The 60,948-nt window shown below is 38.6% G+C and overlaps 3 protein-coding genes across 6 annotated transcripts; 2 read left to right on the top strand and 1 right to left on the bottom strand.

The window, feature by feature from the left end:
* Positions 1-4,917: 4,917 nt before the first annotated feature.
* Positions 4,918-25,541, top strand: LOC117409271 (uncharacterized protein C4orf54-like). 2 transcript variants are annotated; one of them, XM_034015052.3, is made up of 2 exons: positions 4,918-9,975; positions 21,609-25,541. In XM_034015052.3, exon 1 carries the CDS (start codon positions 5,203-5,205, stop codon positions 9,955-9,957), a length of 4,755 nt encoding a protein of 1,584 aa, XP_033870943.2. In that variant the 5' UTR covers positions 4,918-5,202; the 3' UTR covers positions 9,958-9,975; positions 21,609-25,541. The 2 variants fall into 2 exon arrangements, with proteins under 2 accessions (XP_033870943.2, XP_033870942.2); XM_034015051.3 differs by having other exon boundaries at positions 4,918-9,953.
* Positions 25,542-29,424: 3,883 nt separating this feature from the next.
* Positions 29,425-51,321, bottom strand: LOC117409678 (microsomal triglyceride transfer protein-like). Of its 2 annotated transcripts, none has more exons than XM_059000835.1 (18): positions 51,302-51,321; positions 46,781-46,974; positions 45,865-46,008; positions 43,771-43,878; positions 43,214-43,330; positions 42,789-42,928; positions 42,347-42,497; positions 41,455-41,612; positions 41,201-41,369; positions 40,536-40,643; positions 37,734-37,946; positions 37,101-37,312; positions 36,557-36,654; positions 36,324-36,445; positions 33,164-33,391; positions 32,255-32,379; positions 31,640-31,810; positions 29,425-31,192 (listed from the first exon to the last, which is right to left on the bottom strand). In XM_059000835.1, the coding sequence occupies exons 3-18, from the start codon at positions 46,006-46,008 to the stop codon at positions 31,039-31,041; spliced, it is 2,418 nt and encodes an 805-aa protein (XP_058856818.1). In that variant the 5' UTR covers positions 46,781-46,974; positions 51,302-51,321; the 3' UTR covers positions 29,425-31,038. The 2 variants fall into 2 exon arrangements, with proteins under 2 accessions (XP_058856818.1, XP_033871890.2); XM_034015999.3 differs by lacking the exon at positions 51,302-51,321 and adding an exon at positions 50,586-50,719.
* On the top strand, positions 50,793-60,660 carry LOC117409122 (tRNA methyltransferase 10 homolog A-like). 2 transcript variants are annotated; one of them, XM_059000848.1, is made up of 4 exons: positions 50,793-50,849; positions 56,896-56,966; positions 57,781-57,963; positions 60,146-60,660. In XM_059000848.1, the coding sequence occupies exons 1-4, from the start codon at positions 50,840-50,842 to the stop codon at positions 60,440-60,442; spliced, it is 561 nt and encodes a 186-aa protein (XP_058856831.1). In that variant the 5' UTR covers positions 50,793-50,839; the 3' UTR covers positions 60,443-60,660. The 2 variants fall into 2 exon arrangements, with proteins under 2 accessions (XP_058856831.1, XP_058856827.1); XM_059000844.1 differs by lacking the exon at positions 50,793-50,849 and adding an exon at positions 51,359-51,623.
* The last annotated feature ends 288 nt before the right edge of the window (positions 60,661-60,948 follow it).

A 60,948-nucleotide genomic window follows, 5' to 3' on the forward strand; every position in this document is an offset into this window, starting at 1 on the left:
GTTTTGCACATCGAGAGACTGAAATTTTTGCCCATTCCTCCTTGCAAAACAGCTCGAGCTCAGTGAGGTTGGATGGAGAGCATTTGTGAACAGCAGTTTTCAGTTCTTTCCACAGATTCTCGATTGGATTCAGGTCTGGACTTTGACTTGGCCATTCTAACACCTGGATATGTTTATTTGTGAACCATTCCATTGTAGATTTTGCTTTATGTTTTGGATCATTGTCTTGTTGGAAGACAAATCTCCGTCCCAGTCTCAGGTCTTTTGCAGACTCCATCAGGTTTTCTTCCAGAATGGTCCTGTATTTGGCTCCATCCATCTTCCCCTCAATTTTAACCATCTTCCCTGTCCCTGCTGAAGAAAAGCAGGCCCAAACCATGATGCTGCCACCACCATGTTTGACAGTGGGGATGGTGTGTTCAGGGTGATGAGCTGTGTTGCTTTTACGCCAAACATAACGTTTTGCATTGTTGCCAAAAAGTTCGATTTTGGTTTCATCTGACCAGAGCACCTTCTTCCACATGTTTGGTGTGTCTCCCAGGTGGCTTGTGGCAAACTGTAAACAACACTTTTTATGGATATCTTTAAGAAATGGCTTTCTTCTTGCCACTCTTCCATAAAGGCCAGATTTGTGCAGTATACGACTGATTGTTGTCCTATGGACAGAGTCTCCCACCTCAGCTGTAGATCTCTGCAGTTCATCCAGAGTGATCATGGGCCTCTTGGCTGCATCTCTGATCAGTCTCCTTGTATGAGCTGAAAGTTTAGAGGGACGGCCAGGTCTTGGTAGATTTGCAGTGGTCTGATACTCCTTCCATTTCAATATTATCGCTTGCACAGTGCTCCTTGGGATGTTTAAAGCTTGGGAAATCTTTTTGTATCCAAATCCGGCTTTAAACTTCTCCACAACAGTATCTCGGACCTGCCTGGTGTGTTCCTTGTTCTTCATGATGCTCTCTGCGCTTTAAACGGACCTCTGAGACTATCACAGTGCAGGTGCATTTATACGGAGACTTGATTACACACAGGTGGATTCTATTTATCATCATTAGTCATTTAGGTCAACATTGGATCATTCAGAGATCCTCACTGAACTTCTGGAGAGAGTTTGCTGCACTGAAAGTAAAGGGGCTGAATAATTTTGCACGCCCAATTTTTCAGTTTTTTATTTGTTAAAAAACACTGGCCTAGTACTTTCAACAATGTCATAAGCTTTGTCTCAGAATGCCAGAGCAGGGTAAAATTCAGGTCATTCATATTCTTTTAATCCCCAGTCTTAACCTATCCAATGAGACAGTGCTATATATATATATATATATATATATATATATATATATATATATATATATATATATACAGTGCCTTGCGAAAGTATTCGGCCCCCTTGAACTTTGCACGCCCAATTTTTCAGTTTTTTATTTGTTAAAAAAGTTTGAAATATCCAATAAATTTCGTTCCACTTCATGATTGTGTCCCACTTGTTGTTGATTCTTCACAAAAAATTACAGTTTCATATCTTTATGTTTGAAGCCTGAAATGTGGCAAAAGGTCGCAAAGTTCAAGGGGGCCGAATACTTTCGCAAGGCACTGTATATATATATATATATATATATATATATATATATATATATATATATATATATATATATATATATATATATATATATCCTATGTGTAAGGGTTTTTAATATTATTGAAATGTTGCACATTAATTTTTATTTTATTTTTGGAGCAGCAATTGGCAGGAACAGGGTCAAATCTGAGGGCTAAAATTAGACTAGGGCTCTTACTTATAAGGGGAATTAAAAAGTTAATGATTTAATCACCTGAAAAGGATTGGGGGAATAGTTAGGGGAGTGTGGAATAAGATAGCTTTGTAAGAATTGCTCTTGCGTGGGTTCGGTTTTTATCTGAATGACTTTTGTGCCACTTTTATTTGTATTTTTGTAACATAGACCTGAGCTGTGGTTTCCGGTGGTGGTTTTCTACAGTCATTTCCATTCCAGGAACACCCAGGAGATTGGCTGGAAGGACACGTTGTTTTAAAGCAACCATTGTTTTGAGAGATGAGTTGGATACAAAAGCACCCACTCTCATGCCCCTTATGAGGTCACCTAGATCCTCCTGCTTTCCCATCCTTGTTGCTGAGTAACTGCACATAGCTCTCACCCAGCTTATATATGGCATTCAATGGATCTCCACAGATAGAGATCTCCGCCAAATCCAGCTTAAAAGCATTCCAAAAGCAGAAACTACTAAAGCTGTCAATATCATACACATACACATACAAACACACATACAGACACACATACACATACACATACACACACACGCATACACACGCACACACACATACACATACACACAAACATACACACACACATACACGTCTATGCTACCAAGTGGGGTCTATGATTCTCCATCAGCTAAGTGGGCACCATGACTTCCCAACATTTTCTTTAAACCAAATATATATAGAAAATTATGTTTTAAGCTCAACATTGATAATATTTGTTTAAATTATAAAAAATATATTTAAAAAATAAACCACCAAGTGGTTACTTAAACCACGTTTACTCTACAAAGTGGGGTACTGCACAGTCTGCAGTAGGACGTGCCACTCTGAGTCCTGCTGTTCACAACCATTACACAGACATGTTGCAGATTCATCTTCCTCTTTCTTACAATTCAGCATTTAGTAGTTCTGAAGTTCTAATTCTTAATACACACACACACACACACACACACACACACACACACACACACACACACATACACAGATCAGGCTGTTGTCTCGTCGTATTTTTAATTTTGAGTGCACGTGATGTTAGCCTACTCGTCTTATTTATTACCACGTAATTAAGCACAGTGTGGGTGCATTCAAAGTTATTAAATCAATAAACAACCTCGTGCAAACTGAATATATCATAAACAATTAAATATATCTTCATATTTCAGAGCCCATCGCTACCTAACATAAAATTAACTGTTGTATTTTGTGTTAATAATAGTAATTTACCAAGTACGTGATACATTAACTGATACGCTAAAATAATTAAGTGAACCATAATTTATTATTTGTCATATTATAGCCTACCGCGATCTCTTTTGTAGCTGTTGTTTAATAGTTAGAAAGATAATAGATACATAGCAAAACAAGCTGCTTGTCCTTTTAATTTGGTACAAAAATATTACTGCCACTAATGTAAGGCATAAAACACTGTGGAATGTTTTACAGTGATTTTGCTATTATGATCGGTTTTATGGTTTATTTTGTTATTATTATTTTCTTTATTATCTTTGTGACTACTACTATTAAGTTAAAACATGCAATTGCCCGAACAGTTTCATAAATATTATATCATTAATTGTCATTAATAGTAATATATATGTGTAACGTTGTTTTTTTTACCTTTCTCTCCATTACGCACAGACGATTTGAGCTAGTTTGGCCAGACTTTGATACAAACAACTTAAATCTGTCCTCTACCAATCCCCATAGTTATCCTGTTTTAAGAGCTGATATACATACAGCAAGAGCGCTTGAAATGTAAGGTGTGCAATGTTACAATTGACCCCATGACCAGGGTCACTTGTAATAGAGGGTAGGGTCAGATGTAACATTCTGTGAAGAATAATTAAATAAGATCAATTTTCACATAAAGCAAATATTTTTGAAAAATTGAAATGTTCATATAAGGCCATTTTTTCATGTCCTACTTTTTAAACTATTTACCATTCCTAAAATGTTAGGCCTTTTGAAACTAGAATATGTCACTCTGTCAAAATTGTAACATGTACATTGTGTTTCCTTTTTTTGTTTTTACTTTTTTTCAGTTTGGAATATATATATATATATATATATATATATATATATATATATATATATATATATATATATATATATATGGTGTTGACTGTTCTTGGTTGTTTATGCTTCACTTCTCGTCCTCTGTTAGCAGTCATTCCCATAATAAACAAATGTGATATAGTTTAAAATAGCGTTTATTCAATCGGCATAACTGACGCACAGTCTTTGTATAGTTTATAGTTGTTCTTTTGATCTGGTGATTAATAAAGTAGAAGTCGCTACTCGCTCTAAAAAATGTTCACATTCATGGTCTCATCTCCTGCCTCTGTGAACTTGGAAGATCCCTCATCGTCTCCGGGGCAATTCTTATCTTCTCATTTCATTAAGGACGGACGTTAATTAGATACCACATAACAATATGGAAATAGAAACCAACAGAGGGTGCTAGGAATTTACAGGGTGCCTGCCATTGTTACTCACACATGTCATATCTTTCCAGGCTGAAACTGACGGCAGTACTTTTTTCTTTCAAACAGCGAGGAGGGGTACTATTTTAGGGAATGTATTTCACTTTGTGTGTGTTTTTTTTCTAAAACTTTTAAAATCCATATACATTCTTGAAGGTTTTACATTCTTGAAAGTTTACCAACTGCTATTGCTTAATCTTCATTTTAACATCACATGTACAGCAGGCTACCCAAACACTAGAAAAAATAACCTTCCCACAACATTTTAGTTCACAAATAGCTTTTTATAACATGTCGTCATCTTAATATTTATTATTTATAGATTCCTAGCATTTCATGCCAGTGCTGTAAAACTGGACGTAGACTGCTTTATAAGCATTTTCCACATAATAAATTGGGAAAGTGTAAAACCTAATGGTAAAAGGTAACATGGAAATACTGTACATTTATAAACTGATTTTTTTGTCGTGTAGCTGGCACACTGATTTCATTCACTATGTCACTGACAATGTGTTTTTATTATCATCCCACAGCGACTTGTACCCTATACGTAATCCAGATTAGTAATCGAGGCAGCCTTCTTTAAAAGTGCTTGAAGGATGACGTGATACTCCAGTCCTGTAAAAATAAGAATTTCCATATGCTTGCGTTCACTTCTATGTGGCAGTGGGTCGGAATGCAGTTTCTGCTACTGTTACCAATGGCATTCAAACTGACAGCCTTGAGCACCACACAAACAACTGTCGAGAGGAGCTGCACAGCAAAGCAACAACTCCACCAGGAGACTCTGGTTGGTCCACCAGGCATCAGGGAGTGAAGTAGGGATTCCTGGGGACTCGTGTCTCTCTCTCTCTCTCACTGATTTACCGTCCCGGTCGCGGTACCTCTGAAAACAAAGACCTTCGGACAGTAGACAAGGCAATAATGGAAGCGCTTCAGAAAACTTTGACTTACCGGGGCGACCATGGTCCTTACAGAAAGCTACTTCCAGACAAGGCTATCTATAATTCAGGTAAACAGCAGGACGAATCAAAATACGTGGAGATAGATGATCTTCTTGATATGAAATCGGAAGGCGCAAAAACTGTCAAAGTTACTTTTAGTACTGGCGAAGGCAGCCAGCTGGCAATATTTAAATGTAAAAACGGCACATCCACTGCTGGAAATGAAAGCCCTGACGACCGAGAAATGAATGCAAATGAAGTTAAACCCACAACGAGCGTCAGAGCAGAACAGTTTCTCACTGCCGATCTCTCTGGCTCTTCTGAATCCTCTGAAATCTCCAACAACGATGATGAATTTACAGACTGCCCTGAAACGCCGGTTCAGAAGCGGGGCATCATCTCTGGAACTGAAACAAAAACTGCACCTAAAATGTCTAAGGCAAAACCCTCACTGGATTGGGACAGAGATGAAGTGGAATACACGGATATCTTTTTGAACAGAAAGAATGAGCAAGAAGGAAGCCCTAGCCGCCAGCAATCGGACGATTACGCATCAAACGACAATGAGGATGAGACCCACTATATTTCAACTCACGAAATACAGCTGTGTGAGTTAGATGATGATATTGATTATGACTTTGGGCAGGGGTCCTCTTGGGATTTTGAGGACGACAACTTGGTCTATTCCTTTGTGGATTATGCCTCTTTTGACAGTGATGAAACTGTGGAAGGGACACAGATAGAGGATAGTGATTGTGTAAATGTGAAAAGCAATCAGACTCAATCTAATAATACAGTTCAGCGCGCTAGCGGAGCAGCAGTCAGCACTAAGCATGAAAGCGATCTATGTGACACGGACAAATCCGCTAGCTCAGATGAAAGCCTGTCAAAGAACCAAAACGGCAGTGAGAATTCTGCAGGCCAGATTCACCTGTCAATCAAAACCACTTCCAGGGCTATAAATGAGCCTAACAACGTCCAAGAAAGGGAAAATATTGGTTATGATGCCAAGTATGAGAGAGACATGAGCCGCTATGTCTTAAAAAGCACTGGTGCTAAAACAGAGAAAATCAGTGATCGTGCGAAATGTTTTATTGCAGCTCCAGGACGTTTGCACTTTGGAAGTAAATTAAAAGGTAAAAAAGATATAAATGAATACTCCAGTGGCGCATCCAGTGCTGTGAGTGAGCTGGATGATGCTGACAAGGAAGTGCGTAATTTAACTGCCAGAGCATTCAGAAGTTTAGCTTGCCCTTATTTTGACACAATTAATTTTAGCACTTCCAGCGACTCTTCAGCATCTTTATCAGAACAAGGCCTTGGGATTAACAAGTGGTCAACTTTTGTTGACCTAAAATATGGCAATCTGGCCCAAAGAAGCAAGCAAAACGTGGTTTCCCATAAGAGCTCTACGTCAACTTTTGAAATAAACAAGAATTTGGCTATAGGCAATATACAGCCACCTCAGAGTACAAACAAAGCATTAAATGGAAACATTGCAGATAGCAAAAGGAACATTTCTTCAACAAATGAAATAAAAGTGAAAGGGGAAATTGAACAAGGGGTAATAACTTTGACTGAAACTTTAAATTTTCGTTGCAATGTTAAAGCGGGTGTCCCTGGAAGCGAAAGGCGTGCAAAAATTGCAGAAAAGGTCGCAGGATCGCGTTCTACAGATGAAGTTACAGACACTTTGCCAAGCGAGCTGGGGGGTGAGGCCAGCAAGCAAACTTGCAAGGCAGGGGAAGCCATGGAAGACACACACAAGAAAGCACAATTCGCCACAAGCCTTCTGAAAAATGTCATCTCTAAGAAAATGCAGTTTGAACAGGAGCGCAAAATGGAAAGAGGAGAGATCTCCGAAACCCCCTTTCCGGGATTGTCACCTGGTCTGTCTTGTAAAGAGTTCGAATTCCCGAAAGAAAAGGTAGGTGGCGAATCAAGGGATTTTCAAAGACAAAACTCCAGGTTCTCAGAAGGGAGTTCTGAATTTACAATTGTTTCATTGAATGATATAAAAGATTCTGTGGAAAGCAAACCGTGTGATCTCAAGGACTCGGCTCATAAGGAAGATGTTTTAACTATTACATCAGAAACTAATTTTGAGTCCTCTTTTGAAGCGGGGTTCGATACTAAAAAAGGAGTATCTGATGCAGCCAAGGGTATGTTGCTTCGTAGCCAGAATAGCGCATTTAGATCATGGAGGGACGGTGAGATAGAGTTTCAAAAGGAATATAAAAACGACGATAAAACCCTTGCAGGGAATTCGGCTACCTCCACAGATAAGACGGGACTGCAGCACCAACAGAGCAGCGGGAAATCAACTAAAATGTCCCAACTGTTTGTGCCGAGCATTCAGCTTGTTTCCAATGAGAATAAAATAGCAAAACCACAGCAAAACATCAAGTATTCAACCAGGGCAGTTCCAGATATGGGAGATGGAAGCAACGTTTTGAGCCCCGACACCTTGTGTGCAGCTGATTCAGCCAGAAGCTCGGTAACTTCTAAGTCACCTGAAATCAAAATAAACCTGCGGAGCGTAAAGGAAAACAAACGCAACCCGTTCAACATTGCTAAGCTGCTAACTCCTAATATAGGTTGCAATGCGGCCAACCTGATAAAGACAGCTGATGACTCAAAATGCCAAGCGCTCTCTGTAGCATTAAAGGGTGAGTCGTCAGAAAAAGTGCCCCATTTCACGGTCAGAGACATAAGGGATAACAAATGCAAACTCCAAACACCGATTCATCAAGTCAGGGACGTGCGCAAGCTGGTTAAAAGCTCGTATCACTTCGTTTCTCTGGACAACAACGACTCCAAAGGCTCTGCTTCTGATCAGAACGCAGAGCAGAAATCTATGCAGCAGGGCCACTTCAGAAAACCGGGTTCACTTTCACCTATAGTAATAAAGTGCCAGTCAGTAAATACAAACAGCAACGTGACACCATCAAAACGCAGACCAGCTGAGGGTATTTTGGAGGCAGACAGGGTGTCTACACCTCCTGCAGAGGGTGCCAAAAACGGAACCATACTGGTCCACAGAACAGGCAGAGTTGCCCTGGTTACTGCATCAAAGCAACATAAAAGCGAATCGTCCGAGGCGCCTGCTGGGGTGAAAATTGAAACCAAGTCAACTAACCAGAAACCGGAAAAAATTATCGAACCCACAGAAAAGAAACCAGAATCAAAAATGGCCAATCAGGCAGCCTTGGAAAAACTCAGAGCTGCTGTTAAAACCATGGAACAGTTGTATGTTTTCGACAGAAACGAGTGGAAGCGCAAAACCCAACCACAGCCAATTACTGATAGTCATGTTCTGTCACTCATTGCCAGTGAAGAGGGTCCAGAGGGCAATCAGGAGCAGTGCGCGATAAAAACAACAGCAGAAGAGGAGAATGTGACTGTAAGTCCATCGACAGTAGAAAGATTGGTCAGGAGAAACTCTTATCCAAATGCAGAAAAGTCAAGTCAGCCCGCCGTTGCAGGGTCAATGTTCGATTTTTTGCCGAAGAAAGAAGTCAAAGAGTATCTGAAAACGTTTCACATTCCCCTTAACAGAGAGGACAAAGACGTGTCCAGATCTCTTCCTCAGCAAAGTGGAGCCTTCACCAACAAAAACGTTTCCACTTTTACTAACAACCAGAAAACTTCCTCCAGAGGCAGCAGTATCAATGTCACCAATAAAATGCCTCAGCCATATACTTCTTCACAACCACCTTTCAGCACAAAAAGCATTGTTCCCAAATCTCCTAAAACCCCCATGTCCCTAAAAATATCACAGGCCAAAGCTGCATCTGTCAAAATGGAGAAACATATCAGTGAAGCAGAAAAAACGCAGGCTCATTCAACCTTTACAACAGATTCAGAAAATTACCTTACAATACCAGTTAAACCTCAAACCAGCGAAGCCCAACCTACCACAACCAGTCGAGAGCAAAATGCTGTGTACACCTTTGCAGCCACAGGAGCCAAACCTCAGACCACCAGTCCTTTGAGCTATTTCAACCCAGCTGATTCTAGAAGACAAGAAGACAGCAGCCAGTCCCCCAAAAGATCTTCTGTTGTTATGGAGACACGGTCCCCAGATACCCCTACTGCCACCATCTATCATCACTCCCTGCCAATGGCAATGTCTGGTGCACAGCCTCAGGTGATTTGTTTTTCACCATCTGTGCCGCCACCTATAGACCAGTTCCAGCAGACACAAAGGAAGATGCTGCTGGATCCCACAACTGGACAATATTATCTTGTGGATACCCCCGTCCAACCTGCTACTAAGAGGCTGTTTGACCCTGAAACAGGGCAGTATGTGGATGTCCCTATGCCCCAGCAGCCAATGACCCCAGTGCCATTAGCATTAAGTCCTGGTGCTTATGGTGCCACATATATGCTATACCCAGGTTTTTTGCCCACAACCGCTGGGTTGCCCACCAGGACTTTGCAGACACAGTTGTCATCTCATTCAGAGGCAGATGACATGGATAAAATGAACAGCAAAGAAGTAATACATTTGGGGAAACAAGGAGATGTAGCTTACATGGAAAGCCCCTACTACGTCCCCACTGGGAAATCTGCACAGGCGCCATCTACCAGCCAGCACATAACAAGCGGGGGGTCAAAAGCATTCTCTGACGGAAAACCTGTGATTAGTATTGTGTCACAACAAGGTCCAAGAATAATCGCCCCACCTTCCTTTGATGGAACTACCATGAGTTTTGTTGTGGAGCACAGGTAAATCACTGGAGATCGACTTGTAAGTACACATTTGATTTACCACTTTTATTAAATGTTAGAAACAATAACAGGTCACTGTAATACACCTGACCAATTGGGCACTGAGGGAAAAATATTGCAAACATTTTCTTACAGTAGATTTTTTTAATATGAGATTTCTTTAAGTGATTTAAAAAAAAAAGAAAAAGATAAATCTCTATACAGCTATGGCCAAAAGTTCTGCATCACCTAGAATTTTAGGATAATAATAATAATAAAAAACCTAGGCTATATGAACATAATTAATATCTTTTATTTAATATCATGTAATGAAACTACAAAATCATACGTAAAGTATGATTATCATACACAAAGTCTACAGGGAGCCATAATAGCCAGTATTTCTTTTAAAATGTCACATTTTTCCATTTTTCCATTTAAGTATATGGAAAACTACAAAGCGGTATGTAATTCAATATGTTCAAGTAACATTATTCAGCAGGTTTCATTTGACTTTATGAACAACATTAATTAATTTTATAGGGTGATGCAAAGCTTTTGGCCATAGCTGTAAAATCTAAGAAGCCACCTTTTACACCTGTTTTTTAGATGCAACTGAAAAATAGAAATAATTAATATGAAGAATTTATAACACATTTATGGATGCCTTCATTTCTTTTACAATAATGTAATTATTTATAATTTAATAAATACCAAACAATTAATCTCTCTTTTCAGCTGTTAATATCCACGTTATTATTATATGTTTAATGCAAATGTTTAATTGTCATGGTATTATTATTATTATTATTATTATTATTATTATTGAATGTGTACGTGCACAATTGCATTATTATGAAAGCCTACTGTAATTCACTATAGTTGTATGTTCTTAGCCTGTTTTTATGCGTACTAACTTTATTTATGTATTTATGAAGTTGCAGACTGTAAATCGCCTTGGATAAAGGCGTCTGCTATAAACAAATAATACAATAATAATAATAATAATAATAATAATAATATAGTTATACTTCCGTATGGGTCGATTGCAGCGTACCAGTTAGTCCACTTGATGCGTTTAACTAGCAGATTAAGCAGGTTAAATCCACTTGTTTAGACTAAAATTAGTACACTTGTTAACCCCGATTGCAGCGTACCAGAAGATAATCACCACAGGTGGATCATCCGCTAAATCAGACTAAACAAGATCCTGATAGCAGCGTACGCAATCGGACGTGAGATGATCCTGTTCAGGAGGACTAACTTTGTACTATGAAGTATAAGACTAATTTAGGACGCTTGCTCGTCCTACGTTTGTACAGCACATTTTAACACAAAGACAGCTCCATTATTCTCTGAAATGACGTCTGAAAATTAGTGAAGTGAAAAGTAAACCCTTTGAAACATTTGGTTCAGTAAGGTTCGTTCGTCGAGTCACAGAACTATCCTTTATAAAATTGACCATTGCACTATTTAATTATATAATGTTCTTTAATAAATTGTTGATACACACTATTAATCAATTATTCATTTGCTTAGGTAGACAGCAAATGTATACGGTAGTTTAAATAAACTACTATGGCAATGTGGCACCCTTTTCCTTTTTTCTAATTTATTATTGTTGAGGAAAAGTGTTCTGAAGAAATTGGTTTCGTTTTATTCATTAAAATATTGTACAAACTTTAAAGTGCTGCACAATAAGATACCGTGTATTTAAATAATAATAATAATAAAGCATTCACGTTCGATGTTTTCAATTTAACCTGAAATGTCAGTGTAACGTGTATTATAAACAACACATTCAGAATTTAACGTTCAGTGTGAAGCAGCAATAGGCTACCGGCAAGATAAAATGCAAGTATGATCCGTGTGCGAAATGTGCATAAAAAGACACGTAGTATTATTATAGGTGTACTTTTACATATATGTGTTTGCCCGAATGACGCCTAATGTAATAAAAGGGCTTTTATCATCAATATCATTATTTGCTTTTTTCCATACCTTTTCATATTTCTGACTTTTTTTTTTATTTTTGCCGGTTCAATATCTTCAATGTAGTTTGTAATGGCTTATTATGGTTTGGTCTTCATTATCGCTCTAACTTGTTCCACTTGTTCAGGTCAGCTAAACCAATTTTCAGGATTAGCTGTTTGGTACACTGCAATCAGGACTAATTTAGTACAGATCTGCAGGATTTGCTAGACCGCATTTTAGTCCACTTTATGCGAACTAAGGCCCGGACCAAATCAAAACTTTGACAGCCCGCTAATCGCTCTTAACAAAACTGTATTTAATAGCGTTTTCTTTATTTTTTTTGTAAGTATCTTATTTCTTCTACTCATAAAAAGAAAACGCTATTAAATACAGTTTTGTCAAGTGAGATTAGCGGGTTGTCAAAGTTTTGATTTGGTCCCAGCCCAAGTCACTGGGCGGTACACTGCAATCGAACCTCTCAGACTGCTGAAGCTTACCGCGCTATACATTTTACAAAAAATGCATCCTTATACCATGCTGTCTACAATTTAATTTACATTAATACTAGTAAAAAAATGTTAAAGATATATTCAAATAACAAAGACTAATAATTCAGAATGCCACTATAGTATGATAAAAAAGGGGATAATTATATATTCTAATTTTTTTTTTCAAGTCCAAGTTAAAACAGATACTGTATGTCATCCATAACTAGTAAACACTTAATAGTGCTGAGTTTAGAAATGCAAAAAATAAACTTAAATTCAATGACTCACGTTTCGACTAGAAGTGTTTGAAGATATTGAAAAAGACTTCTAGTCCAAATATTTGTCATTTAATTTAAGTCTCTTTTAATATTTCTAAATTTTAAACAGAAAAAAAGAGCAAAATATTTGGTAAAGTGCATTGATTAACATCCATGCATAGCACTGAATAACTTTTTCATATATTATTTTATCAATTATGTTACCTGTTTTTTTCACAGATTCAGTTTTCTAACTTTTCAGCACAACACTATATAAAGGCGTCTGCTAAATAAACAAATAATAATAATAATAATAATAATAATAATAGAAAGGCTGTCTTCACAGAGAGATACTTCAACTCTATGGCATGTATGGGCTCAAATGGGGCCTTAGTGAGAGTCTCCAGTACCATGTCTAGACTCCATTCGGGGAGGACCTACGCGTTACTTGCACTTCAGCCGCATAAGCCTTCTTAAGGTGGGCTTCCGTGATCCTGCATTGGCCGTTAGGACATACAGGATCCTTGAACAGGCCTCCCACTGAGAGGGCTCACACTAAGCCCTACTGCCTCTGCTTCTTCCATGGAGGCAAGTGCGGCTGCACTCTTGGACATGCTGGGCGTTGAGGCCGGGTCTTGCCAAGAGGATCTGACCTCTCCAGGAAGTCCGGGAACGCCGGAAAAGGCTGGGAGGTTGAAGTCTGCGCTGGTCAAAAAACAGACCTATGCTGCTTGGAAACTGCCTTCCAGGGTACCTGGAGGAAGTTCGAGGCCCGTTCCATCAGCGCCCAAACTGAGCTTGAGGGCGCTGGAACCTCAGGCTCTGAGGCAAGCTCAGAGCTGAGGACCGTTACCTGGGTAAAATCTGGGTCCTATGTCTCTGCCTCTAGGAAAGACTCCTCATCCCAGGAAGCCACTAGGGAGATTGCATCCTATTCCTCTTCGCTCATCACCACGTCCTGCTGCTGAACCTCTGCAACAACCACTGGCAAAGCCAGGGTATGTTCTGGGGCAGGCACTGGTGGAGCTGGGGCAGGCGCAGGGGGGAGTTGCTGCCTGCGTAAGTGCTCGAGTATCTGGGCCATTTTACCCTTTAACTCTGCGATATCCCTCGCCTGGTCCGCGTTTCTCGCTCTCTTTCTTAGCCGAATCACCGAGGCGTCAAGGCTATAGATCACAGAGGTACTGAAAAACCCCAAGGGGATCGAGTGTGCTGGGTGAAACGCAGCAGGCATCAAAGCGCTGAGGCAAGGGGTCCAAGGGTGTTGAAGCACCGAGGTACCGAGGCTATGAAGCGCCAGGGACCTGAGGGTCTCGAGGGTACAGGGGCACAAGGCTTAAAAGCCTCGAAGCGTCAAAGCGCTGAGGCATATGGTCCTTGAGGCACTGAGGTACCGAGGCTCTAGAGCAGCGTGGCACCGAGGGCACAGCTGCACAGGCTCAAAAAACCTTAAGACATTGAAGCGCCGAGGCGTATAGTCCTCAAGATACCAAGGATGCCGAAGCACCGAGGCTGTGGAGCACCGAGGCACAAAGCCACCGATGACGGGAAGCACTTGAACACCGAGGGTGCCAAAGCACCGAGGCACCGAAGCTCTGAGGCACAGAGAACCCGAGAGTACCGTGGGCGTCGAGGCCTAGACACTGGGGCGCCGAAGCACCGAGCACCAAGTATCAAGGGCAGAGCACCAAGGTTCTGGGCTGAGTGTCTTTGTCTGGGCTGCTTGCAGTCACACAACCAGGGGTAGCGCGTAGCTTGCAGCGGTGTGGGGTGTAGCCTGCAGACAGTTACAGTGCAGTCACACAACTAGTGCAGCGCGAAGCTTGCAGTGGAGTGGAGCACCCAAGATGGCATCTGGACCGTGTGCTGTACACAACCGGTGCAGCGCGTAGCTTGCTGCGGGGTGGCACAGCCTGCAGACCTGGAGAAGGGAGTTACCTACCCACCGCTTTATGTGTGAGTGGATCAATGTGCTAACTACTCGACAATAGGGCCAGATAGGGCCTAATGGAGGATGACCGGGTTTTTTTTTTTTTTTGTAAAACTGCAAAGCAGTGGAATACAGACACTCGACAGTAAAACTGGAGTGTGCTTCCTTTTTTTTACTGAAGCAGTAAAAAAGTCTGACAAGCAGGCATATCCTAAAAGTATAATTGGCGGTCATTTTCGAATTGAAAGGGAACTGACTTCAACTCCTCTCTCGCTCCCCACGAGGACGAACTGATAATTTGATTCAATTAGACGTGCATGACGTAGACGGAAACACAATATTCTCACCGTTATCTGTATAAACTGTCCATTTCGCTCCAGTATAACTGTGTATGTAATAAAAAAAAACATCAAAAAGGGTCAGAAGAGGCTTTTTCATTTGGATTCACCCCTTCCAAAAAGACAAGGGAAAGTGGAACAAGAGGAATGTATCCCCTCGACATCATCCGTCTCTGCTGTGCCACAGGCTGCCGGTAAAGGGGATGCAGCGATTTCGAATGAGGAGAAACAGCAACGCAAATTCTAGATTAAGTAGAAAGAGGAGTTTTCATGAGAACGGTAACACAATGTTCTGCAACATGTGTCAAAGATATCCTACATTGGCAGAGACTGGAGGTCCTTTCTTGATCGGAACCGAAAATTTTAGAAAACAAATTGTCCAAAAACATCATGCCTCCAAACATCATCGTGAGTGTGCAGGAGCAAAGGAAATTTCATTGAGTGTCCAGTGCTAAGCCCGAAACGATCCCCGACCATCTTATAAAAATGGACAAGGAGCTATTGACACTCCAACACTCTTTCTTAAGTTGCTGCTCAAGCACAAAAGGAATTTTGCAGCAGTAACTTTAGTACCAAAAGCTTCTTCATTTTAGCATCTAAAAGCTAGCAAAAAGCCTTCTGTATAATGACCTGATCTATACCAGGCGTTGATGCTTCTCTAATAAACAAAGAATGTTTAAGCAAAGTTACTTTCTGTCTGCCTTAGAATGGTTGTACATGTGGCTCCATTTAGTTGTTTAGGCATTACGACTCAAATAACTGAAGTTCTTCATGAATATAAAACACGGTGATATCATATGTAACACTCATTCCTGCCTGAGAGAAAGTAACTGTGCTTAAACATACTTAACCTGGTCTTAATAATATACTGATATGCTTTAATCCCTAATGGCACATTGAACATACCCAATAGATACTAATTGTTTTTTTTCAATTCATTAGTCAAATATTTATAATTGAAACTTTAAACGCTCATGAAACTTTAAACGCTCTTTGTTGCACATAGATGGCACCAGGTATGATTTAATCTACCTTGCTGTGGCAGGAAAAAAGTGACTTAGTCGATTTAAAGTGAAAATAATTGTGTAGAATATGAACTTATAAACAAAAAATGATAATGGTTATCTTAATGAGAAGTCAGATTAAAAAAAAAAAACCTTATTATGATTGTTTTTATATTTATATTTTTAAAATTAAAAATATAACATTTTCTCAATCATCTTTTGTATTCACACAAATTAGCTTTGTTTAATTACATTATGCAAGTATATTGTTTATATATGGTTCCAAGCTCATAGCCAGACCTGAATATAGACACATACCCAAAATAAGCACCAAGCTTGGTTCGGGTCTGATATTACAGTGAAGGTCTGTTTTCACATCAATGTATTATGCAGAAGGTCGAAAAGCTGTTGCATGAATTTTTTCCTTTGCTAATCTTGAAAAATCCTTGGCCCTCTTCAACACTTCTGAAGTTAATTTAGGTAAGGTGGTGTAGGATTAGTACTAACGGGGTCTGTGAAACCAGACCACGCAATAAAGTAAACAGCCACAGAAAACTTTCTCTGAATTCAAAATCATTAGATGGTTTATAATTAGCCCAAAAAAGGAAAATACAAAATCAATATTATTCTCTGCAGACTAACCGACACAAACACATGGGTTCTGACTAATTAACAAGTTGGAAATACATGCAGTTATACTGTACTCTCACCCTGATAATTGCATTGGATTTATCTCAATACCAAATATAAATTGTATACATTGGAAAATGGGTGTTACATCTTTCAGATAGTGGCAATATTAAAAGGTCAGGCAACGCTAAGTATTTGTTGTGCTGATGCAGAAACACCACAGCTGCTGTAAGTAATCAGACAAAAGTTTTTTGTGGAGTGCTGCCACAAGGTCATCTTTTAATAGGGTGTCTTTAAAAGAATAAAAAAAAACAAAGAGAGGGAGAGGCAGTAACTGTAAATCAGCAAGGCCCTAAAATAATGGATCTATTATGGCATACTTATATATGAGTTCTGGCTCTAGTGATTGATTAAGCCACTCCCGTATATTTCAAGAAACTTGGGATTAATGTTTGTTACCATATGGTAGGCAATTTATTATGAATATATGTAACACCCGCTCGCTCAGAGGGGCTACAAAAGACATTTTTAATATGTAGTCCAGCTATGCCAGTTCAGTGCTATAAAGCACAGAACAGTATTAGATAAATGATAAGGTTCTTTTTATTCAGATACAGAATTAAAATGCGGGAAAATGTCACTAAGAAAAAAGCACAAAGTCAAAAGAGAATACATATATATATATATATATATATATATATATATATATATATATATATATATATATATATACACACACACACAGTATATATATATAAGCAATGAGAACGTTTTTATTGGACAGCACGTCAAAAAGGCGCAACAACACATTGTTAAAATATGCAAGTGGTCAATTACAGGCTTTACATCATAATGAAGATTTATCAAAACAATGAGTTTTAAACACCACAGTGCAAACTGCAATATTGCACCTTTAGAAAAAGTGCTTAGTGTGTTAAGGAAGGGTACATTTTGTTTAACCAGACGTAAATTGCAGAATAAAACAAACTTCTAAAACACAAAACATTTGACACGTTGTCTGTGCAGGGGAGGGAACATCAGAGCGAGGGAAAATATCTGTATAACAACACATTCTCGTTATTTTACATACCATTGGCTCCAATCAGCTACCGACAAGTTAAAACGTTAGGTTACGGATGTAACCCTGGTTCCCTGAAAGAGAAGACGACCGCCAAACAATACTTTTGGGATATTGCCTGTCTTTGATAGGTATTTCTGGATGTCATCCAGAGTGACGTCCTGGGTTCCGCCTCCCGAGGGATCAAATAGTCACTGCGCAGAATGCTCAATCTCTTTTTGCCTTGAAGCCGCGTAAGCAACCACGAAGCGACCTCGCTGGTTGGTGGTCGTCTTCTCTTTCAGGGAACCGGGGTTACATCCGTAACCTAACGTTCCCTTTCAAGTCGAAGATGACCACCAAACGATACTTTTGGGAAAGGATACCAAAGCTGTCGCGAGGGAGTGTAAGCGGACAGCTAATGAGGGATATCTCAACCATGCATAACCGATAAGGTCAGCAGTGGGCGTGTGCAACTTCAAGGACCCTTGTGCCCAATGAAGACACTGAGGGATCTACCACGTTAATGCGGTAGAACCTGGTAAAGGTATGAGGCGTAGTCCAGCTAGACACAGTACAAATCTTGGACTGTGAGGCTCCTCTAAAGAGGGCCCAAGATGTGGCCACCCCTCTAGTAGAGTGTGCAGCTACCCTCCCAGGTGGGGGTAAGCTGGCATTATCATACGCAGTCGATACTGTGTCCGCAATCCAGTGCGACACTCGCTGCTTGGAGAGGGCCTGTCCCAGGGTCTGTATACTGTGACAGACAAAGAGCTGGTCAGAATGTCTTTTCAACGTAACCATCTCAATGCCCGCACTGGGCAGAGGGAATTTAAACACCTATCTGCCTCCGTAGCAAAGGGAGGTGGATGGAACGACCAACTCCACAGATTGGTTCATGTGGAAAGCCGATATCACCTTGGGGAGGAACGCAGGGTTTGTCCGCAGAGACATCCTGTTCCCATTATCCCAAATACGCATGCAGGAGCTGTGCACAGACAGTGCCTGCAGCTCACTAACCTGCTTTGCGGAGGTTATGGCTAAGAGGAAGGCTGTCTTCATTGACAGATACTTCAACTCTATGGAGTAAATGGGCTCAAACAGAGCTTTTGTGAGAGCCTCCAGCGCGATGTTAAGTCTCCACTCTGGGAAAGCGTCCCTCCTAGGAGGGTGCAAACGCCTGGCACTCTTTAGAAACCGCATCGCCAAAAAATGTGCACCTGGTGAAACAGAATCCACCGGGGCATGGCATGCAGATATGGCTGCCAGGTACACCTTCAATGTTGAAGGAGCTTTACCCACATCTACCAACTCTTGCAGAAAATGCAAGATGATAGCCATAGGGCAAGATGTCTGAGGGTGACTGAGGGTCAGACACCAGTTTTGGAAGTACCTCCACTTATAGACATATAACGACCAAATGGAGGCTGCCCTGGCAGTCTGCAAAGTGCCCACAACTGCGTCAGAGAGCCCTAGGGCTGTCCAGCGGTCCCGTTCAGGGGCTAGACCCATAACTGGAACCTGCCTGGTTCCGGGTGCCAGAGAGTGCCTTTCGCCTGATTGAGGAGATCCAGGCAAAGGAGGATCTCCCAGGGCTGACCTTGGAGGAGCTGGCACAGGGTTGAAAACCAGATTCTCCTGGGCCACCAAGGGGCAAACAGGAGAACCATTGCCTTCTCGAACCGGACCGGACCTTCTCTAGGAAGGCCGGGAGCAGCGGTAATGGCAGGAATGCGTAAAGCAGCGCTCTGGGCCACCCGTGGGCTAGGGCGTCTACGCCGAGTAGACCACCTGAGCGGAGGAGGGAGTACCATAAGGGGCAATGTATCATTTCTGCCGAGGCGAAAAGATCGACCTGCGCCTGCCCGAACCGTTCCCAAATGCGCTCCACCACCTGAGGGACTAACACATGTCTCCCTTGGAGCACCTGAAGAAAGTGCTGGAGAGCGAGGTGAACCCCCCGCAGTTCCAGCATGTTTATGTGCAGGGATGTCCAGGGGCCCGACCAGGACCCGCACACTCCTCTGCCCTCCCAGACTGCACCCCAGCCCATGTTGGAGGCGTCTGTCATCACCACCTGACGATTCAGCGCTACTTCTAGACGCACACCTTTGCAGAGGTGGGAGGTCTGTCTCCACCAACGCAGGGCTACCAAACACCCACGAGATACTGTCAGCCGACAGTATCTGTTGCGTTTTGGGTGTAGCTGGAAGGTGTTGAGCCACGCTTGGAGCGGGCGCATACAGAGTAGGCCGAGCTCCATAGCCGATGTGGCTGTGGCCATCAGACCCAGTAGTCTCTGGAAACACACCAAAAAAAAGACAGACACACAGACACAAACCCTCAGGATGGCCATCCCGTTTGCAAGAGATGTGTGCTATTTATATTCAGGTGTGTAAAACTATCAATTTTTCAATTAGCCAATACCCAATAAGGCATACAAGTGAACTGGATGGAGAAGCTACTAAAAAGTGATAAATCAATTTACAAGGTGTTAAACAATAATATATAAAATGTGCACTAATCAAATCAAAATGTAAAATTATAAAAACAAGACCTACAAATAAGTAAAACCTACAAATAAATAAAAAGTGACAAATAAATATGTGAAAGATAACAGGGGCATTATTGACCCTGTTACATATGTAACAAACTTTATTTTAGATACCGACACCTGCTTTCATTTTTTTAAACAGGTGATGCCTCTCTTTTTGTTTTAAGTTGAATGGTTTGGTATTTAAGAACAGAATAAGGGGTTCTCTGTCTGTGGTTAATATACAACATACTAAAATATTTTTTTAATCCTGGATATGTACCTTTTTCATGGATTGTGCTCAACCAGGATTTCTTTGAAAGCTTCAATACACATACACAAAAACTTGGTCTTCACGATTGAGTATGTTAAATATCATCTTGTTTCTGTTGTTTTTTTCTGTCAGAATAAAAACCCTCACAACCACTCCATGCATGGATATTAAAAAAAATAGGGACACCTACAGTTTGCAGGTCCCCACCAGTTTATTTTTCATGTATGATGTACATGAAATTGGCAAAGACAAATTGGTTATGCTGAAGCTGGATTTACCCTGTTCCTGTTGGTCAGCCCCCTGCAACTTATTATTAGTGATCACAACTGTAGTTTCAATGGTTTTCTACTTTAATGGTGAGTATATATGACTATTTAATCACCTATTCATGTGTTAAGAGGCCTTCCTCATAGTCAATGGCATGTTTCATTGATGCACCATATGCAAATCAGGCGTGCATCATATTTACTGGTGAACAGGGACCGGCAAACTGTAGTTAAGCCCCTAATTAAAAATCTTGCTCTGTGTCAAAGCTGAACACAATGAGGCTCTGTTTTATGAATATTTTCCAAGACCTGCAGAGTTACAGTAAATCATTCTGGTCTTATTGATTTGGTTTTGAGTGACACCAACTACGAGTGTCTGCATTCAGGGTGATCAAGGCAAGTATGAGACCCCATCTCCCTTTCTCTGCACCAGCTCCAGCACAACTAAAGAAAATATTAAAATGAAAACTGTAATAAAAAGTCAGTGACATCTAGAACAGTGACTTTGTTTTTATACACTTGAATTGCTGTAACTTTTCAAATACAGTCTTTAAAATCTGCATAGTTAACGAGTGAAATTAGTTTGGTGGTCTCAATGGCCATTAGTCTACAATTTGAAACAATGGTAGTTTGTGTTTGATAGAGGCCCAGAATGCAATGGCAGGGATGGGTCAGGGCGGGACTGAGATGCACTCACAGGTCTCTTACATCAACTGCTCCATGGCTGACAGTACCCAGTGTGAATGTCTCACCCCTTTCCTGAACACTACATTTTCAAGCACCAAAACTGAAACAAACAAAAAGGGTTTCCTTTGAGAATGAAACCTGCATTAGTGACAACATAGTGTTCACTGAATTACAGTATACTTAATTCCACAAAGAGTATTCACGTTGGTTTGACTATTGTTTTTATTTTGTATAGGAGCAAGCTATGAAGAACCACTCCCCTTTCGATTATGAAGACGGCTTGGTACTGTCAGAGAGATTTAAAACAAGGCCTTTTACATCACTGCTGCCAACAGAATATTGTGTGTTTTATCAGATTGATTGATTTATCTTAATACCCCTCCATTTATTTTCTTTTTTACTAATCTTTGCAGCATGCAGAAAAATTTGAAACTGTGCATTCTGACCTACTGATTATCTGCCAAGTATATCACCTTGTGCTGTTTTTAAGTATTTAGGTGAACCTTGAAAGTTTTGTGTATGAATAATCAGAAATATAGCAACATATTGTTTGAAAGAATCTCTGCTTTCAACTGACTTGCTAACTTTTTGTACCATCCAGACTCACTAAACCAGCCCTTTTCTTTTATTATTATTATTATTATTTTTTTATCATAAAAGATCATTCGTAACTTAAACATAATTTAACATTTTAATTTTTTAAACAAGGTATTTTTTCAGTCCTATAGTAATGATAAAACATCAGTCTTTATTAGAAAGCATAAATTAACATTAATTTTATTAAGAATCTGTCAAAGGAAAAAAAAAGCCTATATATATATATATATATATATATATATATATATTATTATTATTCAAGAGTCACAGAAACAATTCTGTATAGGAGTATAGCTTCAGTTCCTGTTTAATTTTGAATGAAAGAAAATTTATTAAAAACAAAATATAATGATTTATTGAGTTTAAACCCTTTCCCCACTTTTAAAGTAGTTAGAGAAATTATATATTCTTTAGAAACAATTGCTGCAATTTATAAAGTTAAAAAAAAATGAATAACCAAATTTAAGTGTTAAATTCCACAGAAAATACAGTAAAATGGCAAGATCTCAATTTAATTATATTGTGATCTCGACAAACTCTCTATTTCAATTGTGTAAGCTTTCAATGATCCCCATAGCCTACTGCATATTTCCATGCTCACAAATAGTTACAATAAATCCACTTTAAATGTCCCTGTTAATATGAACTACAGTTATCTGTACTATTTTATAAAGGGTCTTCATAAAAGGAAATATACGTATTTCCATGTACCAGAAGTGGTTCCCAATGTCAATATCTGCCTGTGTCATGCACTGTTTGAAGTAATGTCTACAGTATATATGGGAATATATCCACTGAGATACAATAGCTTGTTTCCAGAGGTGTCCTATTCTATGTTTGGGAGTTGAGGGATTGACAACGTTTTATTGAAGTTTGTCGTGGGCAGGAAGGATTTAGCCCAGCCAGAATTTGTTAACTAGTATTGGAATTTAACTAGGACAGTGTGCGTTAACACCCTGGCTCATCCTTGAAATAGCCCCTTGGGTCCTTTCATTTCCACAGAACAGACAGAACGTTCTAAATCCCTTTAGTTATTTACTTCCTATGGTGTTTGTGCAGTACATATTGTTGTACTGGTGACGCAAAGCAATAAGCAGTTCATATGATTAGAATTCATATGAATTAGCTCCAGGTATGGAATAAAAACACATTTGGTATGCATTGAACATCATGTGTAATGGTGCATATGTGGTTCATGCATATTCCCAGTGTTACAGCCTCATCTCCCTGTGTTCTGATCTCATTGGATCTCAGAAACTAAACAGAGACAGGCTGGGGCAGTACTTGAAAGATGGAAGCCCTCCAAGGGACATTCTGCCTTCTGGGCTAACGTTTTAGATAACGTCCTGTGTAATCTGTGGTCATTAGATGCAATGACGCTGTCTCAGAGAAGAGAACTGGGCTGTTAAACAAGTGCCTTGGCTAAATTGCTAAAACAGGTGATAAAAACTGCCTTGGCTAAACCCTACCAGCACTGGTTAATTTACTATAACAATTTAACAAACCACTTCCCTAATTTCCATCATTGGGGTCAGGTCATAGCTGAACACAAGGCGTTGCATATCTCAGTGCATCTACCAGAAAAACCAATTCATTTTAGCACGGAAAGCAGTGTCAAAAGAGGCTGACAAGGGGGAAAGGGACACTTGAATAAATCAGTATAAAATGATCTTCTATTTAAATTCTTTGTAAACTAAACAAATAGTTTCTGATGTTTATCTTCTCTCCCACTGGTTAAAGCATCATAGCTGTGGCCCCAGTAATTTACTTTAACGTCTGTACAGTTAAACTACTGAACAATCTCTAATCCAAGCATTTGAAACTTATTTAGACTTTTTTTGTTGTTGTTTTAAATGGTTTTCCTGAATACTGCTAGCCATGCATTTTAATTTTGGGATATATCTTTAGTTTTTAATTGTGACAATTCAGTATAATCATATTAATTTAAAATATTGTGAATATTTTGAAGATTCATTTTTTGAGTTGCATATTTTGGGTTTTGTAGGCTGCTAACAGTATAAGGCTTTATTTGTCAGCAATATGAATTAACAGCCTCTAGTGAACTTGATGAGGGTTATCGGACGTACTGAACTGTTCTGAAATAATTCAGAATGAAGATTGTATACATATGCACAGGCAAATCACTTTTAAATGACTTATTGGAATGAGGGATATTTTATTTAGAATGAAGCATATGTAAAATCAATAGTACAATAATGCTTTTTATTACTTCATATAATTTTGCCTTTTTAATCTCTGCATTGTGTGCTTGCTCTGAAAATGAGCAATGCTATTTTTATAAGAACTTCGGACTGATCCATATAACTACAATTTTTTAGTAAGCTTAGTTTGCTGTTTTTTTATTGAATACAAGCTGGTATCTGGAACTGCTGGACAGTACATATACTTAAAACTGTATACAATTAAAAGTGATTATCTGTGTTGTCTGTGATTAAAACTATAACTTTTTACACCATTATATATTTGAAAGGAGGTGCTTTATGAGCAAAACCCCATAGCACAATTTGTGGATTTGCACAGGAACTTCTCAGGGTTTCCTTTGGCTGTTTCACTTGAAAAAAAACATCTACATAACAAGTTTCATTACCTGCTAGAATGCAGGTACAAGTTAATTGCTATCTATGGAATATTTGTTCTCAAGCACTATTGTTATTAAAAGTGAGATTTGTTCAGTAGTTTTTCGTCAGTTTCACACGTTATGTATGTCAGATCTGTTGCACACCCTTTACTTCCCCTGTTTATGTATAAATATAGCAGGTTTTTATTGTGGTCACAAGGGTTACAAAAGCTTAACGCAAAAGTAAAAGAGAAACACTTCATTTTGAAATTGAACTCAAAAATGAATTGTGTCGAGGTTTGCATGCTGCTAATCAAGCAATGTTACATTGGTAAACTTTCTCATTTGTTGAAGGAGTGAGTTTTTAGAACTTTGTGTCATCAACTTTGCTAGTATTTCATTCCTTTTCTAGTATTTCTGACTTTAAAGCCAACCAGTTCTTCAGTTTCAACTTGCTACTGGTATTGTTTTGTATTAGTACTTAATATGTTAATGCTTGCCTTCAGATGTTGAAACTTGATTTACGCTGCCGGGTGTTTACAATTTGCTATCTGGGTATGTAGTTGTTCTGGAGAGAGAGAAAAAGCAATGTGGAGATGGTAAGAGTTATGTGAAGGATGTGAGTTGGGGAAGGGAGGAGTGTACTGCACAGTCCATCTGTGAAAGGAAAGTGTAATGAGTTGCGGTCTGCGATGAAGCCAGAATGCGCAGTGGTAAATAAATAAAGAATGTCAATGTTATAACACTGCTACAACAGTGGATGGACTGCAGAATGAAAAAAATATGAAAAGAATGGAGATATTAAGAGGAGCTGTGGTTGGAAAATTGCACTAGCGAAGTGTTGCACATGAAAAGACTTTCGGGAGACAAAGATGTTGTAAAAATGACATGTATGTACCTGTATACATCCTTTGGTAGCAGAGATTAATGGATTTTGCAAGCATTTGTATGTTTTGAAGGTTGTCCAATAAAAAATGACTTACTTTTCCAATATCAGTGCCCACATTTATTAGGATGCTTGATATGGTCCATCAACATTGTGATTAGAAAATTAGAAAAAAAAGTTACAAGTAAAAGTTCACCTCTTAGGTGAATGTGAAATGGTTAGTACATGGATCTTCTAAAATAAATCACTCAGGAAAAATTTATGGTGTAGAGTAGACTATTAATATATAAAAAAGCTGAGCAGCTGGGCAACCTGAGATCATGAAGTGAAAGGAAGCTCTTCTCATTAGGCAGCCTTTTGATTCTTTCTGGATTGTGTGGCCTGCGCTTTGATACGGTGCCCTTCTTGCAGTAAAGTTCAGTTTGGAAGTTTAATGGGCTTGTTTCTCAGTAACCATGGAAGCACTATCCTTGTGTATGCAGCTTCTAAGTCCCAGCTGCTTAGTCCAAGCTCCTGAGGAATCTCTATTAAAGTCCAGTTGTTGTGCTTAGATGCCTCCAGACAAGTGTACTCTCTAATGTCATGCATGACATATAAACAGGGCCTGAGTTAATTTGTTTCCTCGACAAGAGCAATACATATGATACCACTGGATGTTGAGACAGCTAAAATCATATTTAATCTTAGTAGTTTACTCTGTGCTCAAACAAATACACATTTCTATAAATTCCCCCTAAACTACAGCAGTTACAGTTTATAACTATCTGTATTACAGTACAAAAACTACTAAAGTGTAGACTTTTTTTTAATATAAAAAATCTAATCATATTGGGCCCTATTCACAAAACTGCTTAAGGTATGTTTTATTAACTGTTTTTAAAGCCCATTTTGAATAATTAAACAATTTTTTGAATTATTTTAGAAAAAATATTTATTTATTCTGTTTTCAAATAACTTTTTAACATAAGCAAACGTTTATAAGCTGTCTTGTTGAGTAATCCACTAAGAAATGATTTCTCAAGATTTTATTGCAACCTCCACTGGTTTATGCTGTCAAACTACTGATGTATGTTCTTGTCAGATCTCAAAGTTCTGGGATAGGAGATCTTCATTGAAGCCTGAATAAAAGAGAAGTACATCTTGTGACTCTCCAAACTGGACCAGAACCAATTCAATCAATTCCCAAGCATAATTTTAGTGGGGAGTATGTTTATGAAAGACTTTTAAAATAGATTATGTCTGCATTGTGGACATTTAAAAATCCAATGGCATCCACTCTTTGTTAATCCTTGTGTCCTAACTAAATACCAAACAAATAAGGCTTCTTTTCCTAGCTGGAGGGTCACAACCTGTAGTTCCGGGACCACTTGTGGTAAATGATATACCCATCACCTTTGTTAATACCCATTCCCACACTACTAAACTGGTCATATTTAGCGCTACACAAACGCTGTGTCTCAAAAAAAATGTTAGAGAGTAAAGGAAAGTGTACTGAATGACAATCAGAATTAAAACACACAAACTTAAAATCCTACTACTGTGTTGTTTTCCACAAAAATGAACCAAAATCAATTGTTCCAGCAATAAGAGCAAAGTACAGAAAGTGATGCCTGGCTGAATATTAATATATATATATATATATATATATATATATATATATATATATATATATATATATTAATATATATATATATATATATATATATATATATATTAGCTCAAAGAGCCAGTGCCTTATATATACAGTGTATATATACAGTGCCTTGCAAAAGTATTCAGACCCTTGACCAGTTCTCTCATATTACTGAATTACAAATGGTACATTGAAATTTCGTTGTTTGATATTTTATTTTAAAACACTGAAACTCAAAATCAATTATTGTAAGGTGACATTGGTTTTAAGTTGGGAAATATTTTTAAGAAAAAAAAAAAAAAAGAAATATCTTGCTTGCATAAGTATTCAACCCCCACACATTAATATTTGGTAGAGCCACCTTTCGCTGCAATAACAGCTTTAAGTCTTTTGGGGTAAGTATGTACCAGCTTTGCACACAGTGTCGGAGTGATTTTGGCCCATTCTTCTTGGCAGACTTGCTCCAGGTTGTTCAGGTTGGTTGGACAACGCTTGTGGACTGCAATTTTCAAATAGTGCCACAGATTCTCAATGGGATTGAGATCAGGACTTTGACTGGGCCACTGCAGGACATTCACCTTTTTGTTCTTGAGCCACTCCAATGTTGCTTTGGCCTTGTGCTTGGGATCATTGTCCTGCTGAAAGGTGATTTTCCTCCCAAGCTTCAGTTTTTTAGCAGACTGAAGCAGGTTCTCTTGCAGTATTTCCCTGTATTTTGCTCCATCCATTCATCCTTCAATTTTAACAAGATGCCCAGTCCCTGCTGATGAGAAGCATCAACCACCATACTACACTGTAGGGATGGTGTGTCTTGAGGCATGGGCAGTCTTAGGTTTGCGCCACACATGGCGCTTTGAGTTTTGGCCAAAAAGCTCTATCTTGGTCTCATCTGACCACAAAACCTTTTCCCACATCGCAGCTGGGTCACTCTCATGCTTTCTGGCAAACTCCAGACGTGCTTTCAGAAAGTACTTTTTGAGTAACGGCTTCTTTTCTTGCCACCTTCACATACAGACCAGTGTTATGCAGAGCTCTTGATATGTTTGACTGATGCACCATTACTCCACTCCCAGCCACTGAACTCTGTAGCTCCTTCAAAGTGATTGTTGGCCTCTCTTTGGCTTCTCTCACAAGTCTCCTTCTTGTTTGAGCGCTGAGTTTTGAGGGACGGCCTTTTCTTGGCAGTGCCTGGGTGGTGTGATACAGCTTCCACTTCCTGATTATTGATCCAACTGTGCTCACTGGGATATCCAAACACTTGGATATTATTTTGTACCCTTTCCCTAATCTATGCAGGGGTCTGAATACTTTTGCAAGGCCCTGTATATACATTATATATATATATAAATAATCCAAGTGAATTTTTAAGCTTACGCTGAGGCCACTTGTAAAGGGAGCAGGCAAATGAGACTGTCAAGGACTGTTTGTGCTATTACATCATGCATCTTCAATGCTTGAGGTCATGGGCTGAATGGGAACAGTGCAGTGTGATGTAAATATTTCAGCCTCTATTATCTGGCTTGTTGGGAATATCGTATCTATGTCTTTCATAATGTTTAACATGGGGATCAGTTCCAGCACTGAAAGTCTAGTGTGTTGCTTGTGTTGACATTTTCTTGGATACAACTGAAGCACCTACTTTATCTGGATTATGATGTGCATGTACAAAGATCATAAGTAAATTTAAACTATATTCACACCTTTGACATGACCACCAATAAAGTGCATTTAAAACACACATATTGAAACTTGATTTTGAGAATCACAGAATACAGCTGTGAACCAAGTCTTTCAATCCTCCAAAATGCAAAAAAGTCATTTAACCAATTTTATATATATATAAAATCAATCAACCATTTGGTCTGAAGCCCAGGTAACAAGAACATGTTTCTTGTATGTTTACGCACCGCTGCTAACACGAAACACATTTCGAGATGACTGTCCAGTGGCAGGTTTACAAACATGTTATCTTTGGAGGCTCATATCACTGACAGTGTCCCCCATCACTAAACTCATATCTCAGTTATCCTTTGAGATACAGAATTTTTATTTGCTGCAGGGTTAAACATTAACACCCTGACAAAAATGTTAACATGACCTCAAACATAACAGGGCTGCAGCATGTTATTTGTGTGAAATTTGGGTTTCTGTTGGAGACATGTGACAAGCAAGCATTTGTGATCTCAAAAAACGTTATAATTGGTTCCACTGTCACTCAGATGTTCAGTACAATAGCCCGGTTTTGGCATGTAGTAATTTGGATAGTTTAACCACAATGATGATTTTGTCACAAACTAATATAAATGAAAATAAATATAAGTAAATCAACAGAAAAAAACCAAAAACACACAGAAGACTAAATTATTACAAAGTCTTTTTATTTCCTGAGTACACTTGGAATGTGGGAATGTCTTACTTAAACAAATGGAGAGAAAAACAAATGTACATAAAATACCTGAAAGAAATATGACATGGTATAAACAACTGGAAACTAATGAAATGACTACAACTCTGCAGGTTTCAGGGACTATAATTGTATTTTGAGGTCTTTCCCACCACATCTATCCACAGTAGCTATCTATTCTTTCTCAATGTCAGCTTCACCATAATTCAGTAATGTTCTTTGTGAACAAAAATAATAAATGGAGGTTTGTTCAGCACCAATTAATCCCGATGATGGTAAAATCAATCATGATGCAGGAATCTGACGTTGTAATCTGAAAAATGCCTCCATTCTTCAAGGCTACTTTTACAGAATGACCTGGTTCAGTCATAATAGCACACTGGGAATCTGAATAATGTAATTCCAACATTGTTAGTCTCCTCCGCATATAGTCCACACAAATATTTTACCATGGTGAGGAGTTCAAATGCATAACTGAAGAGTACCACACAAATTAATTGAATAATTCTATCCCAGTCAACACGAAGGCAATTTCTCTACGGTGTTACCGTTTATACCCAATAACTACATCAATAGGGTAATTAAACAATAGCATACCTCTGCCACCATGCTTTGTATCACTTTTCAAGTGTATCAGAAATAAATAACAGTGTGCACCTCTCAAATGTACATAGTGTCAATAGTGTGGATGTAAATAAATTCAAGAAAGTTAAACATTTTTTAAAAAATAAGCATTTCTGTGTCACGCCTATGAATGCATACAGCAATTGTTAAGCGCATTAGCACAATCATTGTCATTATTACCAATCACTGTAAAAAGAAGAAAACATTTTATTTTCCGGTAAAGGATTATGTTTTATTTTTTAAGTTTGATTTAATTGAAGTGTTTTAAGGATCAAATATTTGAATCTGTGTGTAACAGTGGATTAACATACAATATTAACATAAATGGCATAATCCACTGCAGACACATATTTCGATGTCTAATTTAATCGAAACTCAAAATATGGCCTGACTTTCACTTAGAAAACTGTTTACTATGTTTTATTTTAGACAAAGAAGATCCAAGGATGAAGTCATACAGTCAATATATTTTTAAAAATGAAGCAGCATTGATTTGAGATTCTAACTAAAATGGCACCATAATTTTTTAAAAAATAAAACAGTTTACAAGACAACTCTTTTTCCAGACCTACCAACAAATACAAAATGAAACCACATACCAAATGACAAGGCAAAACGGGAATGTCACATTAATTTGGTCATAAAAGCTGAACTACGTAGACCTTTTTTTTTTATACATACAGTGATATAGGGTTGGTTAAGACTTTAGACATCTGTGTCATCTCTTTTTGTGAGGTCTCATAAAAAAAAAAAACTATAGGAAACAAAATACCGTTTCCCATATCAATGCTCTGTATCTTTCTTTTACTTTACAAAAGTTTTAAATAGCTGTAATTATGTAAACACAGCATGTACATCGTTTAATAGTGTACTTCCTAATTCACTAGTTACTAAAGCGGCTTGCCAGCCCCTATGCCACTCTTCCAGCATTTTCTCTGAATCACTACCAGCCTGATCCTTCACTAAACACTTTCTTACACATGTTGGAGTTTTCCTGATGGAGAGGGAATTCCGAACCAGGCACAATTTCACTCCTGCCTTTACGAGAGATGTAGTGTTTTCCAGAAGGCAGGCTTTCATACTTGGTCAGGAATTGTCTGAAAATTGACATTTGAAATAAACATATGAACTATCCATCTTTTTCTGAGAGATAATTTGCAAAAGGTGAACCAGATTTATGTCGTTTACCCCATTTTTTTCCATTTTTGGTTTTTGGTTTAAAAAAAAAAAAAAAAAAACTGCTAATCTTATAAAACAAGTAAAAAAGTACTCAATGATTAATTTTAGGACTCAAGTGTATGCCTATGTTTTTGATTACTAATAATCTAACATTAACAATGTAATTTTTCTTTCATGATTAAATAGTGCAAATTGCATTTTATTGTAAAGGCCTTGATAAATCTGGTGCATTGCGTTTTATAATTCAACTCTATGTGAATTAATGTGAAGCAAAAGTGACTTGCTTTAATCAGAATTCTTCAGTACTTTGAAAACTAAACAGGGAATAATACCAGGAGACACAGGACATTTTATTAATAACTTACCTGTATGGAAACTGAGCTTTTTCCATCTGCATGCACACCAAAAACGGGTACTCTGAAAATTTCACTGTTGTGATGAAGTCCAGCGCAGCTTCAGTTTCAAAGCTCACTTCCACTCCGGCTCTAACAAAGTCCATATCCACTGTAACATTGCCAGTTACAACCATCGCTCCCCTGCGAAACAGGAAAGCCATTTGAACTATTTCACAGGGCCAAGAATGTAAAGCTTCTTCACCCGATACAGACTACAATATCTTTCTGTAGCATGTGCATTTTAAAGGTAATGCTAGTATGAACATATTTTAAAGCAAATTGTATCCTAAAAAAAAAAATTGATAAGCGGATGTTTAGATAAAATGAAAAATACAAGCCTGTGTGCAAGCATCCACTGTAACCCCATCACCAGGAATATACAAAACAGCCTTTCATCTCCAGTATAAATGAGCCACTTATATGAGCACCACAAAAAATAAGGATGCATTTAAAAAGTACCAGTAACTTTCCTATAGTTTTCACAAACTGTCCTATCTTGTCTACTGTATCTTTATATATTTAAGTTAAAAATATAATTGAATAAAAATGTTATGAAGAGGTAAATGGACCACGTGGGCAGCTTACTTGTTATTGACACTGGTCTTGGACTCTCTGTACCAGAGGCTGAACTCCATGCCACCTGAAATGTCAATGGCCAGCCCTCCCTGGAACTCCGCACTGGCCCTCAGCCCGGACTGTAACTGGATCACCTGGTGGGGTGGGAAGGGGAGTTTAAATAAGAGCAATACCAGACAGGGGCGAGACCAGCAGGGATCAAATTAAAATGAAAAGAAACGCCCGCCAAATTAGAGGAAGACAGATTTCTAGCAATTGGTCTATACAGTAACCAACACATGTAGAATGAATGGAAAGCCTGCATTATTTTATTTATTTATTTAGCAGACGCCTTTATCCAAGGTGACTTACAGAGACTAGGGTGTGTGAACTATGCATCAGCTGCAGAGTCACTTACAATTACGTCTCACCCGAAAGACGGAGCATAAGGAGGTGAAGTGACTTCCTCAGGGTCACACAATGAGTCAGTGGCTGAGGTGGGATTTGAACCAGGGATCTCCTGGTTACAAGCCCTTTTCTTTAACCACTGGACCACACAGCCTCCTATATTAATGACTATATATCATTATTATTATTATTATTATTATTATTATTAACTCTCATCTGCAAACCTGAAATCACAGACTGAAGTTTGAACACTATGTCAGAAGCATTCCCACCTGCTGAAAGGCATTATATAGGTGATTGCATACATGATATATACTACTATGTTGCAATTAATGGAAATAAATACCAGATGAAAAGGAATCATGGTGTTGGCCTGGTTATTAGGAAGACAGAAGTCAGGATGAAGTGGGGAATAGCAAAGGATACCCAGGATATGACAGCGAATAGCAATGGAGTCAACCTATACTTTAGTGAACTACAGTAGTACCATTTCAAGCACAGTAAAATAAAGTAATGTTACAGAGTGCCTACCTGTGAGTGGTCCACCAACAGAATGAGACCCTTGACCACATTCATGGGCTCCCCCGTTGCTGTGAACATCTTGGACATGAGGTCGCTGTAACCCTTGAAGAAGGTGACTGGCCTGAGCTGCACATCAAAGAGCACAGCAGACATCCCTGAGAAGGACTCCAGGTCCTCCTCCCCCTCATCAGCAGTGGCTGCGATCAGTGATTCCAGACCCTGAGCTTCAATCACAACCTGCAGTATACGAGTATAAGAGTGTTCAGGGAACAGCACTGCCATAACTTCCAATTACACGTTTACACATAACACACACGTGTAACTGTTTTACAGGCTGCCTTATTGACTCTGTAATTACTGTCTACAACTTCAGTCCAGCCAGTCATTCACCATGCTCGAGCGCCTTGATCGACCAGCCAAAGGCGGGCCTTGGCTAGTTGATGAAGGAGTAACGCTGGGCCTTGGTTAGGGTGGAATGGCATCAATAATGGGTTTAAACCTCTTTGATGGGGGGAAATTTACTTTTTTTTTAACCCACTTAAGGACCATGTTTACCAGCTAATCACGTAGCAATAACGAACATGGAATTATCATGGTCGGCTATCTGTTCAAGATTCAGACAAGTATTCGAATATTTGTTCATTTGCAAAACATATTCAAAGCCACTGTATATAATACTGTATTAAAGCAGAAACATTTGCAAGAGGATAGGTTGTGAAGGCCTTACTTTACCCTTGTGAACCAACTACAATCAAAGAATGTCAAACAGTAAAATAAAACCAAATATTTACTTCAAACAAAAACATTACATAAAGTAGACACCATGTTATTTTAAGTCACACATTGCCAAAGACACATTTTCATATAGTAATAGCATTCTGAAATAAATAATAATTCTGAGGTTCACTAAGTGAAAACTGTCAAATTCGACTTGAATAAACACAAAATAAAACAACATTTAAAAAAATAAGTGGGGAAAAGGGGGCTTTGTACAATGACAAATACATTTTGTTTGTTTACATTCCACATAACAGAAACTAGGATCACAACATAAAACAAAAACAAAAAGTTGATCACGATACATAGCATCCCCTTTGCAAACTGGGCCAGTGTTGTGAAACATGAGGCATTTTGGGGTGACATCCCTGTTCTGTATTGAGAAACAGACCCAAATTGAATAGCTTCCCAAACCTGAAGCAGCACCTGCGATTTTGGTAGAGATCACTATATGGCAGTTAGGGTTGCATGCACATCCTAATATGGACTCTGTTTATGGACGGCTGTCTAAAACTTTTTAAATAGGGGGTCAAGAGCAGCTGTGTTGATTCTTTATTTGTTGATTTTTCTTGTTTTTTGCTTAAAATATAAAATCAATCAGACAGAGCTGTGTATTTCACTTGGCATTTAAACATGTGTCAGTCAGATTCTGTCAAGGTGGTAAATTGATGTAAGGAAAAACATGTTTTGATACGTTTCTAATTTCTATCAATTACGTAATTTCTGGCGTACACCAATGTTTTTTGTGCTCTAAAATCTAGTACTTTTAATCATTTTAGTATTTAAATATATATTTCATAACATTTTAATAGTCTAACACTTTCTTGCTCAGAACTGAACTTTTTTATCCATGTAATGTACTGAGAACTTGTACTCAAGATAGTCTGGCACCTATTCAAGGTAATGTTATGGGAATGGGAATCAGGAAAGATAATTGAAAGGTCAGCACAACCTGCTGCCGCCTGTTGCTTCTTCCCAGCCAAAATAGTGCCTGAGGATGACGCAAGTTAAGAAAGGAGTTAAGAGGATAAAAAGGTGAATTAGCTAGCAAGACAGTGAGGCTCGGGTACCCGACTTCCCAAGGACAACGGGTTATAGCTGTTCTCTTTGACTTTTATGGTTTAATAGTGTTGCCACTGTATTAGAAGTTAACGAATACAACTTTTGATGTTGACTACGATTGTGTTGGTGTCCGTTTATTCTTAATGCCTTCCGAGCATATTTTTAAATACACATTGGAGAGGTTTGAAATATGACAATGCCTTGGAATACATGTTAACCCTTTCAGGACCAAGCATTTTTCAGTGGGATGCTCCCCCAGGACCAGGTGCTTTTTGGCTGTAGTTGACTCTTTTCCTATAAAAATTCAATAACATTTTTTTTTTTACAGTAGCATCTTGCAAATGGTGCCCTTTTTTTCAGAACACTCTGGGGAACATTATAAAGTACTTCAGAAACCATACAGACTTTTCGCTTTTTTTGTTTCAACAAAATATTTTGTTTTTTGGGGAGTTTTTTGTAAGTTGTCATTTTTATTATGTATTCTGCTTAGAGATATATGTTTAAAAACACGTTATTCTATGACCCGAGGGACCTTGCAATACTTTCTGAAAGGTTTGTTAAAAAAAATCGATGTTTGGGCAGATTACATGACATTGTTTCACCTGAGTGATTGCAATGACATAATACAAGTTTATTCTCAGAGTCTTCATAAGCAATAATGGACACTCGATTTATTTTCTCAAAATAAATATTTAAAAATAAAATAGTTACTCATTTCATTATTATCAGTAATAAGGAAAAAAAAACATACCTGATATATTTTGTTCATGAAATAGTATATCCAAAATATATATATATTAAAACACGAGACAGAATAAATATTGTAATATAATTATAAGTAAAATACATCAGATTTACAGTGTTTCCCCTTTTTTATTAGCTCTAAACAAGTTGCTGTTGTGTTTTGTTTCTGTTTTTGTCTCTTCCTGGCTGCTGTAAACAGTCTCCGCCCTTTAGACACCAAATGCCCCTCTCAGTGACGTCACACAAAAAGAAAAACTATCAGGATGTGAACGTCAGTCCCTCCCCTGTACTGCAAAGTATTGTGGCCCTGCAAGTCTAAAACATGAAGTGCTTTTTTGTATCGTGTTTACACGATCACAGTCTTAGAAGTCCACTTCAGTATGATCGTGTTAACATGATCCTGGTCCTTAAAGGGTTAAACAATGTTCGTTCAAATATTCAGATATTTTTCACACCATTACGCAACACAGACAGCCAACTTCATATAGTCTTTAAGACTACCCTCTTGGCTGGATCATTTAACAGAGTTGTATGTTTAAAAATAACTCATGTCCCAAAAAATAACATCACCCTGTTTGTTTATTACCTGGCTTGCATGAAGCTGGGTGTCCTTGCTGAAAACCATGATGTCCATGTTACTCCTCCTCAGGATACCAGAGCCTGAATAAAGGATGTCCAAACTGTAGGTGGAAGTGGTGTCCGGATCACCTGCAACACACAACAAACATAAACAATCCTGCATGGGGACGGGACTGCAGAAAGCGAATGTGGAATGCCTCTTGGTTTACTGACGGTAATAACCAGGGAAAGGTCACGTACGTGTAATGTAGCCAGAGAAGGCAGACGATGATCCCACTTTGGAGAAACGGTCATAGTTGTGGGTAATCATGTCCCTCATCACTTGCCGAACCACTTTACTGAAACAAAGAACAAAAAAAGGTTTCTGCAAGTCAATTTTAGTGCAGATTCACAGGTGTTCTAAAGGTGTATTATTTGTGTCGATATTCACTGAACCAACAAATTCAACTCAGTCTCACTTTTTCCATTTTACAGAAGCTTTACAGAGAAACATCTCTCTGCGCAAAGTACCAAGGGTCACTATTTGCGTCAAAAACTTGTCTTTATATACATATACATATGCTTCTGTTTCACTTGGTTAACAGTGCAGACCAATTGTAAGTGAGACCTTTATGATCAGTTTAACTCACTGCCCTTATTCCCCTAGAGCACACCAGTTGCATACTGTAAAAACAGCTGTTACACCAGTATCTTGCCAGCAATTAAACACGACCCAAACTGCTGAGCAAAGACCAAGCAGTATTTCCTTGCTTCTCTAGAGGTGCTCTACGTGGCGGTACCGTACCTTGCTGGCATTTCAAAATGCAAGATATCCTGGACCTTGGAGAGCATGTACTTGTTCATTTCGTGAGGCAGGGATCCAATGGAGAGCAGCAGGTTTTTCACCTCCATGTACGTGGGGTTACTGCTGAAAATAACATCCGCTGCAGCTGTCCTGACAGTCTTCTCATGGACTCTGTGGTTCTGATGATAGATCCGGTTCAGGGTCTTCTTGACCTGGTAAGCAAAGCAAGCCACATAGTATAGTATAGTTCTCTGTCATATTCTTTTCACACAGAAACACTGTCATATTTTGATTTGTTTGGTTTTGGGTAATAAAAATTAGATGTACAACATGTTCTGAACAAGATATACTGTAGTTAGGTTGGTACACACTAAAAAGCCCACTAACAGTGGGCTGCATTTTTTCTAAGCTGTAAGTTGCCAAGTAGTATACAGTTACCATTGACGACAGGAAGGCAGGGGAGAGTCAAAATATTTGTCCCCAATGACCCTTCCTCTATTTATAGAACAGCGTGCAAACAGATGACATTGCAGAAATGGGGAAACAAAAAAGCTTATGGAAAAAGCTAATACAAAAGGTATTTTTGTGCCATTTGCTCCTCTGTGTTGGATGAAACATCAAAAGGTATTGTACCTCCTCTGTGATCATGGAAACATCATATTTCTGGAGGGCTGTGATGGCAATGCTGCTGATGGGCCCACTTCCTGACTCCGAGTACTTTGTCAACAGAGGGACAGCCTCAGGTAAGAGCGCATTCTTCAGAGCCAGCAGGTACATCTTGATCTCCGACTCCACCTCAGTGCTGCCTGGGCCCTCTAGAATCAACTTCTTTGTCTCCAACACAGCCTAAATAAGAAAAAAAAAAGTATTTTTAATGTATTTTTACTGTAATATATATTTTTTTTTAATGTATATATATTGTAATCGTATTCTCAATTCAACAATGCATTCACATACGATAACTTGATATTTAGAAGACAAAAATGTAGATGTTCCGAGAGACAGCTGAAGCAGGAGATAATTAGCACTCTCTCAGTTGATAAATTACCCTGTGTGGAAGGGTGGTGGGCAATTCACTGACACAAACGGGAGACAGAAGATTTAATTGAAAACACCGCACTGGTGCCCAGTTTTATTATTTTCTATATTTTCTGTTAGTCCACAGACTGCAACCCAAGCCGATTAGCTTGGGTTGCCGTCCTACACTGTTATGCACTATACTTGGGTGGCCAAGGTTCCCCTTCTATTCATACACGTTCCCTCGGATACATAACAATTTATTTTCTATATTATTTTCTTTCTCTAGGCTGGCTGTCTTCCTCAGCCTATTTTGGTCGCTCGCTCCAACCACTGGCGTTCCTGCCTGGTCTATGTTTACACTGGTCTTCTCAACCAGCGTCTCTGTGTATTCCCAATCACGGCCACCCAAATGCATAACCAAGCCCAGTACTTATGGGCAGAGCAATCCCCTAAGGCCCGCCTCTCAGCCACTCAGAGAGAGGGAAAGCCAACACACCCTCTTCCCCACCTCTCCGTGTCACTGCCATGACTGACAGGCGGATCTATGAGGCTGCTGCCCCCTTCCTGCAGTACCACGCATGCGCCAGACAGTCAGCACAGACCTCCGCTGTTACACCCTGGATAAAAAAATATCCAAATATCAACAATTCTCTCAAAAGAAATAGCAAAAATTGCAGCACACAAGCAGCAACAAGTATTGATAACACTATGTAACACAATTTTTGTTCCTGGGTAGTAAGTGTTATTTCCTAATTGCTTATGCCTCAAAAGTATAGAAAATGGCTATTATTCCCCACAAACTTTGCTTTTGTGACCAGGACAGTGATATTTTGAAATTTACCTATTTCCAATGAGAAAATGGGCGAATTTGTGTCTTTTCGTTCACAGTCAGAAAAAAACAACATATGAATCCAAATTAACATGAATTTATACTAAAGTAATACAAAAATGACTACAAAAGATTTAGAAGTGAGTAGTTTTTCGAGATTTACGATTATACTGTAAATCACTTTCACGAATCAGCCCCCAAATGTAGTCTCCCATCATGTTCTCGTTATACTGTCCTTGGTAGCGGCGTTCAAAGTCCAGTATATCCTGGTGGAAGCGCTCGCCTTGCTCCTCCAAGTACGCTCCCATGTTCTCCTTGAATTTATCAAGATGAGCATCAAGGATATGGACTTTGAGGGACATCCTACAGCCCATTGTGCCGTAGTTCTTCACCAGAGTCTCAACCAGCTCCACATAGTTTTCGGCCTTGTGATTGCCCAGGATGCCCCGAACCACTGCGACAAAGCTGTTCCAAGCCGCTTTCTCCTTACTAGTGAGCTTCTTGGGGAATTCATTGCACTCCAGGATCTTCTTTATCTGTGGTCCGACGAAGACACCGGCTTTGACCTTTGCCTCAGACAGCTTAGGGAAGAAGTCTTGAAGGTACTTGAAGGCTGCCGACTCCTTATCTAGAGCTCTGACAAATTGTTTCATAAGGCCCAATTTGATGTGCAGTGGTGGCATCAGCACCTTCCGGGGGTCCACCAGTGGCTCCCACTTGACGTTGTTCCTCCCCACAGAGAACTCGGTCCGCTGTGGCCAGTCCAGCCTGTGGTAGTGCGCCTTGGTGTCCCTGCTATCCCAAAGGCAAAGATAGCAGGGAAACTTGGTAAAACCACCTTGGAGACCCATCAGGAATGCCACCATTTTGAAGTCTCCTATGAACTTGATGCCATCTCAGAAAAATGCAGATATGTATCCACTTAGGCAGCTGGAACTAAACTGAACTGGTGGGCTTAAGGCCCCTGTATTTATACTACTATTTATATTACTGGAAAGTTCTAGAAAGTTCTAGAAGTTTACTCATCACTGAATCTATCTGGAATGTTCTGGAAAATAGGTAAATTTCAAAATATCATTGTCTTGGTCACAAAAGCAAAGTTTGTGGGGAATAATAGCCATTTACTATACTTTTGAGGCATAAGCAATTAGGAAATAACACTTACTACCCAGGAACAAAAAAAAAAAAAAAATGTGTTACACGGTGTAATGTGGTAGGGGTGTTCCTTAATGCTTTCATATTCTGTCAGGGGTCAAGAATTACATCCAGATAAGCATGAATTATATGTGCATATATATATACAAGCTATAAAATCATGAGGCTTAAAAAGAATTAGCAAGGAAATGTACTAATCAGAACTCTAATGTTATAAACAGCTCAATACCTAAAATGTAGCATTTAACTTTAGAAGTTTCAGTAGTGCTTTTGTAGGCCAATTTAAAAGTATGGTTCTTAAAGCAAGTTTAATTGTTTCTGAGAATTCTTAAAAAAAAAAAAAAAGAACACTTGGAGGTAAATTATTGGAATATAATCTCACAACGGTCTCAATTGTTCCCAACCACAAGTACCCAATTGAACAAACTTACTGGAAGCTCACAGCCTCCCTTCTGACAAAGCTTCCTAACAAGGGCTCCCATAATAATTACAACAGACTCCTTGATGTCATTGCTGCCAATTTTCCCATTCCGTATTCCCTGTTGAAAAGCAGAACAGTACAGCATGTTAGAAAGAACACACAGTATTAAAACGGGCAACACCCATATGTCAACAACAGGCTAAATGATAATTCCTTCATAACTCGTATTTCTTCATATTTATGGCTTAAGGGTGTAGTGAAACGTATAATTCCGGGATTGCATCATTATTGAAATAATATAATTAACACGGCAAGATTAATTCAACATAGTATAACTGCTCTTGTTTTGGAGGAGGAGGCAGTGCATTACAATGGTACACAGCACAGAACATTATCTGCTGGAAATTCCTGCAATGACCTGCAGTGGTTTATCCTGGTCACGCTGCAATTACCATGCCGACCTTCTTAAGGTTCTGTAAGTCTGTGCTGGGGATTTGTATAAACTGGTTTTCTGAAAGAAACCATTTAATGTGTGTTTCAATTCCCAACTCTTACTAACTGACTGCAGGGCTGAGTTCAATCCGAGATTTGCCTCTGACTCACTAGGTCAAGTTTATTAGTTCCACCCAGCTGAAATACAGGGCAAAAAACAGACCCTCCGATAACAAAGCTTACCATCAAGGCTTTTAGCATTTCCTCATTGGGATGAGAAGCAAAGCCACAGGCATACAGGAACCTCTCCTGTAACATAAAACCTTCCTCTTTGGAGAAATCAAGGAACTCCAGGATAGCTTCTAGCGAGGCCGAGGTTTGAGTTGAGGTAACTGCGTCCACTAATGGGGGGCTGCAAGAGGTAGGAGATCACAAGTAAACTTACATTTGAGACCATCAGTGTTCAGTACAAATGCTAATACTGCAGCTGTACTTACAGGACAGAGCTGCTTGAACTTCTGAGCACCTGCAAGATCTCCTCCTTCCTTGCCTTCCTCATAGTCTGGATCAGGGAGAGGAAATTCCTGGCAGCTGTGGCATTGGAAAGGCTCTTGGGTTCAAATTCTTTACTGGCTGACTGCCAGTGCTCCCAGAGCTAAGAGAGAAACAGCAAGACTGTACAGGTTTCTAATGCCAATAACAGAACCATAACAAAGGCCTGTAGTATTGTAGTCAAGCAGTGTTTTTTTCATAAAAGCGAAAACTGTCGGGGGTGGGGGGGGTGGGGGTCTTCTTTGTTTGGCACATTTACTTATATAGTGTAGTACAGAGGGTGAAGCTTCAATCTATGCAAGCTGATGATAGCCAAACACCAAGAGGTTACGTGATGACAATCTCACCACTACATGAGTCATTGCAGTTTAACTGGACCAACAGGGATTACTCAACCTTAATTAACCATTTTTTGTTGGAAAAAAGTGGGATATTTCCCATCTTTAAAACACCTGGAACTATGTGGAGCATGTCTTACACAGCTCTTATTTTGCAAGCACACGACACCTGCCCTGGCACCACTTTCTCAATCACATGTGGTTTATGTATCATCAACCACAAATGGAGGGAATAAGTCAATTTGAGCTGGGATTTGAGATAGACTAATAAAGTCCCAGGCTACAAACACCTTCAGATAATGTGTAAGTTTACTAATGAGTAAGGGTTCTGTTAATCTTGAAAAAAAAGATACTCTGGGAAAATCTTTTGCATATTAGCTCTTTCAACACTGTAGACCTGTATAGATTTTCAGGAAACTAAAAAAAAAATTTAAAAAAATCTTGGTGGTCATTAGGGCAGACACCAGCTTTATTGTTAAAGTGTTCTACTTGTACTTACAGTGGGGCAGCCTTTGCATTCTGATTTGACTGCTTCAGCTGGCAGGGGGATGGACACATACTTTGGGTCCAAAGTCTTGATTATGCTCTTCACTTCTTTTCCAGCTGTTTCTTTGGGTCCAGCTTCAATCTGTACCAGCTGCAACTTTTGTCTGCATGATAAAAATACAATTTTTTTTTTTTTCAAAGCAATTTAACACAAAAAACTGTTTATTCTTGATAAAAAACACAAACCTCATTTTTTATATATGCCCGGTACCAACTGTGTCAAATACGGTTGGGACCTCAGGCTTGTACATCAACCCGCTGTGCCACAGATTCTGTATCTTAAATTTTTTCTTTATTAATTTGTTTTTGTTTATATAGCCTATGCGTAAAAAAAGAAAGCCTTTTCTAACATGGTCCCATCCATTCAAATAAATTATTTAGTGACGTTTCCTTACTTTGATATAATTTTGGCCGCGATAGCCTGTTGCACATTTACAGACAGAAGATGATTCTCCTCGGAGTGTGCCGATTTGATGAAGCCTTCCTCCAGTGTAAAAACAGTGGCTGATGTGGACTTGCTGCTAACTCCCAATACCTAGTGGGAGAAGGGATAAAAGAAAGGACATCCGTGGAACGATAGCAAATAAAACCAATAACTGCAGTGCAAAGACAACAGGAGGGCTTTTCACTGGAGCTGGTTGATAATTAATGGTAACTGGTTACCACAATACAGGATGTTTTACACCGCTAACTAAATTAAGAACTGGTAAACTTACAGGTATTTTCTCACTGGGAAATGTAAGTGGCTGTTGAGGAATAGTCCACTGTAAGATTCTCCAGGAATAATGACTATTAACGCTCTTTTCCATGGAACACTGACCTTGCTGTGACTTGTGAAGCCTGTGTCTGCAGTCTTGCAGCTGTCCAGTTCTTTGATTCGAGTCACCTGATTTTGACGAGCCTGGTAATTAACCTTGCACTTTCCTGACACATCCATCTGTTTTCCATGGGGAAAGTGCAAGCTTATGAATACATGACTGCAAAAGGATTCATTAGAATAGATATTTGGTGTGATGAGTTTCTGAATTCTTAGGATGGGAATTCTTGACTGTGAGCCAAACTTCTGCATTATTGTAATGCATTGTATCTACTGACCACTACAATTTGGTACTGTATACAAATGAAATAATATTTGTACTATTTTTGGTTAATAGGTGTAAATATACACTAAAACACCATTTAGAAAAAATGTAAGCACAAACAAATTAAATGGGAATAGTGTTTATCCATTATATATATATATATATATATATATATATATATATATATATATATATATATATTTTGCACAGCATCTGTTGGAAATTGCAATGCAGATAATGTTTGTATTAATAAGTTATTGCACAACACTGTAAAGTGAAAGCTGTAGTTACTGACCTCTTCCCCCCTGCCAGAGCTGAGCTGTAACTGAAAGAGGCTGACCAGACCTCTCTTGATGTTTTTAAAGACTGCATGTTCCTTCCGATAGGAATATAAGCTTTTGACCTTAAAACAAGCAGAAACCACAGTTTACATTTGCACTGTAGTAGACATGTACTTACTGCAACCAACACCATGGTACTGGTTTATACATCCTAAGTGCAGTGAGTGCAGAGAGAGGTTTACAGGGAAGCAAGAAAAGACATTACAGTATTAAATCATTCACAATTAAAAATTAAATAAAAAAAGGTGTTAGAAGCTTTGTGGGGTTACCAGTAACTCCATAGCAGTATTCCAGAGACAACAAACACTGCACATGCTACATTACAGTATCTATTCAGTTGTACTTTGCACTGGAAATTAAAGTTAACACATCATAACTCCCCCGCAAATGAGGATCACTCCAAGAAATCCTGGCACTCATTATTGCTTAATACCCCAAACTTTAAAACGTCAGGTTCCAGCAACCCTTTTTCACCTTGCGCACTACTGTGGACTTTATTCAGTGACACAGTGTTGTCCGCAACAGCCAAGTGTGTAACCTGCACTTTTATCAGCCAGGGGTCATTGCATCACTGTGCTTCAGATAAATAGCGATCATAAAAGCAAAGATCAGGAGACAGTAACAATCATAATCTATTATTGAGCCACGTGGACTTTATGAAGGCATCATTTACTTAGTTTTAAGGCTAAGTAAGAGTTTTTCATAAAACAAATAGAAAGAGAATCTTAAATAAATGAAAATATTCCGATTTAATTTCTTTTAAACACAAAGCTAAGACTAATGTTTTGTTTCCAGGGATTCCGAAAGACAAAATAATAAAAACAAAAATAATAAGACTAAAGTAATATCAGTGTAAGTAAAAAAAGATGATAGTCAGTTTTACTGCTAAAATAAGCTTAATGGTGGAACTGCATTTTAAAATGAAAGTTTCTAAAGTCTCTCTCTCTCTCTCTCTCTCTCTCTCTCTCTCTCTCTCTCTCTCTCTCTCTCTCTCTCTCTCTCTCTCTCTCTCTCTCTCTCTCTCTCTCTCTCTCTCTCTCTCAAATACTTTTTTTTATTTCTTAGTTTCCAAATATTTGGATTACCTTTTCAACAATCTTTCATATACCTATATTGTGAATAATAAAAAAAACCTTTTGAAAGATACCAAACCTTGTAATGAAGTCAACAACAATTATATAAACCCTAAAAACCGAAACAGAAAAATGAAATGTGTTCAACAATAAATGTACAAATGTGGATAACACAGCAAAAAGCCAACTTGAATTCAGAAAACAAGAGATAACAATGCTAGGCTGCACAGTAACTATTAACTGTAGCATTGCCATGTTAAAGAGTAAGTAGCGGAGTTCTGAAAAATATAGCGTTATACGTCCCCACATGTTGCTACAACTGTTTAAATAATATACCTCAATTTTCTTTTCATTTTTAACATCCTGACAACTTTTTACACATAGCTTTCAACTCTGTTTTAAGCTCTTTTCAAAATGGTCGCTCTAGTGCACTGGGGTTCTGTCCTCTAAATCACTGCAGGACGAGTGATTAAAAAAACAAACAAAAAAAATAAAAAAAAACAAAGTAAAAAGTTGTTATCAATGAAAAGAAATGACAGATATGTTATTTAACCGTTGTAGCAACAAGTGGAAACGTGTAATGCTATATTTCACTCTAACTTCTTTGTTGTTACTGTATTGTTGGTGCACAGTATACAAGAGCTAATCCTTTACTGAAGAAAGGTCAAGCAAATAACAATTGTATTTTAATAGGTGATAAGGAGATTAGACAGTAGTCTTCTATAATCTCACATAGACCCAACCATATCAATGTAACAATACACCTGCCCTAAAAAGTTATCACTAAGAAAGTTAATAAAACAAAATAAATATGTCAGTTACAAATACCTAAATAAGTATAGTTGTGCCATGAACAAGTAAAAAAAAAATAGAAAAAATAAAATTAAAAGGCTGAACCAAACTTTTCTGAAGCACATCTATTAGGACTAAAATAATACTTCTACTGATAGATACATTTTTTCCAGAGTTCCATACCTTTCCAAAATTCAAGTGAAGGATTAGTGGTTTTTCTAGAGCTGCCAGATTGCCTTTTCCCAGGATGCTTTTTGTAGACGACCCCAGGAAGATGTTTCTCTTGTCGTCACGTTTGTTCACATTTTCAATCTTGACGTCACTCATCTAGAGGGAAGTCCAGTGAACACAGCAACATAGGTTAACCATTCTCCTCATTAAGAGAAAGCACATGACAGAGTAAGATGTTTTCTGGGGAAAATAATGTTGTTTTTTCTTTTCTAATGGAATTTGTATAGGACACTAGTGTAGAATTAGATATACTTTAACAAGTTTGTTGGTAACATACTGCACATCCCTCCCCAAATCAGGATCATGAAAATGATTTAACGACAGACGTACAGGCATCTCAATATGTCGCCAGATTATGATACTCTCAATAACTTGTGCTCAATAATGTCCTCATAAAGTATATTCACAATTGATTAGCCAATACCCTGCCAGGAAAGCAACTGCTGGCTTGTGTTTGCACTACTGTTGTGTCAAATAGAAAAAAATACAACTGCATTTAAAGAAATCAAACCCTGTCTATTTCACCGTTTCCCCTATTATTATTATTATTATTATTATTATTATTATTATTATTATTATTATTATTATTATTATTATTATTATTATTTATTTCTTAGAAGACGACCTTATCCAGGGCGACTTATAATTGTTAAGATATTACATTATTTTTACATACAATTACATTTTTTTTACACATTATTTATACATACAATTACCCATTTATACAGTTGTTTTTTACTGGAGCAATCTAGGTAAAAGTACCTTGCTCAAGCGTACAGCACCAGTGTCCCCCACCTGGGACTGAACCAACGACCCTCCGGTCAAGAGTCCAGAGCCCTAACCACTACTGCCCCTACAGAACACATACCAAAATTTTTATAAGCTGCTCATCTTCATTGCTTGGATTTCTCCAAACTAAGTTGACATTGACGCTAGTTGAAATCCTATAACCTGTGCTTTCCTCAACCGTCCCTTTGGCTCTGTCCAACAGCACCTCAGCAGAATAGCTGTACTTGTAAAGTTTTCCATTGTTGAGTCTCGGTCCAGCCGTTTGGTCTGAAACTTCAAAAGGAAAACATTTATTTAAAATTAAATAATTTAAGTTTTTTTTTTCTGTTCTCTTACATTTTCACAGCCAAACATTCTGAGGGGTTCTTATTGTAATTACACAACTACCAAGCCCATAAACCTTGTATGCAATTACAAAAAACATTGCTGTCTTATTCAAAACTCCAGTCATGTATAAAGTTGGAAACAGTGCCTATAGAAAGTCTACACCCCCTTTCAAAAAGTTCACCTTTTGTTGCCTTATAGCCTGGAATTAAAATGCATGAAAATATTTTTTTTTCATGCATCTACACATCCTACCCCACAACTTCCAAGTGAAAAAAATATTCTAGAAATTTGTAGAAAATGAATTAAAAATAAAAACTGAAATAGCTTGGCTGGATAAGTGTCCACCCCCCTTGTAATAGCAATCCTAAATTAGCTCAGGTGTAACCAATCGCCTTCAAAATCACACACCAAGTTAAGTGGCCTCCACCTGTGTTAAATTGTAGTGATTCACATGATTTCAGGATAAATTCAACAGTTCCTGTAGGTTCCCTCTGCTGGGTAGTGCATTTCAAAGCAAAGACTAAATCATGAGTACCAAGGGGCTTTCAAAAGAACTCTGGGACAAAGTTGTTGAAAGGCACAGATCAGGGGATGGGTATAAAAAAATATCAAAGGCCTTGAATATCCCTTGGAGCACGGTCAAGGCGATTATTAGGAAATGGAAGGTGTATGGCACCACCATGACCCTGCCTAGATCAAGCCGTCCCTCCAAACTGGATGACCAAGCAAGGAGGAGACTGATCAGAGAGGCTACCAATAGGCCAATGGCAACTTTGCAAGAGCTATAGGCTTTTATGGCCAAGACTGGTCAAAGTGTGCATGTGACAACAATATCCACAAAGCACTCCACAAATCTGGCCTGTATGGTAGGGTGGCAAGAAGGAAGCCATTACTCAAGAAAGTCCACCTTGAATCCCATTAGAAGTATGCAAAAAAACACTCAGGAGATTCTGTGGCCATGTGGCAAAAAGTTTTGTGGTCTGACGAAACTAAAATGGAACTTTTTGGCCTAAATGCAAAGCGTTATGTTTGGCGCAAACCCAACACAGCGCATCACCCAAAGAACACGATCCCTACTGTGAAGCATGGTGGTGGCAGCATCATGTTATGGGGATGTTTCTCATCTGCAGGGCCTGGGGCACTTGTCCGGATAGAAGGGAAAATGAATGGAGCAAAGTACAGAAAAGTCCTTGAGGAAAACCTGATGCTGAAACAGAAGTTCACCTTTCAGCATGACAACAACCCAAAGCTACACTGGAGTGGCTAAGGAACAAAAAGGTGGCCCAGTCACAGCCCTGACCTAAATCCAATCCAAAATTTTTGGCATGACTTGAAGATTGCTGTCCATCAACGCTACCCTAGGAACTTGACAAAGCTTGAACAGTTTTGTAAAGAAGAATGGTCAAATATTGCCAAATCTAGGTGTGCAAAGTTGGTACAGACCTATCCCAACAGACTCACACGGTAATTGCTGCCAAAGGTGCTTCCACCAAGTATTAACTCAGGGGGGTGGAGACTTATCCAATTATGATCTTTCAGTTTTGTATTTAATATATAATTTTTTTTCTCAATAAAAACTTTTTTCCCCTTAACAGTGTGAAGTATGGTGTGTAGATAAGTGGGAAAAAAATCTTCATTTAAATGCATGAAACTCTGAGGCACTGACACAACAAAATGTGAAAAATGCTCAAGGGGATGTAGACTTTCTACAGGCACTGTACATCTACCATTGGGCTAAAATAAGGCATTAACAAGAGATTAATGCAAAACAAATGGACATAAAAGAACATTTTGATTTACCGTCATGGGTATCCATTTTAAATCATCAGACAACAGTTCTGGTTTCACTTGTTAAAGATTTTAGGAAGAACATGAAATCAATCAGACAAACACATACTAACAATTTCACTATTACACTTATAAGAGGTACACAACTTATTCAGAAATCCAATTTTAAACATTTTGGTTTAAATAATTTCAAACAAATATCAAGAAGATTTATTTTTTTGTTATCAGATTATTTTCACAAAGACATGTTGCTACAGCACTTGTGTAAATGCAAACTAAATCCCTCAAGTCATTGCACTTCTATTGATTATTCAGAGTGGGTGGTAGACATATTGCATTGGCTGACAAGAACAAATAAGCCCTGACTCAGCTACTGCACAATGTTAAAATGGTAACCAGTTTACCTCTGAGTTTGAGTGTCCTTTCAAAGGGACTTAGCAATTCCTTTGTTTTTCTGAGAAATCTTGCCCTCCTGTAAATAACTATATAGCAGTGTCTGCAGTGTCTTAGGACTGCACTGTATGTATCAGAACACCACACAGATCATTGACATCAAAATTATTTTTAAAGGCAGTATACAGTAACTTGTTCGTAAAGGACTGCTTGTCACTTATTAGCACTAGCAATATCACTAGTCTCCCTTGCCTTTATGTTGTAGGCATCTTCAATGCTTTACTTTGAAATATCCAAATATCTCAAAGATAATGCTATAGATGCTTAAGTTGTTGTTGCTTCCAGGAACCTAATCACTTTATGCATTGTAGTTCAAACTTTTGCATGCTGGTTCCATTGAACTAAATAGCTTTCCTCAATTTGAAATGGGTGGGTGGGGAGATAATGACATTTAGAAGCACCCTTGGGACTTATGTGTTGTAATGAGAAACTGAGATTTCAAAACCACCTGAGAAATTTTCAGACTTTGTACAAATGCTTTATCAGTTTAATTTGGATGCCAATATAACCGAACTATAGCACTCTTTCTCCTTGATATTAGTCTACATTTACTGAGGGGACAACAGTGATTTGCTTACATCATTTTTAAAAAGTTTTCCTGTACTAGCAGCAAAGGCCTACATTTTAAATCTGCGACAGCTCACGTATATTGATAGAAAACCTGAAAATTCAAGCAGCACTAACATAAATACACTTTGTAGTTTAAGACACACAAGTAAAGACATTTAGACATTTGCATGCAATACACTAAACCCTCTATATTAATGCTTGTTATAAAAGGTAAGGTAATCAATCTGTATTTGTACTGTTGGGCAGAGATGGAAATAAGACTTCCATTGCATAGCAGTTTGATTCATTCCTGGTTTCACTCTGAGTTTAGTAAGACACCTGCACTTGTTACCGATACACTGTGGCTAATCAAACTCATAGTGAAACAGGGAATAGGTGAAACTGCTCTGAAACTGAAATTGTGATTTTTTTTCAAATACATATGCAAAATAATAAAGTCCTATAATTACTACTGGTATCTACTGTAGATATACTGTTATTCAATACTGTAGGTACAGTATTAATGGGATTTTATACTTGACGTTTCCATTGTAAAATATAATAAAGTACATCTTATTAATATTTACTATTGACGTGTTACATTAGATTTTAAATGTGTAATTTCAACATTTCTAGAACTCACAAAACCTGAATATTGGCAAACCAAGGCAAGACGATAAACCATGTGACCCAATGCTACTGTACTGTACAGCTGAGTTACGCTCATTAGACTTACTAGTATCGTTACAAATGTAAGGAATACTCACCTTTAGCAGCAGCAGAAAATGAAGTACAAAATATGCAGATGAAAATCAGACTTAGCCGCATCATATTTAGGGTTACTCGATTTCAAATGATTGCAACTATCTAGCAGCTCATTTAAAATAATGACTCAAGTGAAGTTTTCAGAATGAAGTTAACAAAGCAAAGAGCCTCTCAGGTCGCCAGCAATACAATTTATCTTTCTAGATGGACTCGGGGGCAGATTCCAAATTCCACGCGCAAGTACTAAGTTCACACAATGACCCCAGGTAAATGATTAAACTTGGGAGATCTGGGGTTTTCAATTCACTTATTTGCTGTAGTATTATAAGTAACCACCACACTGGATGCAAAAAAAAAAAAAAAAGATCTCACCGCCTTAGTAGTTGAACCTATGTTTTTTTCTTTTTTTTTTAAATACTGATAGTATACCGATCTTGCCTGTTGTTTAAACAAAGTCCATCCTTCTATGTCAATAAAAAGCCAGTTCGTTCTATTTCTATTAGGATGCTTTACAAAATGTGTACATGTAAAATTTCATGGATTAGCTCTATCACCAATACTGTCTCGGTCGTGTTTATATCCCCGCTTTATATTATTATGATTAAACATTCAACCAGCTGCTGAGCTGACCATTTAATAACAAGCATGGTAAATATATTTCGATATTTCAGCACTGAGGAATTTGTTTATCAGTTTATTTCATGAGTCTTTCACATACTTCCTTTCAGTCTTCTCCTGTGTGTAAGCAGTAGGGTCAAAGCTCTTGGTGACGTCACGCGTTCACGGCGCAAATGTTGAAGTTATTTATAACTGGTTTTGTTTCTAATTATTTTTATTCACATTTTTCTAGTAAAATAATCAGCTATTTCAGGTTTAAAATAATACATTGTAAATCTTCTATATTTTAACATAACAAAAAATATATCAGGATTTCTAAATCCATTGACCTTTTATAGACAGCTACAGTGTAATATTTCTGTCGCACATTCTAAAACAATCTATAGAAATGAAAACAATACTTGTGTTAACTTGTCTACAAGGTAAGTACAGTTACTTTGTAAACTTTTAGGATATCAGTAAGTACAAACAAGGGTTACATATTCTTTTGCTGGTCACTTTGTGGGGCCTGTAATCTGCAGTACTGTTTATACATTTCCCAATGTTTCCTTGCTAACCATGTTTTCTTTGAGCTCTCCACTTTATTATTATTATTATTATTATTATTATTATTATTATTATTATTATTATTATAAAATAACAGAATATAATAATAATAATAATAATAATAATAATAATAATAATAATAATAATAATAATAATAATGGATTATTGTAAGAATAAATATGTATTTTAGAGGTAGTAAATTGACCTGAAAAAAAATGTGTTTGTCTTATCTAGAAAGAGAAGAGAGTTACTATTAATACAGTACTGATGTCTGACCTTATCAGTATGGCAGTGAAAATGGAAGAACTCAGTCTGACTTCATGTAAAAGAAAGCTTTTGATGTTGTTGTTTTGCTACACACATGTGCAGGTCTCCTACAGGAAGTTAGCTTTGTAGCTTAAGGTATGTGTGTCACTTTCTATATTGAACTTATCATAATGAGTTTTCTTTCAGTAGTTTAAGGTTTGTAAAGATGTAATCATGTTATAAACTCAAAATACATTTGTGTCAGCAAAACTATTAGACAAGATTTTAGAAAGTCTGCTGTAGCTTACACAACTTAGCACCATTGTTTATGTTATCATGTGTAATCAATTTGTTAAGTTTAAGCTTGTATGGGTGTCATTATTTCACTTACTCAACACGTGTTTAATTTGACCACAGCAATGGTGTGTGTGGGAAAAGATTACAGTTTCTTCAGCGAGTATTGATGCATGCAGGGAAAGAAAGACTTACAATTTTGAGTTTCTTACTGATTCATTTAAATAGTTTTACATGCTGATGTACCGGTAACAGGGTTAATTTACAGTACATTATTTCACAATCTAAAAGTGTTTACACAGAGTGAAAAATAAAATGTTGCTGGTTTGATCCCCATCATTTCTTACAATCACAAAGACTAAGAAAAAGTATTGTAACAACCCTGGGTCTGCTGCAACCACGTTCGGTAAGGTTCTGTGACCCAGAGTCAAAGGTTCAACTGCAGCAGGTGTTCAGGGACTCCAGAGACAGGAGAATCACCACCAATCAGAAGCTTGGCTTGCCGCATGAGCGGGACCCAGTTTCAACATTGTTGTTACAAATCAGGGGTTACGATGTTGCAACAATCAAGGAATCGAGAGCAGGAAGTCATGCATGCTATAGATTGGTGGCTGATGCACAGGGGCGTGGCCTGGATAGAAGGATAAGTAGCGGGCTGCTGAGGCAAAAAGGAGCTGGTGCGGAGACAAAAGAGAACTGGCTGCTGAGATGAAAGAGAGAGAGAGAGAGAGAGAGAGAGAACTGGATAAGAAAGCCAAAGAGATCCAGTATATCACCAGCTCTGTGCTTTCCTGTCAACACTTTCTCTACTCAACCCCCTCCAATCTGGCTTTAGCCCAGCACACTCCACTGAAACTGCTCTTCTCTCTGTCACCAACTCTCTACTCTCTGCCCGTGCTGCCTCCCTCTCCTCTGTCCTAATTCTCCTCGACCTCTCTGCAGCCTCTGACACAGTCGACCACTCTGTTCTGCTGTCCTCCCTCACTGACCTGGTACTCTCTGGCACTGCTCTTGCCTGGTTCTCCTCCTACCTCGCTGATCGCACATATGGGGTGTCCTGGCGTGGCTCACCCTCTGCCTCTTGCAGTCTTTTGACAGGTGTCCCCCAAGGCTCAGTCCTGGGACCCTTCCTGTTTTCTCTCTACACCCGCTCCCTGGGTCTCCTTTGCCCCTCTGAGCCTGACGTTTCCTCCCATACCTCGACCTGCCTCTCGGCCATTTCCTTCTGGATGCACTTGTATCATCTCAAACTCAAACTCTCCAAATCAGACCTCTTTTTCTCCCTCCTAATCCTCCCCCACCGCTAATCTCTCTATCTCTATTCCCCTCCTCATCCACCACCCTCTCTCCCTTCTCATCCACCAAGAACCTCAGTGTCACCCTCAACCCCACCCTCTCTACTCTCAGCACATCTATACTCTGGCACGGTCCTGTTTCTTTTGAAATCCCATGGATTTCAGTCCCTGATATCAGTCCCTGACCATCTTCCGGCGCCTCCTCAAGACACACCTGTTCAGACAGCATCTGTAAACCTCACAACTCTCTACTATACTGGACTATATGGCACCCAACTGTACCAGTACTTGTATCAGCTTGTACTTGCACTGAACTGCTCCATACCTTGCCGTATTCTACTACTGCTCTTAATTATGACTACTTCCTGTATCTTGTATTTGACTTTACTCTTATAGGTATCCGTATTCACGTTTTTTGGTAATTGCTCTTATTTGAAATGATTCTCATCCATTTATTGTACTTACCACATGCTCATACTGGGTTTTACTCGTATAAGCAAATATTTTTAATATAAGTTAACTGCTCTTTGTTGAACCCGCTCTTAAATGTAATTATTTACTGTATTCTCTATTTTTTGCATTTATTTGAATGTGATTTTTTTGCTACTGATTTTATCTTTATTATGATACTCTAATGTGATATTCTGAAATGTGATACTTTACAATGTGATATTTTGTAATGTGATACTTTGTACTGGATAAGGGCGTCTGTTAAGAAATAAATAATAATAAAGAGAATGTTCCCTGAAATAGAAATGTAACCATTACCGCATGGGTATTTACCTCCTAAAGACCCAGAAACCTGAATAAATTATACCAAAGCTGCCCGACAAAGCCTGTGATGCAGTCACGGCCCACCGCCAAGGACATAAAAATGCACGCACAGATCTCTGTGATATTTTTCCTTCAAGCCTGCTGCAATCATGGACACAGCAACCTTGAAGGTTAATGGTTACATTTCTATTTCAGGCTCCAGGGTTATGATAATAACCTAATGTTCCCTTTCAAGTACAAAATGTAACCATTACTGCATGGGTGTGTGTACCAAAGCCGTCACAAGGGCAATATTGTATTGAACGACTGGAATGCTACACGGCTAAGCCAAGAAGCTGCCTTGTGCATTACCATGCGGAACCCCAGTAACAAGTAGCTAGGGCTCTAAGGGTCGACTGAGAAGCCGCCATCATTAAGTCTGTATAACCTTGTAAAGGTATGCGGAGTAGCCCACACTGCTGCATTGCATATGTCCTTGACAGATGCACCCTGGAACAAACCCCATGAAGTTGCCATGCCTCTGGTGGAATGGGCTTTCTGGAGGGGGCAAGTTGTCCAGCTCATAGGCATTCCTGACCATGCCTGCTATCCATTTGGACAGCTTCTGCTTAGACAGTGCTCCAACTTTTCATCCTGTCGACGTGTTACACCAGGGCCTGCACTGGGCAGAGCATGTGGAGCTGCTGCTCCCTGTCAGACTGGAAGCAGGTGGAAGGAAAGCCTTGAATTCCACCGTCTGGTTGATGTGGAATGCCGTGATTGTCTTTGGCAAAAGGGCAGGATTGGTATGGAGTGTAACCTTTGTCCTGGCCTCTGTAAAAATTAAGCAGGCTTTCACTATGGAGAATACCTGCATCTTGCTCACCTGCATTGCGGAGGTGATAGCAAGCAATCAGCCGCTTTGAGCGATAACTAGTTCAGCTCAACTGAATGCATGGGTCAAATGGAGGATTCATGAATGCATTGAGCACCACATTTAACCTCCAGTGAGGAGCAAAGTCTTTCATAGGCAGCCGAAGCCACAGAGCACCTTTCAAAAACTGCCCTGCCAGGAAGTAAGCTCCTGGCCGAGTCAATTTTGACAAGGCAAGCCGAAATGGCTGCCAGGTAGACCTTTAATGTAGAGGGGGATTTCCCCACATCAAACAGGTCCTGCAAAAATGTCAATGTTACTGCCATGGGACAAGTCATGGGGTCGAACCGAAGCAGCAGCAATCCCCACGTCTGAAAGACGTCCCACTTGTACCCATACTTAGAACATGTGGACACTGCTCTGGTATTTTATAGGGTGTCAATAACCTACAGCTACAGGCTCAATGGGTCTGTATACCATAAGGTCCCCCGTGCCTGAATGAGCACCACCTCGGGGTGAGCCTCCACTCTCCTTGAGACGAGGTCTGTTTATCAACCCGGGCATATGTACTGCCTGCAGTGAGAGGATGTTCTTGTGTGCCCAGGCTAGATGTGTCCATGGGTTTGGTTTGGTACCAGTTTGGTGACTTTAGCACCAGGTCGGTACAGTACAGGAACGGAGCGGGTCGGTGACCTCAGTACTGTATGGTACGGGTCCACCGGTTCGTAGATGCCCACCTGTACGAGTCACTGGCAAAACCACTCAGTCAGTACTCACACGACACTGAGGGAAGCCTGCTTGTTACAATGAACTAACAGCCCTCGTAATGGTGATGCAAAAGCTGTCACCAAAACAGCATCAAGATACTGTGGATGAGATTGCAAGCAACCACAACCAAAGCAAGTATCTTGGTCCTGAGCAGCGCTGCTGAACCCAGCAACTGTCACTACACTTTTATTATTAGTAATAAAAGTGATAATATTAGTTAAATTACTGCTTGTTTTTAAATGTGCATCAGATGCATACACATATGAATGGAAAATGTATGTAAACTTGTCCTGAAAGGCCTACTTAATAATACCTAGTCTAGTTCATACTAGCAAAAGAATGAGTCATCCTATGTTTCCTAGGTAATAAATTATAGCGATAGTACCAATAGGTATGTATCCTAGGTCTGTATAAATTATTATTTTTATAATAAAAATCCTGGATTCTGCAAATGGCTGCCATTTGGACCCATCTGTCCATGTCGTCTTTAAGGCATTTATCCACTTTTTCTTTCGAAGTTTGTCATTTGGAAAACGGTGAAATGAAGGCTTGTTTCCCTTTATCAGATTGTGGTTAGTACAACCACCTGTTTCACATTGTTTTGGCATTTTATTGCACAAATACACTGAACACAGCAGAGTTTCCAGTGCAAACACAGTAATTTTATGGCGTATTTTCATCCCAGCCTCGGATGTCCAACCATGTGAATGTGAGCAGGAGGATGATGGGAAATGTAGTTCTGAGAGGTCCATGCGGGTACATGGGAAGCCGTCGTGAGGCAGGGAATGCAATTTAAAAAAAATTTTTTAAGTTTTTTTCAGCATTGTGAATATGGCTTCTAAATACCTGTAAATACCTGTAAATGTCTATAAAGTACCTGCATTTCTATAACTACACAGATCCCTTTATTTTTCACAGGATGTAAAGAAGCTTTTCAAACAGATCCAGAGGTGTATGCTGAAAACCGCCGGGCTCTGCACGCTGTCCAGGTATGTCTGAAACACTGTCTTGAGAATATCCAAGGCTTAGAGCTTTCAGTCTTTCACCTACACAGGAATCACTGAAATTATTTAAAATTGGAAAACATCATATTTGATTCTAATAAACTGTTATATGCATACAACTTTTCTTTTTTTCCCACACTGTTGCATAATCAAATTCGCTGCACCTTAATGTTGCTCTGATCTAGACACAACTTACCTTATCATTATTGAAATAATGTTTTTTTAACTTTTCTCCGAGTTAGTTTTTTTTTTTTTTTAACATGGTGGACAGTTAAAGCAGAACATGGATAAAAGAAATATAGGATGGGTGATTTTTGTAATGATGTTCTTATTGCATTCTTAAAAAATCAGCATGAGTATATCTTTAGAACTGCAATCTATAAATCTGACTTAACATGTGATGTACAAAATAGTAAAGTTGGAATAAGTGTCAGCTGAAGTCATTACCTTGAGATAGATAGGTCTAAGAAAATGAACTACTGTTACAAAACATGAATTTATTGGAAACAGAACCAGAATGTCATGTTAGATCTTGAAAATTGGGTCTGTGTACCTTAGGAAAATCAGTATACTTATTTAGGCCTAATTCAAAAGGCAGCTGTATTTCTGTCAATGTTTAGATTAGCTGAATTGTCAGTGTTGTATTCTGCTTTCATGCAAGTCAAAGCTAAAAAGAGTAACAGTATAGTAAAGTCCTTGCCTGTACTATTAACTGAAAAAAAAAATGATAAACTGGACTATTTACTGGTTGTTTAAAAAATCATTTAAAATAATCCCTGCCCCTCTGCGTGTCTTCAAGGATATCCTTGTGAAGTCGGAGCACTACAGCGAGGCCCTGAAGAAAGACAAGCTTAAATATTTGACCGCTGACTCCCCCAATGTGCTGAATGAACTTGATGAAGCAAAAGCATATGTTGTAGGAGGCCTCGTCGATCACAATCACCGCACGGTGTTGCACTTACGCACTGCAGGTTGTAAACAGGTATTTCAACACTCTACTGCTGCCTTCTTGCCTTCAGGTGGCTGACGGCTTTACTATAGTTAGTAACTTTACTGCAGTCACAGTTATCAGTGAATTCCAGGGAAATCAAAACTATAGACCTAGAATCAAGACCAGGCAGAGTTGTCCATTTTTTATATGAATAAGTGAAGGAATTTTGAATTGAGTATTTACTTGCATTATATAGCCTTTACAATGCTGTAGTTGGAAGTCACAGGTAAGAGGCTGTGCAGTTTGTGTTCTGCCTTATAACAAGAAAGCAAGTGCTATTGTAATGGCATTATGTGGTAAATGGAAGCCATGATCTAACTGCCTTATAAAGAGGGAGCACTATAATAGGGTAGGAAATAACATTTTAGTTCAGATATAATTACATTGGATCCCTATTTGTAAATCGTGATGAAACCTACATGTATGGCGAATTTGGAATCCAGATTCAATGGCATGAAAGTCACCAAGCCTGGGGTAGGTGTTACACATGTGGTATGAATGTCAGAACTGCATTACGTGGTACACACTGAGCTCATGAATACATTTCGGTAGAGGTATGAAATGGTCCAGCGTTCTGAATGCGTGAATGGAAATTCCAGGATTATTGCGCTTATGAATTAATAATGTTCTAAAGTGCAGCTGGGCTCATGTACACGTGTGACTGACTTCACTACTAATAAAAATAGCTTTTTACAACCCTCTCTCTAGGGACTGTGGCTTGTGGAGATCAGATGAGTAATTGTATAACTGTGTGTGAATGTAAGACCTCAAATAAATTCAAGTAATTTTTTCCTAAATTACCAGTGAACTTAATCTAATGTGTGCAGTACCATTAGAAACTAGATTAAATTTGACACCAAGGGTTATATAAAGAAGGACACTTGTGAGATAGGATTTCATCATAACACATGGACTTATTGTGCAATGTGTAACCTAATGTTCTAGTTCTGGCCAGTAAGATGCTATGGTTGTCAAGGCATCAACAGGATATATATGTCCTATACTAACTTTGTTGTGAACAGACCTTTTATTTGGTGCAAAATGTAACATAATTGTAGGATGCTGCAACTTTTGAGTTTCAGATATCCTATACTGGATGCCTTTCAGATTTAAAACATTGTCAGTCTCATGTAGTGGCATGTTTGAATCTTGTGATATGTATGGAATTACCTGCCAACGGGCCACAGAGCTAGGGATTGAGCATGCACAGCTTCCTCTTGGGAACTTTGTGAAAATGAACAGCCGGAAAGTGTTAGCAGTTAACCATGATAAGTTGTGAAATTTCATTGTGATATGAACAATACAAATCTCAAATTCTAGCTATCAACCTTGGTGTATCAAATACAGTTCTTGATTTTTTCCAGGTGTGATGTCTCGCGTTGTTGTTAACAAACACATTTGAAATGTTATTTAAATGATTTTATATTAACAAATTCAAATTAGAAAAGAACTGGACAGTTTCCCACCCGGCAGGATGGACATTTAATAACTGCACTTTTAACATCATTTCACAAGGGCCCAAATGATTATTTAAAAAAAAAAAAAAAAAAAAAAACTGAAGTAGCTTCCAATTACATTTTATTATTTATTTTTTCAATATCCTCACTTTTTATGTTTGCAATAAATTGGAGTGCTTCTTATGGCTATTACAGCTCTTCGGTTCTAGTTGCTTGTCATTGATATGTCAGTGTCCTAACAGATGAGTGAGACTTCCGTATAAAAAAAATAAATAAAAGGTTTGTCTGATCTTGAAATACACAGCTGTGCACTAGATGGCGCTGGCTCATATTTCTATAATGACGCTAATCTAATCTAGACTTGGTTACAAATGCATAAAGCAGGCCACTAGAACCAAAGAGCAGTTCCTGACTTCACTGAACGCGCCTTAACACAATAAGCAAAAAGCATGTAGACTGATTGCAATTGTCAAAAAAAAATGTAATTTGAAGCTACTTGCTCTTCATTGTAGGACATTACATACAATATGAGAAAAAAGATGTTTTGTGTATTATGTTTTATTTTCCATAAGTTACACCAAAACAAGATACATTTGATATAGGGATAGAGTCCTGAGCAAAAACAATTTGCTGGCTATAATACAGTGCTGAAAAATTAATGTAAGAAAATGTTTTCCTTTATTTGAGTATTTGAGATAATCCTTGCGTACCCGCAGAAGAGAGACTGGAAAGAGGCATTTTTCACTGTCCTGCCTCAGAGGAATGGGGCAGTTCCGGTAGGACAGGAAGACGGCACTCCCGAGGTAACAAAACCAGAGAAAGAAGAGACTGATGGGGTACAAGATTCAGATAGCGACTCAGAAACTGGAGAGACAATCGAGCAGAACACAGCTGTGCCAGACGAGCACATACACAAAGACAAGAAAGACTTGAGTGCTGGAGACAATTCAGACGAACCAGCTGAAGGAGGAAATTCAACGTCACTCACCTGGAAAAGAACAAAAAGGCTTTAAAATGTACTTTAATGAAGCGTAGTGTTAGGTATTGTGCTTGAAATAAATACTGTAAAAGGTCAGTGCTCCAAAATCTAAACCATGCCTGGTGCAATTAAATACAAGATTGGGCCATAGAAATTGTGCGTTGTGCTACAAAGTTCACAGTTACATTGTGTGATCCATGTGTGATGTAAGTTTACATTTGTTGCATCATGTTTGCCATGCCCCCCCCCCACCCCCACCCTTTGTGAAAATAAACTTGAACAGTATATTACATTTTATAAAAGCCCTCAGGCTTACCAACAGAACGTCTATCTAATATTACTTCCCTGTGTATTTTTTTCTTTTAAAGATAGCATCAGAAAAGGTCACAGAAACTAGCACTGCCTTAAGAAGAAACTTTGATTATGAAAAAAGCATTGATGATTGATTTATTGAAGTCTAAATGCTTTTTAAAATTATATATATATATATATATATATATATATATATATATATATATATATATATATATATATATATAT

This window comes from Acipenser ruthenus, chromosome 2 (assembly GCF_902713425.1).
Source record: "Acipenser ruthenus chromosome 2, fAciRut3.2 maternal haplotype, whole genome shotgun sequence".
Lineage (NCBI taxonomy): Eukaryota > Metazoa > Chordata > Actinopteri > Acipenseriformes > Acipenseridae > Acipenser > Acipenser ruthenus.

Excerpts from the sequence above, each read along its gene's own strand:
- LOC117409271 (XM_034015051.3), top strand. The coding sequence starts at position 5,203 with ATGGAAGCGCTTCAGAAAACTTTGACTTACCGGGGCGACCATGGTCCT.
- LOC117409678 (XM_034015999.3), bottom strand. The coding sequence starts at position 50,649 with ATGATGCGGCTAAGTCTGATTTTCATCTGCATATTTTGTACTTCATTT. Across the intron at positions 46,009-46,780 it reads AGCAGCTTATAAAAATTTTG|ATGAGTGACGTCAAGATTGA; the intron begins GTATGTGTTCTG and ends ACTTCCCTCTAG. Across the intron at positions 37,313-37,733 it reads TTTCCATGATCACAGAGGAG|GTCAAGAAGACCCTGAACCG; the intron begins GTACAATACCTT and ends TTTGCTTACCAG.
- LOC117409122 (XM_059000844.1), top strand. The coding sequence starts at position 51,590 with ATGAAAACAATACTTGTGTTAACTTGTCTACAAG. Across the intron at positions 51,624-56,895 it reads TGTGTTAACTTGTCTACAAG|GATGTAAAGAAGCTTTTCAA; the intron begins GTAAGTACAGTT and ends TATTTTTCACAG. Across the intron at positions 56,967-57,780 it reads GGGCTCTGCACGCTGTCCAG|GATATCCTTGTGAAGTCGGA; the intron begins GTATGTCTGAAA and ends CGTGTCTTCAAG.